We start from the raw sequence: 71717 nt of genomic DNA on the forward strand, positions 1-71717 counted from the left end.
ATTCCCAGAAGGCCTGTTTTTGCTCAATAGGAAGAATTATGTTTGACAAATCTGGGCAAGTCTCCCAGGCGCTGGAAGTTCTCCGACTAATTCCTATCCAGATTCACCATCCAGACAACCAATACTCATAATTTTACTCAGTGTGTTATAATATGAATAAAATTATTTTTCTTTCAGTAGTGTAGGTGAGAGCATGTCAGCTCTTCATCACCCACCCCTGACTACCTCCCTTTTCACCTTTCTGACTCTCAGCTCTTGTACATTCATTCAGATGCCACCACAATCCCAGCATCAAATGGCACACAACATCCATGCAATATGACAATACAGGCATTTGCACGGGCAATCAGGAACCTTCCTGTCCTAATTAACAGCAGCAACAGACTATTTCTGATGGAGTTTTGTGTTTTACCTCAGTCAAATGCATTTAAAATACACAGTGATCTGTTATGTACAGATGAGACTTTAACGTTACATTTCTAATATAAATAATATGTCTCACACACGCACACGCGCAAACACTGACAGGGGCTAGGAACCGGGAAGGACATGTTAAATTTGGATTCATTCACCCCCCCCCTCCCTGAAATAAATAGACCTTCTACGCTGATGCACTTCGAGGTGGTGTACTGGAAGCGGGGAAGTTGTGATTGATCAGCACTGATTCCATAAGAACCACCAAATGATGTCATATCCGCCATAAAGCTTTTAAACCCCCTCTGCAGACATAAAGTTTTGACCCCGTGCCGTGGATGCGCTTGTTCAGCATTGACTGCACGCAGGAGCCCCCGACGAGGTGTAATGAAGCCCGATCGCTCCATCCTCCTCCATCGCCGGGCAAACAGCAGCAGCAGCAGCGTCCCGTCGTGAAGCCAGCGATTGCATTCGCGTCCCGTCCAGGATGCCCGCCACCGTCGGAGTGCTGGATTCTTTGCTCCTACTGACGCTCTTCGGCTTGTACCCGTCTATGGTGAGTCTGCAGCGCGCTATCCGCAGGCGTGGGACGCTGCTGGTGACTTTCTCCATGTCATGTTAGGAGCGCTGCATGCACTTCAGCACCCAAAACCGGGAGCGATGTAACAGGCGCAGAAACAGGGAATTGGAAGAGAATTGTGCTGAATTACATTAGGCATGTTCACGAAATAAATCTGGTTTAGGTTATTGTATAATTATTTAAGCGCTGGTTTCAGTTTGATCAGTTGTGTTTAACTGGATCAAAGTGTTGTACAGCGCAGTCCTTCTCCACTTCTATACATGTAAACGTGCAATTCATTAAAAGCGTCTTTTTTTGTTATTTAAATACCCTAAATAATGTCGATCATTGTCGCGTTAAGATGTGATCTCGGGGGTGCTGTTAATTATTTTTTATTCCTAAATGATAAAGTGTGCATTATTCACGCGATGACATAAAACGCACTTAAATGTAAACTGTGCATGTAATCTGTATTTGCTGATTATAGAATTTCTAAATGCCGCTGTGACGCAGTAAAATATCTTTTCTTTTTACTGGAACCCATTCTGGCGAATGTCTCCTTAATTTTATGCTGCTCACTTTGAAGAAATGCGCCCTAAGGCTGCAGTTTCAGCCAGTCGTTACATGGACAGCAAGACCCGGGAATTAAATTAATAAAACGATGTAATGCATTGAACTCAACGTAAACGGCGGCGTTTAGTAATTTATTAACGATGTGCGTGTCCGTTTTTAAAAGGCTGTAACCCTTTAAAACACTGGCACATTTTGCCGTAAATGCGTTCCTTGATTTTTTTTATTTGCCCCCGCAACTACGTGTCTCAGTTTTGGGCGCGTTTGGCAGAACAGCGGGGATGTTTGAGCGCAGAAACATGCCCGCAATACTTGTAATTGAAATACGAAATGGACAGCAATAGTACTATAGGGTGTAAAACTGAGTGCTGTTTCACTAATTAACTGTTACATTGCCGGTATGCATCTGTAGTATTCTTTGATTACCACAGTTGTAATTGTCCAAAGTCGTGTTTTTACTATTTTTGTTGGTACTTGGCCCTTTATTCGTGTCCGTTGAGTACCGCTATTTTTAACTTAAATGTTTTTTCATTGATTTGGTTTCCACTCTGTAGCGTCAGGCAAACAATAGCAGATTTTTAAAGATTTGTCCTACTTTATGAATGCTTTAAGAAGATTTTTGTAAACATATATACACACGTCTAAAAAACTTGCATGACTAAACCGAAGAATAAATTATGTTTGGTAGCAAACAAAATGTGTTCATTTTTATTTACTTTTATTTTATTTTTGGGAATTATTATCCATTTAATGCAAGTTACAACCCATACATGAAATCTTTAATAATTTGCTTTTGTGGTGAAATGTAACATTGATATTTGACAGATTTAAAATTTTCCTTTCATTTATGCACCGGTCTTCCTCACTGCTTTTCCGAGATAGAAGTGTGGAGAGCAAGGAGCCCTGCACAGGAATTAGCATTTGGATTTACTGTTTTACTCATGCTGTAACATCCATCATCTTCCCAGCTCTCATCCTGGTCAGGGTTGCGATGGAACCTGGAGTCTGCTTTAACATTTATCTTCACATAATGTGTAACATTCTTTCAGTTATAGGTTTTGATTACTTGATACATACCACGTTATTAGATTAGTAGTAGCAGGACATTTTTACGGTGGCTGATTTCAGCTGATGACCTTTTCAATGCTCAAAAACTTAAGTGTTTGTAAATCTGAAGGGTGCTTTATTTCCTTTATATACCACTTTTCCACAAAAATGGCTACTACTGAACTACAGTCTTTGTAACGGAGGGAATTTTCTTGCTGGACTAAACAGAACTGAAGGAGCCGGTTTAAAAATCATGATGAAAGTGAGTATGGGGATGTGGACGAACATGAACAGACAGTATATCAAGCAAGAAGATGTCCTTCTTTCCCTGGGTATAGGAAGCAGATCTGCCGTTCTGTTCTTTCATCAAACCCAGCAAGAGACAGACTTGGAGAGGAAATATGTCATTATTAACGAAAATGGCAGGATGCCCACAGCAGTTCCTCACCTCATGCTAACGATCAGATTCTAAACAGAGTTCAGTCTTCTGGTTTCTGTTACAGAGAGAATAGAACTGATAACCTGTGTCACGGACGCGGGGCATGGTGCAGGCAAGGAAAGGATGATGATCCAAAGTGCGGCTCCAAGACGACAGGGGTTTATTTATAACAAAACACAAACCAGAAAATAAAGGAACCACGAGGGGTCAAAAGGTCGTAACAAAACACAGAGGGACACTAGTAAGGAGCAGGGCATCACAAGGAACAGAGCTAAAGGAACATAACTACACTAAACACAGGACTCCAATGCACACAGAAGCAAAGCACAAGATAAACTACATATGATACAATGGCCAACCAAGGGAGCTCAGCACAAGCAGGCACTAAAATACACAGATAACGGGGAGTAGCAAAAGGCAGGTGTGAATGTTCAAGCAATGAACCAATCAGAACAGACACTGGAAACAGGACACAGGTGGAATTAAGTAATAATTAACAAACACAGAACTATCCATCCATTTGCCAAACCGCTTATGCTACTGGGTCGCGGGGGGTCCGGAGCCTATCGCGGAAGCAATGGGCACGAGGCAGGGAACAACCCAGGATGGGGGGCCAGCCCATCACAGGGCACATTCACACACCCTTCACTCAAACATGCACACCTATGGGCAATTTAGTAACTCCAATTAGCCTCAGCATGTTTTTGGACTGTGGGGGGAAACCAGAGTCCCTGGAGGAAACCCCACGATGACATGGGGAGAACATGTAAACTCCACACACATGTGACCCAGGTGGAGACTCGAACCCGGGTCCCAGAGGTGTGAGGCAATAGTGCTAACCACTGCACCACCATGCCACCCCAACACAGCACTAAAAAGCTATAAACCTGGTACTAAGTAAAACGCTCTAGTAGGAAAATGAATGTGAAACATCCATCCATCCATTTTCCAAACCGCTTATCCTATTGGGTCGCGGGGGGTCCGGAGCCTACCCCGGAAGCAATGGGCACGAGGCAGGGAACAACCCAGGATGGGGGGCCAGCCCATCACAGGGCACACTCACACACCATTCACTCACACATGCACACCTATGGGCAATTTAGCAAGTCCAATTAGCTTCAGCATGTTTTTGGACTGTGGGGGGAAACCGGAGTACCCGGAGGAAACCCCACGACGACATGGGGAGAACATGCAAACTCCACACACATGTGACCCAGGCGGAGACTCGAACCCAGGTCCCAGAAGTGTGAGGTGACAGTGCTAACCACTGCACCACCATGCCGCCCCCAAACATGAAACAGAAGAATAATAATACAAAACCCAAACGGAAAATGAGGAGGGCAACCAAAGACAGGGAAACTCAAACAGGGAATGAGGAGGGCAACCAAAGACAGGGAAACTCAAACAGGGAATGAGGAGGACAACCAAAGACAGGGAATTAACCAAAACATGGGAGAAAACAAAATAACTGAAGGCTGGTCTGAAGCCAGTATCAAATCCAGGAGCTGAGGGTTACAGACTACATGCTACACACTCAACTCACTAAGCTATGCAGTGGTCTGAGAATGATGGAAAACACACTAGGGACCAAAGGCTAAAGACAAAAGGGGGAAAACGGGCAGAATGGCCAACCACGTCTGCTGGCCAATAACGTGGAAGATTCACAGAGGGCGGGGTCGGACAGCACAGACTCTAACACTGACTGAACTAGAGGTAATGCTTGTCAGTTTGAATGCTAAGGGTCTGCTATTTTGCTGTTAAGGAGAACATCAATCGTGACATTGTCATAGTACTGGTGTTTGTAATGTACCATGCCCAGAAAGGCCTCTTCATTATTTATTTACCGTGTTTTGGTACAAGAATGTGCTAAAAAAATAGGGACCCTTTTGTGGAGATGCTAAAGATGCTTCAGATTATCTGATAATGAACGTCCCGGTTCATTGGTTTTGCGGTTATGTTCTGACCTTGACCAAAAACCACAGTCTTATATTGGTGGGAGCGCCTTGAGTATTTACTTTGCTGTCATGGATTAATCAGAGTTTGATTTATCGACGAGAGGTACTAAAACAGCTTACATAAGCAGAACAATCGATAACAGACCAGTGTTATTCAATATGTATCTTGGTCAGAATAACTGAATTATTTTCCTTCTTGCAGCTCTGCTTGGAAAATGCCTCTCGACATGGCACTTTAATTTTGTTCACTGGGCTTCGGCTCAAGTGTGTGTCACCCTGGGAACCGACCCTCCGGCAGCCTGACTGGACTGGGGGACATGATATTGTGGCACGGGAATATTTAGTCTTCTATCAGGTTCCAGTATCATGAGAACCATGTGACCGATTCATACATTTCAACCAAATAAATGACCTCCTTTGTTCTCCGCTGATCACCTCCGTTCCGAATTTCTGTCGTCAGGTCCGATCCGGCCTGCAAACAGCATCCTGCAGCTGACAGTGTGAGCACTAACAGCAGCCACTAACTGTGTTTAAAGGGAGATTACGGCTGATTTCCTTGTATCAAGTTCCCCAGAACAGCTTGGTCAGGTAGCCAATATTCCAATTGCGACGCATCTGATAAGAGTAATCTCTGAAACGGCATGAAAATGTTCCGTCACCTCGTGTTCAAAAGGTGGAATATTTTAGATGAGCATCTTGAAATAGGAGCCAGGCTGTGCGTGTACAGTGATTGAAATAATTCCCTCAAGAACCCAATGCATAAGAGTGGGAATCACATTTTCTTGGCGCACTAATGCATCTATAAATGCACCCTCATGTTAGGAAGAACGGAAATCAGACCACACTTAACAATGAGATTAACAATTTATTAAGAAGCAGATTCTAAGGTGACTTACATAAAAAACAGAAACTCCTCAGCACCCAAAGTGATTTATGCAAGACGCCTACACAGTGTGTGGTTTTTAAGATGCTAATTTTCTTTACCACATAACAGCAAAAAGTCTTGATTTCTTTTGTACTGTGGCTTCATTAGGCCTGAATAACATAAGGGCCAGTGTTATTCCATGTTTCGCTGGAGGCATCGTGCATGGTGTAGAGGCTGGAGGAGGATCTGCTATGTCTACCGCTGCGTCTGTCTCTCTGACAGCTGCATTTTGGGTGCTAAGTCTGTAAGCTTTGTTTCGTTACGCACCATGATGGTGCAGAGGTGAACACATCAACACATGCAGTTTGTTGTAATGCTTTGGTGCATAAAGGTCATGTCCTTCATGGCTGATCATTCAGTGGTACTTCATGAAGTGTGTGAATTCAAACCTTAAACTGGTCTCACACGCTTCAGTGATGCGAATATGACAAACCTGAAAAAGACAAAAGAAGTTGATAGTGGTGACAATAAATACTCTGTCTTTTTTTTCCCAAAATTCGCTACAATAAAAGTTCTTTCCAAAAGTTCTAGTTCTTTCCATTTATCATACATTTATGGCAAACCCAAATCGCAAATAAATGTCTTTCTTCGCTGCTTGTTTTTTTTTAAGCCTGGGAGTAGTGGCTTGTATGGAATGAGGTCTGAGATATTGACATTTGCCTTACTTGATGGTGGGGAAAAAATAAATAAACCAGAATAAAATCCTTTTTTTTTCACAGATCGATACAAAACACTCCCTTAGACATTTGCAGGCAGAAAATGAGGGAGAAATTCTCAAGGCAGACGCTTCCCCAAATTACAAGCTTTCAAAAACACTGAAATAACAAACAGCCCTTTTTGGATGAAAACCACCAGTAAATACAAAACGTGACAAACTGCAGTTTCTTCCGTTTTATTGTGCAAAAAGTTTGACTCCGTGTGCATCCATGAAGGGGATTGTATTCCTCCTACAATTCTTCCATAGATTTTTCTTAACAGAATACTAAGGGTTGGTTGCTTTTTATTTTCCTTTATTTCGTATCCTATATTTGTGGTAAATTTATTGCTAGGATCCCAATCCACTGTGTATGGGTCTTTCCTGCCAAATTGTTTGTGAAATATGATCTACGATGCATGAAAAAAGATGAAAGTGAATTAACTAGATGGTGTGCGCCTTAACGAAGATGAATAGCTCTCCGAGGTTTGTGTGTCATTTCTTAAATCATCTGAGCACTTGTTGTGTGCAAATGCACGAGCACAGACCCCGATGATGTCACCACGAAATAGCGGCTGAGTTTCTTTGATGGCTTCTGGTGTCTCTCCGCAGACTCTCGGGCCCAGGGAGGGTTGGCAGGTGTACAGCTCGGCCCAGGATGCGGATGGGCGCTGCGTCTGCACCGTGGTGGCCCCCGAGCTGAACCTCTGCTCCAGAGATGCCAAGAGCAGGCAGCTCCGGCAGCTTCTGGAGAAGGTGTGCATCTAAAGCGACCTCAGGGCCGGCATGACGAGCACCGCATGCATCTTAATGTTCAGAGGAAGAGGGAGCATTGTGTTCTCACAGCGGCCCGAGTGCCTTTCATTCAGAGTGACGAATGTGAGCCCAACTGCAGAGCTTTGCACTCATAATGGAGTGAACATGGTGTCCTGGAGTGGAAATAAACCTCCAACGCAATGAGAAGCCATACAGAGTAAAAATAAATATGATGTTCACTGCATTTACATCATACGATGACCAGTATTCTCTTCGCTAAGAAATGAATGCAAGAGCCAATCTACAGGCTGGAGTTAACTATATTTAAATGGTACAACACATAAATCTGGGCCCCATTTACTTTTGTAAATACTTTAATTTGATATTAAAATTAGCAATAAACTGTAATTTACAATCCTGCAAATAAAATGTCTTTTTTTCTTCAGAAACTGTTCTTTGCCATTTTAATATGTATTAAAGAACAGTAGGAAACCCAGAATTATTGCAATAATAGTATCATAGCAGTTAAGGGGTTTTGATTATTCAACACCTCAGATGAGTCAGATCTGCATCTTTTTAAACAAGTCATATTTACATCCCTACCCAAGAGTAATATCTACATGTTTGTGTGAGTATCTATAGAGTGCAAGGTAACAAAAAACTTCCATAAAACTCCTTAAGTACTGTTTCTCACACCCCTAATTATTCATAAAGCTCTAAATGTGTTATTATGGTTTAGTATGTTATGTGTTTTTTATTGTAAATTAAATGGAATGACACACCACAGATGCCTGAAACCAGTAAGTAAATAGTAAACAGCTTGGTTTCTGATTAACTGCCATTTTGATTAGCATTGTTAATATTGCTACTGTGTCTTGAGGGAGTGAAGTGCAGAGTATTTATGTTTTAATCTTTAAGTGTGCTTTAGATTGTAGTACAGAACACGACAGCAACAAGGTCTGCCTTCATGAGTAGTTGGACTCGCTTAATGAGGTCAGGTTTAAAATATGTGTTTCTGGGGAGGGGAAGGGGCTCTTAACACCTCGTGTTTCGTTGAAAACTCAATAGGTGCAAAACATGTCGCAGTCCATTGAAGTTCTGAACCTGCGGACCCAGAGGGATTTTCAGTATGTAATGAAGATGGAAACGCAGATGAAAGGCCTGAGAAATAAATTCAGGCAGGTTGAGGAGGACAGGAGGACATTGATGAGCAGGTACTTTCAGGTAAGGCCTCCTTTCATCACCGGGCTCTGTCATATTTATCTCAATTTTGTCTAAAGGTTGCAATTGACATAGCAAGTGTAATATTATTTATAGGGCGATCGTGCATGTATTGTTAAAATTAAAAATATAATAGACATGATGAAGAATAAAATACAATGATCAAAACATCTTTGCGTGTGCATGAAAGCTGTTCTTAATCACAGGTTTAACAGAAGCTGCACCTAACCGGCAGAGGCTAAGCGATCTGGCCTGTTTTATCCATTGACATAGAATCACTTTTACTGAAGTAGAAACATTGTCAGCTTTCAAGTGTCAAATACATCCTGTTTCTTGGGGGGAAAAAAAACACCGGATATCCATTTTAACGCCATAAGTTGTCTGTCTAAATTATTCCTCCTAATTGGCCTCTGAAGCAATAAGCAGCATAAAAGTAAGCAGGAATTTAATCAGTCACTTAAGAAATAGTTTTCACTACAGTTTTCAATTTAATGCCTCATTCAAGGCCCCGTTTTTCTAATGTGCTGTGTGCTTAATAGAAGTTACAGAATGAAGGCATCAAGACACAGACCCAACTTTTCAGTCCCAATACCAATAAGAATACCTGGGCTTTGGGTATCGGCTGATACCGAGTACTGATCCGATACCAATGTTTAATTAATAAGCTGCATGCTACACTTGTGGAAGAGACTGGGATCATTCTTGTAACATCAGGCTTGACTTAAACATTCTTTTTCTAACTTTGTAAAACAAAATATAACAAATATATTCATATACATTTACTGAACTGTTATTTTTAAATAAAAATTTAAATAATAAATAACAGTTCGGTAAATGTGTGTTTATATACATATTTACCTGAATTATTATTATTTATTTGCTCAGTCATTTATATCAGGATTCCTAGTTCTCAGCTTTAGCGTCTCTGCAAAGGTACGAAACCTTTGCTGTAAGGGTATTTTGGGCGTGAATAAATAATTTATCCAAATAAAAATAAATTTTACATTTTCAAGAAGTACATCACATACAAGCTTGTTATTTTTTTATCTTTCTAATTTTCCTTGACAATGAAGTAAATCATTTTACTTTCCATCCTTATAATGCAAACATTGGTTTGATCTTCTCTTTTTTTGCCAGTTAATCAAACTCGCCTTCATTCCAAAAGCAATGCATTATAACACAGAGCAGCAGCAACATACTTAGTTTTCTAGCACATTTTTGTTAGATTTTCCTGAGACATTGGAGAGGAGATGAACCTGGTTTAGCATTTCATAGATTTGTAGCAGACCCATAAAGATGCAGTAAGCGGACTGCAATGGCCAGACTGGAGAATTGGTAGCCCACGGAATAGATTTTTGTGTATTACTTATTTTTTTATTAAAATTAGATTTTAGTTTGCAGTCCATTCAATTTGTGACATTTTTTCATTTTCGGAACCTGTTTAAGGGCAAGTCCAAGTGAACTTTAAGTAAAAATGAAATTTAAAAAATTGATTTGAATTATATAGTGATAATAATGACTTAATATGAAAAAAAATCACGATAAAATATCTTACCATATCATCCAGCCCTAGGCTGATATCAGAATTGATTTACACGCTGTTGTTTTATGTACTGTTAGACATTGACATTGCAGACTAATAAGATAAGGATAAAATTCTCGCCTTACGATTAGGAAGTGATTTTTTTTTCAGAAATTTCCCATACACCAGTCCTGTGTACATGACCAGCCAGAATGTGAATAGCGATCTTCGGGTAACAGCAGTACTACACGCCCCCGATGCAGGTAAAACAAAGTAAGGTAATTTTAATAAACTTTAATACTTCCAACAATGGACGTTTTGAAAAGAAGACAGATTATGGATTTAGCCAGCATTTTTTTCATGATTCTATAGTAAGATTTCAGCGAGATATAAACTGAAACAGACGTAAAAAGTACGCCAACGATGCACTCGACCCCAGAGCATAGCAGAGCAATATTCGTACAATAAGACACAGTGAAAAAGTGCATCATATGGTCCGAAAAATATGGTAACTTCTTGACAAGCCAACTTCTAGCATGAAATACGCCCAAACTACTAACTTCATAGCTCCGTCCATGCTATGTTAGCTTTCCTTCTAGCAAAATGTACAGGTCTATCAATGTACTGTGAACGCATGAGGTAATAAGGGCATGTGGACATAAACTTACAATAACATAGAACTGAACTGAATGGTTCGGCCCCATTGTCACTATACCCAATCCAGCTATTTCAGTCAGTATTGGACTGATAGCATTGGATTGGTCCATCTGTCAGGGTTGCGCGGTGAGCGGGTAAGCAGACAGGCAGGCAAGCGGGCAGGAAGCAGGCAAGGAGGCGAAAACTGGGGATTTATTACGGAGCAGGATAGAACGGGACAAAAGACTAATACTGACCTCGACTAACATCAATGACGGACCAAAACCAAGGCAAGACATGGACTGAAATAGACAAGACTGGCCGAAAATAATCGGACACAGCTGGACAAGATCAGGGAAACACATGTGGATAATCAGGGGGCGTGGCACACACGAGGATCGGATGAGCTGGGCATGACAGCATCCCTACAGCGTCAAAAGCAACCCACTGTAACCCGAAGTGTACATTAGTGCTGTATCAAAAAGGCGTTAATACAAACAATAAATAGTGTCCACCATTTCCCCAGCAACCACCACAATGGCTTTTAATTAGAGGTGCAACGGATCACAAAGCATGCGGTTTGGATCATATCACGGTTTTCAAGTCGGATCGCAATGTTTTTCGGATGAGCAAAAAAAGAGGGTGGATAAATGTAAATTTGCTCTCAATTTATTACTTAAATATCTTAAAGGGACAGTTCACCCCAGAACTGAAAAATGAGGGGCTGTAGTGCTATCTATTCACAGACCAATTGTATCACTGCACAGAGGATATGCGCACCAGCACCCTGGCGGTATCTTCTGCGCAGGGATATGATTGGTGTGTGGTGTTCGTAGAAGAAAATAGTTCCTACATTAAACTGCTCACTACGAAGTCTGCGGATTTCTTTGAGTAATTGGGTCATTATTTCTGGTAAGAGACACTACTGTATTTTTTTGACACTTTAATCACTACAGAAAGAATGCCATGCAGTACCATTATATACCTGAGAAGCCGGCATTTCTACGGCCAACATCTACGAAACTAGGCAACTCCCAGCAGAACAACTTTGATAGATAGATTAAATGTCTTGTCATGTGGAAATCACGACTTATTTACCTTTGATCTCAAAATACCCGGAGTTGATTTCTCAAGATCATGAGTTATTGTTTTGAGATCTCAAAATAATAAAACTTGTTTTCTTGGGAAAGCTAAAGTTAGTAATTAAACATGCAGACAATGTTTGTCAAGACATACAGGCAAGCAGATTCCACAAAAAATACAATTGAATGCTATTGAATCCGCAGTTTTTTTTTATTGCGTTCCCATTGAAAATTGCCCCCCATGTGCTACACATAAGGGGGGTATTCTCCCCCATTGCGAGAAATGAATTTTAAGCTATGAATGCATGTCCTCTGAGGACTTCCACAGCATCGAGATTTAGGAAATTATTACTTTAAAATGTAACAGAGTCAGTAAAACTATTTCACACTTTTATGGTTAAACTTTGCAATTAATTTGAGGTTTACATGCGTACCGAACTGTGGGGGGGGGGGGGGGGGGGATCTGTATGGATCACGGAGCACATCACTACTTTTAATTCTCAGAAATATATTACAGGAGCTTAGAACCAGCCAAAGTCCATTGATGAGACATGACAGCTGCTGTAGTAAGATCAGTGGATACCAGATGGTCTCTGTAAAGCCATTTTCGGTTTGTTCTACAATGATGTGGAAGCCCCAGACATCCAGGCCTTGTGCAGTGTGGCCAGCTCTGGGCCCGACTGCCAAATTCTGCTCAATGCCATCTTTGATGTTTGCCTGTTCTGACCAGTTGGTCATCAGTGGACTTGCGATGGCTGTTTCGCAAACCATGATGACCCTTCTGAAGGGTAACAGCAGGTTTGACGCCGAGGCACAAGGCCTCTGCAAGCGTGGGAAGCGATTAAGAGCACAAATCTTCAGTGTCTGTGGGGTCACAGTGTTCCTACATCTCAGCTTTTATTCAAGAAGGGGAAGAATCTATTTGTACAGTAATGTGATGTCTCAGGATTATTGCCTCTGAATTTGAATTACCTTTGTACTTATGGGAAAGTCGAACCCCTCCCTACATCAGAAAGTGCTATGAAACCAATGCCAGTGTGTTATGAATATCGAAATTACTGAAGAGTGAATATCATGGGGTCTTCGGAATGTAAGAACCATCTGCCCAATGATATTTGAAGAATATCCGAGACAGAGAGTAATATGTTATCATCACGTTCGATTTCTGATCCCACCACGTTGAAGTAAGATGTGGTCATGATTATTCCAGTCCCGTAATGCCCTTCCCAGGAGCTGAAGGAGAAGATGGATGAGCTGAAGCCTTTGATTCCGGTTCTGGAGCAGTACAAGACGGACGCCAAGCTCATCTCACAGTTCAAAGAGGAGATCCGGAACCTGTCGGCAGTGCTGACGGGCATCCAGGAGGAGATTGGGGCATTCGACTATGAGGAGCTTCATCACAGGGTGCTCGGCCTGGAGGGCAGGCTGAGGGACTGCATGAGCAAACTGAGTGAGCAGACTGCCTCTCCAGAACATTCTCACTGACTTCAGAGCAGATCAGAGGACAGCTTCTCTCATAGGGCAGACTGCAGTGCCCCGGCTCTTAGCAAAGCACGTTTATCCTATTTAACCCTTTATACATTCAATATAATGCCGGCATACCGAATTATAAAATATATGTTGTGCTTTTAGGGGCGGCATGGTGGTGCAGTGGTTAGCACTGTTGCCTCACACCTCTGGGATCCGGGTTCGAGTCTCCGCCTGGGTTACATGTATGTGGAGTTTGCATGTTCTCCCCATGTCGTCGTGGGGTTTCCTCCGGGTACTCCGGTTTCCCCCCACAGTCCAAAAACATGCTGAGGCTAATTGAAGTTGCTAAATTGCCCATAGGTGTGAATGTGTGCGTGAATGGTGTGTGAGTGTGCCCTGCGATGGGCTGGCCCCCCATCCTGGGTTGTTCCCTGCCTCGTGCCCATTGCTTCCGGGATAGGCTCCGGACCCCCCGCGACCCAGTAGGATAAGCAGTTTGGAGGATGGATGGATGCTGTGCTTTTACCTATTTGATAAATGACCACAAATGATTTTGTTGCTCAAATAATAAACATAATCTAATGCTTCTTTTACTTAAAAATGTGTCCTAAATACTTTTGAGAAATATCTGGATGCAGTAATTCTGCCCGTTATGCAAAGCGCTATGCACAGCAGTACTGGTAGATGCCAAGAAGCTTCACGGAAAGAAAGGATGCAGCTGTGCAGTTTCTGTTCATTTTAAATGCCGTAGCGGGACACATGTGATGACCCAGGAGAGATCCCGCTATGCATTTCCTCTGTTACTTTCAGGTCAAACGGGAAATTTCACATTCATCCGTTAGTATAATATTCACATTGCAGTGAATCCATCCAGGTGCAGGAGCATGAAATTGGCTTCAAGAAACTAGTGAGGAAAAATATCTTATCTGTGTGTTTCATTATAAACAGCATGTGGAAAATTAATGAAAATCAGCGGACCAATAACAATAAAGACGTCCGGAACGAGGTTTGGGGCATGGATGACGGACCCCCTGGCATCTTCGCGGAGCAACAGGGTGAGTTTCTTTGGCCTTGTGTTTGTCTTGTAAAAAAGTTGCGATGCTGTGTAAAATATGAATAAGTACAGAATGCAATGATTTGCAAATCATATAAACCCATATTTAATTGAAAATACAATAAAGACAACGCGTCAAATGTTGAAACTGAGAAACATTATTGTTTTTTGACAAATATATGCTTAATTTGAATTTGATTCCAGCAATAAGTCTCAAAGTTGGTATTAGGGCAACAAAAGACTTGAAAAGTTGTACAATGGTAAAACAAAACACCTGGTTGAATATCTCACAACTGCTTAGTTCAGTTGACAACAGGTCAGTAAGATGACTGGGCATAAAAAGAGCCTCCCAGAGAGAAAGAGTCTCTGTGCACTAAAGATGGGAATAGATTCACCACTCTGTGAAAGACTGTGTGGGCAAATGGTGCAATAATTTTGCAAAGAATTTGGGAATTTCATCATCTATGGTATATAATATCATTAAAAGATACAGAGAATCCGGAGAAATCTCTGTACGTAAGGGACAAAGTCGAAAACGAAGATTGGATAGCCATGATCTTCAGGTCCTCAGGGTGCGCTGCATTAAAAACAAACAGGGTTCTGTAGTGGAAATCACTGCATGGGCTCAGCGACAGTACTGAAAACCATTGTGTGTGAATGCAGTTTGTCGCTGAATTTACAAATGCAGGATGAAACTCTACCATGCAAAGAAGAATCCGTATCTAAACATGATCTAGAAACTTCTCTGGGCCCGAGCTCATTTAAGATGGACTGAGGCAAAATGGAAAACTGTCTTGTAGTCTGACAAATCAAAATTTCAAATTCTTTTTGGAAATCATGGGCATTGCATCCTCCGGGCTCAAGAGGAGAGGGACCATCCAGCTTTTTATCAGCGGACAGTTCAAAAGCTTGTATCCGTGATGGTACAGTATGGGGGTGCATTAGTGCTCTTGGCTTGGGTACCTTCCACATCTGAGAAGGCACCGTTAAATCTGAATATATACAGGTTTTGGCCCAAAATATGCTACCATCCAGACAACGTCTCTTTCAGAGAAGACAATGTATATGTCAGCAAGACAATGGCAAACCGCATTCTGCATGTATTACAACAGCATGGCTCTGTAGAAGAAGAGTCCGAGTGTTAGACTGGCCTGCCTGCAGTCCAGATCTGTCACCCACTGAAAACATTCAGTGCATCAAACGAAAAATGTGACAAAGGAGACCCTGAACTGTTGAGCAGTTGAAATCGTATATCAGGCAAGAATGGGACGACATTTCACTTTCAAAACTCCAGCAACTGGTCTCAGTTCCCAAACATTTACAGGGTTTTGTTAAAAGAAGAGGTGATGCAACACAGCGGTAAACACACCCCTGTCCCAGCTTTTGTGTTGCTGTCATCAAGTTCAAATTGAGCATTTATTTGTTATAAAACAATGAAATTTCTCAGTTTCAACAGCTGATATGTTGTATTTGTTATATTTTCAAATAAATATGGGTTTATATCATTTGTAAATCATTGTATTCTGATTTTATGTACATTTTACAAAGCACCCCAACGTTTTTGGAAATAGGATTATATTTACACAGATGACCTTCTCTTTATTTGGGTTTATTTACTGAGCATTTATAGATGCGAACAGCATGTGAGAAATCAACCTGTAATCAGCACTGCTGACTTATGCCAGGAAGCTCACGGTGGTTTTGACCAGTTAAATTCACAGGTAGTCCTGAAGGTCTGAAAGGACCAGCACTTACTGTACTGCAGCTAAACGTGTTCAATTTGAACCTGAACATAACTGCTACAAACGTCAGGAGGGTCCTGGGGAAACACGTAACTTTCACCTGTATTAGCAAGTTAAGATGGGAGATATCTTTGCATGAAAGGGTCAGCTGAATAACTGGATGCGAAAGGGATGGCTTCTTGCTCAGGCAGCTGGTGCTCTTCTCCACTACAGGTCTGGTACATGGACAGTTACACCAACAACAAGATCGTGCGTGAGTACAAGTCCATGGCGGACTTCGTGTCGGGGGTGGAGTCTCGCACCTACAGCCTTCCCTTCAAGTGGGCTGGGACCAACCACGTCGTCTACAACGGCTCCCTGTACTACAACAAGTATCAGAGCAACATCATCATCAAGTACAGCTTCGAGACAGGCCGGGTGCTAGTGGAACGGCCCCTGGAGTACGCAGGATTTCACAACGTGTACCCCTACACGTGGGGCGGCTTCTCAGACATTGACCTCATGGCCGACGAACTGGGCCTATGGGCCGTGTACGCCACCAACCAGAACGCCGGCAACATCGTCATCGGCCAGCTGGATCCTCAGAGCCTGGACGTCCTGAAGACCTGGAACACAGAGTACTCCAAGAGGAATGCCGGGGAGTCCTTCATGATCTGCGGCACCTTGTACATCACCAATTCCCATTTGACTGGAGCCAAGGTCTACTACTCTTACTCCACCAAGACATCAACCTACGAGTACACGGACATCCCGTTCCATAACCAGTACTTTCACATCTCCATGCTCGACTATAACGCTCGGGAGAGGGTCCTCTATGCTTGGAACAACGGCCATCAGGTCTTGTTCAATGTTACACTTTTCCACATTATTAAAACTGATGACTCTTAACATTGTACATTATGACATGATAATCAAATGTGATGGACTTTTTTAACTATTTGTTTTTTGCAAATTGGACAATATTTTCATCTTTATGGAAGGATTGTCTTGTCTAAAGTATTTATTTTGTTTTAAAGCAGAAGCGATAGCATATTACTACTTGTTCAGATTATTGTTCTTTATATGTTTCAAATCCCAGCTGTAAAATACTTGTTCCTTCAGAGCTCTGAGCTAAATAAGGAGAATACTACTCCTCTTGTTTCTTTCATTTCTGTTGTAAATTCTCCCTCTAACTAATTCCTGAAAAATCAACACATTTAAATGGGCCTAGGTGTATCTTTGAGCAGTTTGCAATGCGAGATCTTGCACAAAGAGATCTTGTGTGGTTTTTGCCCGGGTCTGACTTGGATACCATCCTCCAATTAAAAGTCATATTCAGAATGTGAAACCAAGTATTATTTGTGACACAGTGACATTGATTGGATTCTGGTTGGTCAGAATCATTATGTTGACCTGCTTGGCTGTTCCCTGATTTTAATGATGGAAAGCAGCAGTTGGGGTTCTCCCGCAAGTCCTCATAAATACTATCACACTGGTTTGGAATCTTTCCAGCTGACAGCAACCTGAATTATTACTCGACCGGTAACAGACAACACAGTTAAATAATGCATATCTTTAAAGTCTGCTATCTGTTTAAAACTCTACAACACCATTTAAAATAAACTAGAAAATAAATTTAAAAATAATTATTAAATCAAATGCCAATTTATTTTTAATTAACTAGGACTGCTGTGTTGGTCAGCTATTTTGCGCATAATGGCCACTGGTAAAATGTGAAGAGCAGACATTCCAAATGGCCTGTGTACCTTCGGGGTGTGTAGCAGCCTGGTGAGCTTCTCTGTCTCTTCTGCTGCCCTGATGCCCTTCACCATGCTCACGCAGAAGCTTGTGGTCACATGATCACATGGTCACATGATTAACTGGCCAAGGCATGATTGGCAGATTGGACCATGGGAGTGGGCACCAGTGCTCTTTCTGATATCCATGTTTCCTGCCCCATACAGTTGAATTTGACATCCAAAACCTGCTGGATTTAGTTTAGCAAGAAAGAGGCTCTGGAAGCTTTTGTGCATGAATGTCAAAAGTGTTTGGCTGCATATTCTATTCTGCTATGTGTGTCATTTCCATATGCTGTTTTCACAGTGATATTTTGTTTGGGAGCTTTGTGTTAGTGTTTAACAAACACTGTTTGAGTACTTGGTGACATGAAAAGCAACATATATACTTATATGGATTTGTGACAAATCGAGTAAAAATGTATAGCACCTCAGCAATTTAGGTATGTCTCTGTGAGAGTAAACTGTTATTATTAATATGTATGCAGTGAGACTACTTTTTTAAAAAACATTTGTCTTTATATTTTTATTTCCTTTTAAGAAACCTGTTATTTTCTCTGTAAAGAGTTTATTTCTGTTTACATTAATAACCAGTCCACTGCAGTAAATGGAAAAGAATCACATTCGCTTTGGTTTTTTGTGAATATTTTCATGACATTGAATATTACATGACACAGAGGTGCAAAAAATGGAATATTACAAAAAGGTTTGGTGTTTAGCCTAAAACTGCAAATTAAACTGCAATACGATTAAAACATAAGTCAATTTCATATTGCATGATACATGATTCTTGCGAAATGGATGAAACGTGCCAAGTGACCAGAGTTGGGTAATTCAGGTCCAGAGAGTAAACGTCCAGACCGGGATTTTGTTTCAACCAACCAGTTGTGCATACAGAGTCACAGTCACAGAGTACTCAACTGGTTGGTTGAAACAAAATCTCGGTCTGGACTTTTACTCTCTGGGCCTGACTTACCCAACTCTGCAAGTGACACGCAGACTGACTCACATGCCACACTCCATTTTGTCCGCCAGCCCCAGACTTGTAAGGATTGAAATTCTGTCTGAATATCCTGCCAGAGAATCAAAATATTATTGTTCTGACTCTGTAATCAGTCTACACAGTCATAAGTTTTTCGAAAGCTGTTATTGATTTCTTACCTAGGCTGCTTACTTTAAATGCCATGTGGGCCACTGCACATCTCTGTTTTATGATATCAGACATAAACATAAAGGTGATTAGCATTGATTTTTATTGTCCATATCACTGGGATGCTGGTCCAGCACAGGCACATAGACACACGTATACTCAGTGACACAGTCATACACAGTGACACAGTCATACTCAGTGACACAGTCATACATAGTGACACAGTCATACTCAGTTCTACGGTATGTATTTAATCAAACTCAGCCAAACTGTATACAGAGGCACTAAACATGGTCAGAGGCCCCTGGACTATGATTTAAAAAAATGTACGTGGTCCACATTATTGTATATTTCAGTCTGAAAGCAAAAATATGGAACAAATCGCAAACTTGTTCAGAACGGGACAGAACATTTTATTTCTCAATAAAAGAGTCCGTGAAATACGAGACAGGTTGCAACTCGTGATTTAAAATTTTTAGCAGCGGCCTGGGAAAGCCTGTGCATTAATGTGCCGCTGTCTATATGGCTAAGAAGTTAAATCATTATCAACAATGATTTATCAGAGCATTTTAAAATTGCTGGACGAAAGAGGACATGAGGTTCAGATGAGCAGGGTCCATGTTACCATCTGCTAAGAGGAGCGTCTTATATTCATCATTGAACACTGATTTTGAACAGTGCCCTGTCTTACACTTTTACTGTATTTATCCAGCTGTACGCCTGTATTTGTGGGAGGCGTTTAATAGCGCTGAGTGCCCTTACAGCTACGCATTACCTTAAAACGTTAAACCGGATTACGGCACACTTTAGCGCCGCTTCAGAAATAATGGTAACATTTGTGTGTGATGCAAATTGCGTGACAGCAGGAGGCTGACCTGTGATTCAGTGAACAATCCCTTCTGCACCAGGAGTTCAGCTGTTAAAAACAGCACTCTGACATGCGACAGAACTTCTTTGTTAACACAATGATAAACTCTGGACTTACGCCTGGAACTAATTAACAGGAGAAAATAATTACAGGATCTTTTCATGGCATTTAATTATGCTTCAAATCCATTTTTATCCCTGAGCCTCAGCATAATGCACATTTTATCACCTACGCTGAACAAAAAAAAAATCTGACACTCGTGCACCCAAATGGCCTCAGATACACCAACACACCCCGCCTGCCTGGACCTGAAAGTCTCCCTGAATTGCACTTTGTCATTACTATAGTGTAATAAAAAGCCAAGATGGCCGCTCATTATCAGGTCGATTTCTGAATGATTGTGAAGTTATTCCATCCGCCACACGACACGGACCGCGGCACCTCCCCTCATGCGTAATTCCATGCTTCTCTGCTCTCACGCTGCCCGAAAAATGGAGAGCAGAGTGTCAGCTTGAACCAGCTTGTTCCTCCTCTGCAGTGGAAGCCCCAATAGCAGCAGGATCTGCAAGCAAATCTACAGTCACCTCTCCTCATTCCTATTTGTATGGATTGACTGTGCATCACAGGGCTCACAAACACAATCACACACGATAGCCAATTTAACTCAGTTCAATCTATTTATATAACATTTCTAATAAGGAGCCCTTACAGAATCCCGGGCCTTGAGATTAAGCCTGAGGTGACAGTGGCAGAGTGGGAGAAACCAGACCCAACAGGAGAAGCCTTCCACACATCAGCACAAGATCACATTGTTTAATGAAAGGTAAATTCAGGCAGATGGTACGTGGCACAGGCAGGCAGGAACCTCGCAGTGCAGGCAGAACAGTTAGGAAAAGAAGCCGATTAGACCAGCTGCATGTCTTTGGACAGCATGAGAAAATATGGAGAGACATGGGGAGAACATGTAGAGAACGCAGAGAGAACATGTAAGGAACATGCTGATTCCGCCCGACCCGAGGAGAACATGCAGACTCCACATGACACGAGGAGAACATGCAGACTCCACATGACACGAGGAGAACATGCAGACTGCACATGACACAAGGAGAACATGCAGACTGCACATGACACAAGGAGAACATGCAGACTCCACACGACATGACAAGAACATGCAGATTCCACATGACACGAGGAGAACATGCAGACTGCACATGACACAAGGAGAACATGCAGACTCCACACGACATGACAAGAACATGCAGACTCCACATGACACGAGGAGAACATGCAGACTACACATGACACAAGGAGAACATGCAGACTCCACACGACATGACAAGAACATGCAGATTCCACATGACACAAGGAGAACATGCAGACTCCACATGACACAAGGAGAACATGCAGACTCCACACGACATGACAAGAACATGCAGATTCCACATGACACAAGGAGAACATGCAGACTCCACATGACACGAGGAGAACATGCAGACTCCACATGACACGAGGAGAACATGCAGACTCCACACGACATGACAAGAACATGCAGATTCCACATGACACAAGGAGAACATGCAGACTCCACATGACACAAGGAGAACATGCAGACTCCACATGACACGAGGAGAACATGCAGACTGCACATGACACAAGGAGAACATGCAGACTCCACATGACACGAGGAGAACATGCAGACTCCACATGACACAAGGAGAACATGCAGACTCCACATGACACAAGGAGAACATGCAGACTCCACACGACATGACAAGAACATGCAGATTCCACATGACACAAGGAGAACATGCAGACTCCACAAGACATGACAAGAACACGCAGAGTCCACATGACACAAGGAGAACATGCAAACTCTACACGACACAAAGAGAACATGCAGATTCCACACGACACAAAGAGAACATGCAGATTCCACACGACATGAGGAGAACACGCAGAGTCCACATAACACAAGGAGAACATGCAGAGTCCACACGACACAAAGAGAACATGCAGACTCCACACAACATGACGATAACATGCATACTCCACTTGACACGAGGAGAACATGCAAACTCCACACGACATGAAGAGAACATGCAGACTCCACAGAGACATGGAAAGAATGTGCAGAATCCCCAGATGACATAGGGAGAACGTGCAGACTCCCTGAACTCCCAGACCTGAGGGTGTGATGTATCATGCTGTCCTACTGCTCATCTCTGTCCTGATAATGATGCCTCTCCTTTGTTCATTGCATAGTTACTGAAGTAGAAAAACCAAATCCCAGAATTCTGACCAATCAAAAGACAGGGGAATCCCAGGGGGCCCCATAGGCTCTGAGGCTGGAGCTTTACTGTTATTGCCATGAGCTGCAAGCTACTCTGTGTAAAACATTCCCCTGGACAAACCACTATGAATGCTAGTATTGCTCTGCTTACTTCAAAGAAGCTAATTTACTGTTTCTTAATTGGAAATGCGTGCAATTTCTTCTGTCGTCTTAATTAGACTCATCCAAACAACTTATTATAACATTAAAGAAAAGTGAAGACAGCAGAAAAGGTGGTCAAAAAATTGTGACCCTTAAAAATATTTTATTTATTGCCGAGAACTGAAGGATTGCATGCATGCTGGAATGCTGATTACAGTATTATCCAGGGTAACAAGGACAGTGCAGGTCCCAGTTCTATCACAGCGTGTTCATCCAATACAAGGCAAACAATTCATAAGAAAATGACTCTTCAAGCATTGGCACCCTGTCTTGGGTTGTTCCCTGCCTTGCACCAATATCCTCGGGGATAGGCTCCGGGCCCCCTGCGACCCTGACTAGGACAAGCAGTTACACAAAATGGATGGTTGGATGGATGGATGACTCTTCAAACACCATGTTACATCGAAAGCTCATCAAATATGTATTCCATAATACAATTTCAGCATTTGTCTCTTAACTGAAAACATTAAAATGCCTTTGTATATCTACATTCATCATTATCAGCTTGTTTTAAATTTGTAGATTAATGTCCCCATAGCACAGATTTGACACAGCAGGACAGGTGGGTGCGCCCACAGAGCTGCAGAAGCAGACTGTGCTTCTCACTTAACGTCTGTGTTGACAGATCCTGTCTGTGGTGTGAGAACCTACACTGGTGCACAGATAATGAAATTACAGTCAAATTGATCAGCCACTGCTGTTAATGCATAAAGACAAGGCGATTATGGGGTCATTCAAAGTGCACATATGAGAAAATATTCAGTCTAAACACTTATTTAAAATAATCATTCTCATTTTTAAGCTCACATGCTTGTGAATCCTTTGGCCTCAACAACATGGAGGAGATCTCTCAGAATCTTCCTCAATTAACAGAATCTGTCCAGATTGAAACATCTGACCACTTACATGGCCAAGGTTACAAGGTTGGGGATGCAGGACTGAAGGTGCAGGTATCCACTGTAATCTAGAGAAACATCTGTGAACAGCAACAGGGGTTCTAGCCTTTAAGCTTCTGTCCCAGGAAGAGAGTGTCATGCCCTGCAGTGCCAACACCGGCGATTCAATACGAGATTCAGCCGACTTAAAACCCATGAATATTAACAAGGCCGGGGGACTGATCTGAGCAGATGCTGCTGAGCCTTTGACCACGACTGAGGGCAAGCAGTCCGCTGGAATGTTAGAGAGGATTCAAGGTGAGCGTGGGGAATGTCCCGGAGCCCCTCCCACAGCACTGACAAGGATCTGGAGGTACAGCAGACACTGAGGCTTGTTAGATATTCACACAGCCATGAACTGCAGCATTGGGAATCCTCTGTTCAGTTTGGATCTTCCCAGGACCACAGCAGGAATATGCTGTTATTAATCAGTGTTCAGGAATTATATTATGACATGTGCAGCCAGGTCCTGATACATCAATTTCACACTTTCATTGCTTTAGTTTTATTATCATATGCATAACTACTTTTTAACAGGTCAGACATTGAATTATTCAAGAGCAAAGACCTCAGGTGGACTTTGATTCATTAATTTAAGACAATCCTTTAATCTGCTTGTTGCACAGTATATCATTCTACTGGATAAGTTTGGTTAAGTATGATATCCAGTCCTAATGAAGGCTATGCTTTAAATCAAAATCCTTTCTGTAGCCTGAGGATTTTTTTTGCAAGATTCTTCTTTCAGTGGCTACCGGCTCCAAATGGTTACAAGGGTGCTGTTGTTGCCTGAAACAGAGGACCTTAAAATGTGCACCTCTGTTACCAGATAACCGGAATGGTGAGACATTGATAACCAGAGAATGGCAGGAAGTTCTTCCTGTTAATGAATCCAGACTTACTTTGTCCCAAAATTACAATGGTGTCATTTTGAAATAAGAGCATGTATAGTTAACGGGGTGATGTAATCCTCTGCAATTTGAAGTGAAACACCCCTTTCTGCTTAATTCATTTAAGTGATTCCAAAGGTAAAATGGGGTTGTGCTCCACAAGTCCATTTGCTTGTGATTTCTTTTCTTTTGCATTATAAAAACTTGATTTGGGTCATTTTTGGGGCACAGAGCTCTCACACGTAGCCTGGGGTCAAATGGACCCCAAAGGCACATGTCAGTAACATAATTATTGTAGGAGCATGTAAAAGATAGGAGACACCACAGAGAATGAATGCTGCCACCACAGGAGACGGAGGGCAGGAAGGTCAGCCATTTGTGTCTAGTTCAGCCCACTACACACAGCACATGCTAGATGTAGTACATGCAGTTTGGGTTTTTGTAATATGTACACTAATATCCATCAATTTTCCAAACCGCTTATCCTACTGGGTCATGGAGGGTCCAGAGCCTATCCCAGAAGCAATGGGCACAAGGCAGGGAACAACCCAGGATGGGGGGCCAGCCCATCGCAGGGCACACTCACACAACATTCACTCACACACGCACTCCTATGGGCAATTTAGCAAGTTCAATTAGCCTCAGCATGTTTTTGGTCTGTGGGGGGAAACCGAAGTACCCGGAGGAAACCCCACGACGACATGGGGAGAACATGCAAACTCCGCACACATGTAACCCAGGGGGAGACTCGAACCCGGGTCCCAGCGGTGTGAGGCACCATGCCACTCCATGTACACTAATATTATTTATATAATTCAGTGATGTAAAGAAACATAGTCACACAGATTACTAGATTTTGCAATTAGGAGTCCTAACTGTTATGCTTGAGAATTTATTCATATTATTGTTGTTTTGTTGCCTTTGTTATTGTGTTTCTTCCATAGTCTAGTCCTCAAATTTATATGGACTAATGCTTGTGGACTTCAGCTATATACCGTAAATAATATAACTGGTAGCATTTTTTTTACTTAAAAGCATTATTATTTGCATCCATCCATCTACAAACAGCAAGGGTGGTGGAGAGTGTTATTATTTATTATTAAAATTTTTGGGAACATTGTGGCAGAACAAATGAAGCTATTTCTTGCCCATTTATCAGCTTTGAAAAGTTTTTCAGTACTTCTGACTTCTGCATGTATGGAAGCAATTCATCGGCACCCGTGGGCCTGTCACTGATTGCAGTCGTTAACTGTGAGATAAAAGCATTACTCTGGTCCTCCGGCTAGTGAGGGTTTGCTTCTCTCAGCACTCTGTGATGGGAGAGATGAGGCTTTGAACCCATACTGAGATGGGGGAGGGATTATTGTCTGACTGTCAGTCATGTCAGGCCCCAGTTTAGCCTGTTTCACGTTGAATTGATCCAGGGCGTGAATGACAGCACTGCGTAATCCCAGCTGCTCCCAGTCTCAGAGCCTCATCTTCCCATCACCACAGTACGTCCTCAGGACATGAAGCAGAGCGGAATATCCTCCATACTTCCCAGGGGACTGGAGCGCGATGCCCTGCACGTGGTGTATGATGTGGTCAGATGCATAGAGTGACGCCATGTGGCAGACAGGGCAGCTTGGTGCTTCCGTAAAACACACCCTGCAGCGTGGGAATGATTCAGCCAAGCATTATGGGATTAACATTATGACTTTGAGAAAGGTCTGACTGAATTAAAGGTCCTCGGTACATTCATCAGAGAGTCAGAACCATGCACCACACCTATTTTTAGGTTCCTGTCATGAATTGTTATTACTCAAGCATACTGGACTTCCACTTATCATGGGGTTGCTACTTATCATGCTACTTATCATGCTATGTACAACCCATGATACCATAATGCTAGATTGCTGAACTCTGCTTTTAAATCTCTAATTCAGAATAGTACAGGTTCCATTGTTAAATATCTATATCTTGTTCCTATTAATATTCCCCTACCAAGGAGAATGCCTTCTTAGGGTAGCGTGTATAAAACGTCCTTTTCTTCAAGATCTCTTTAAATGCTTTAAGCCCTTTTCCAAAAACTTTCCTCAGGTGATTTTGACCCATGAGACTTTTGCAAACTAGTTATTTTTATCTCCTCTAAAACATTTTTTTGCTCAGTTGTAGACAAACCTTGGGTTACTGTATACCATTCAGTTTTGTGATTGTTACTGCAGACCAACATTATGCAAGATAATCACTGGAGGTCTAATTGAAAAATATGTTTTGTTAAACTTTTAATAGCAGAATTGTTGTTTAAGGCTACTAAGTAAGAATGTGGTCATAAATACTTAGCAGTAAAACAAAGCCTGACATCTTAGAGATTCTCAAAAGAGATAATAAAGAAAAATGTGGAAGGTTTGTTTTTGACCTGGCCCCAAAAATGACTGTTTATTGGTGTGAGGCCTTGAGTCCATCACCTGCGTCAAGACGATGTCAGCTCATCAAAATCTAAGCAAGTTAACAAACATAGATCAAATGGATTAGCCATTACCTGTTAGAAGCATTTGATTCAATGGAGTAGAAAAAGTCTGAAGAACTATTTAAAGACAGTCAGGGAAGCCCAATCATCAGGCCTGTTATTCATGTTATTTATGTGCATCGTATCACCATAACTCTGTCTTAAACTCACAAGTAAATTCCAGACCAGGCTGCCAGGACTGCTACAGTTAAGCCATTTTTGTAGGTCCATTAAATAGCTTAGAGTGTTATCATCATGGTGTGCAAGGTGAACAGGGTTGCCCACTGTGGCCAGCTGGCTGGTGTGAGAATTTCAATTCCAGACAAGTCTGCACACACATGCACACGCATTTCCATATATGTAACAGGGCATGAGATTCTGAAAGTGTGAGTGGCACGCCAGATGCAGGAGAGTTGGCAGCCCTGAGTGAATAATCAGTGAATTTATCCATCCATCCAATTTCCTTATGACTTAATAAGGATGGGGTCCCGGTGAGCCTGCATCCTGTTCCAGGAAGGGCAGCTCATACAGAAAGGGATCCTGCTGAAAGTGGTGCCAGTCGATAGCAGAGCAATCAGTGAGTATCACTGCTGTTCTCAATGAATTTATATCAGTTCATATTAATGGCAGGTTTAATGCATCTAACAGTATCTGATTGAGAAAGGAAATTAGGGGAGGAGGTTATAATGAGCCAGGGACAAAGGGATCCCCTGCAAAGGTGGGAAGAGGGTGAGAATCCTCAGAGGCATTTAGTAAACATGGCTTCTCTTCTCTGAATCCGCCTCTGACAATTTCATGGTTACCTGGTCGTATCTAATTGCATTCCTAAACAAAAGACTCCTTGGAGGTGATAAACCGCTCAGCCTGGTGTCAGTAGAAATAAAATCTCCGCCTGTGGAAATGCCCATGCTGTGTGTACGTATGTGCGTTCATTCTGACATGCCGGATCCTTCTGCAGAAACAGTTCCGACGCATAGGATCCTCCTTCAGGCTGAGTTAACATACATGAGTGCTGGGACCAGACCACAGGATTCAGAACCAAAGACCACAGAACGACCTCATCCCAACCTTGTCCATTCCGGCATTGAAATAATATTTCCAAATCACTGAGAAATTTCCACAATGTTTGCTGAACCATGCAGATGAAGGAGTCAGTAAGTCGGCTCTCCATTACGCTGAAGCAGTTTCAGACCACCAGGGTGAAACATAACACCCAACACTGCTAGACATATTCAGTGCGGCACACATGACCTTAATTACAAAGTTAAACAGATCTAACATCAGAGGTGCTGGTTTGACATGTTGATGTTCACAGCAAGTGTGTAAACAGTGTCCAGTGAGCACTGATTTTAACGAATTGTTAACATTATAAGGTAACAAAGAGGAGTTTAGGGCTTGCTGAGGAGTTCCAGAAGGATGTCTGTCAACACAGGAGTGGTAACAAAGTTTACAACACACAGACAATCATTTTCATAGCCACCGCCAGCAGAGGGTGCTCCCGTCTTTTCCAGACAAGGCGTGATCTAGAGCATGGATGTCAAACTCCAGTCCTGGAGGGCTGGAGCCCTGCATGTTTTTGGGTTTCCCCTCATTTAACACACCTGATTCAACTCCTTGTGCTAATTACCACATAGCTTTTGAGCTGAATCATTTGTTGTGGAACAGGGAAAGAACTAAGCTACACAAGGCTCCGGCCCTCCAGGACTGCAGTTTGACACCCCTGGTCTAAAGCAGCAGTTCTCAAGCCATGGCTCAGTTCTGAAAGGGTCATGATGATCCATGATCAGATTTCCCAGCCCAAGCATAGAATTAAAACCTATATAAATGGGTCTCGGATATGCAAATGCTTAGCTAGTGAACACTAAACCAATCCAAAAAGCCAAACCATAGATGCTTTATTTAAAATTCACTGGCACTTCCAATCAGATTTGTGCAACAGGCACTAATAGGCATAAACTGCAGGGCGTACTACATGTTTGAACATAGTGTTAATTTAATAAACCTATACTTGATATAGGGTCACGACAGAGCGATCATGGTAAAAACTGGGTTACGGTGCAGAAAAGGTTGAGAAGTACTGATCTAGAGTGCCCGTTCTCCTGGACCACTGGCGTTTGTATCACTCCAGATAAACGGGTTGAACTGTGCAGGGAAAGAGTGAATCACTGTGTCCGCCTCTGAGCAAAAGCACCACATAAGACAGAACAAATAGGGCAACACACAGACAGGACCTTTATCCCCGCCAGGCAGGAAAGATACATCCTGCACCTCCATTACAGAGAGTCTACAATGAAGGGCTGAATTCTGGTTATAAATCGACTTATACTGTGCAACACATTGTTGGGTGCGAGAACAGCTAGTGCCTCAAATTCCCCCAGGAACACATTGTTTGGGTGCTGAGAGCAGATGCCCCTCACAAGCATTAATTATGATGAAGTAAATATTGTATTCTGTACCAGAGTCGCTGCTCTGCCATCAGAGGCTAATTTATTACCCACACTGGCATTTTCATCACGGATTCCCTTGTCACCCACCTACATGTTTTAATTATCTGCTCTCTCTAATTCCCTCACTGCTGAAATTTGATAGCACTCTTGAATTTTAAGTTCCTTTTTACGTTGGATTAATGCTACCAGCATTTTACAGGCGGAGGCACATGGGTCTCTCTCTGCCACAAATACATGCCTTTCATCATGACGGCACGAGGACTATCTCAGCATGAGCAAAAACAGCCAAGGAATAAAAAGCCACATTAGGCCACAGAGCACACTGCCTGAGGATGCAGAGCCAGGACGCAGAGACCAGGCAAACATCCTGGAGCTCTACCTTACATAACAGCCATGAAAGGCACAGGTGATGTGAATCAATGGGCTCAGGGCCTCATGCCTTTCAGCTGTGACTGGACAATCCCTATCAAGGAAATATGTTGCTAAGGGGGTGTCATCCCAGAAGCATGGCATGGAATGAATACAGAGGCGCAGAAAATTGGGGAACACACAGTTTAATCCAGAGGTAGCAATGGGCAACAAACTCAGTACAACATTAATAACCGGACTAGGGAACCATACTTAAAGGCAGACTTAAATATGTAGGACTAATGACATCAGCAAGAAACAGCTGGTAAATGCGGGTATTCCACACTAGGTTAAGGAGGGGGGTGTGGCAAACGGTAGGTTCGGACGAGCGGGGCATGACAGAGGATCATTTACCGCAATATATTTTTGGTCTTTTATAAATTTATGTAGGATCATTTTAATGGGAATGTAGATAAACATCTTAGAAGTATGTTTTTTTTTGCCCCCGAAGGGTCATAAAAAGATGTCGAAATGTAGGTAAAAGGCTGGGTTTTGATTCAGGTCAGTATGGAGGATCATGCAATAGTGGTCAAGGACTAAAGACGTACTGATCCACATGCTAACGGCTGCAATGCAGATGAATCACGTAAATAAATGTCACAATAATATTCTAACATAAGATGAATACTATTTAATTATGTAATCCTAGGAGTATTTTAATAATTAAATTTCTTAGGACTAAATAATTAATTCTAATACTAATTAATGTTAAAATAATTTTGTCGATCTTTCATTTTAATATACTATTTTTAAGCATAATCCTCAAAACCCATCTTTTTTTTTCCTTAAAAATAATAAGTTTACGATTGTGGCGTTTTGCGCCAGGGTAAGCAGCAAAGAATTGTAAGGCTTTTCGCTGGAACAATGTGCAATACTTTATTACGGAACACCAGCAGGGAAACAACTGTATTGTCTCCGGGTGCGTCTCTACCTCGCAGGCACACGCAGTATGCTATTGGGTCAACTTTAACATTTCATTTCATTTCATTCCACATGACAACGATGATACAGAACAATCGGTTCAGTGTGGAATTAGTATTTGTAGCCATTTGAATTTGTGTTTCACTCCCGTACAGCACACACCGTCCGAGCTCGCGGCCCCATAAGTTCTCGCCCCCTCTCTGCTGTCCGCGCAGAACAGCCACGCCATTTGTGGCACCAGGTTTTGAAGGGGCGCCACTTTAGCCCGCCAATTTCACTTTGTCAGCTACGCAGTGTGGGACGCCATCTTCTGAGGGGACGCCGACTCATCCGGCCAATTTCACTTTGACAGCCACGCGGTGTGAGGCGTACGCTCAGCCCGTCAATTTTACTTTGTCTAGGAGGAAGTAGTGGCAAGAAGACAAATATTTCAAAATGAAGAGGAAAAACTGTCGGGGGCTCAATACCGCCTAAGAAAAAAGGAAGAAGAGAAGAAGCTTACTAAACACAGAGGTAAGTGAATTCTGTCATGAGCAAAGATTAATAGTGTTGATAAGCGATTACACTCGTAACTGGACATTCGTTAGAAGTCCAGCTTAGCCGCACTTGTGCACTCCTCCACAGCACCTCTTTTTGTAATGTGTTATTTGCCTTACTTGTATGTTGCTTTGGGAAAAATCGTCTGCTAAATAAATGTAAATGTAATCACACATCTTTGCAATTAATTGCATGTACAATCATGTCAGAATAACATCAAAAAGATTTTATCCTCTGCATATACAATAAAGAAATTAAAGTGTATTAAAAGCTGTGCTATATTCTGTCATTGGCGTATCAAAATTCACGGAATTAAAGTTAACGTGATCAAAGAAATAAGGCCTTGTGACTTTCAGCGTTATGTGTTAACTTTGTCGGCCGTTTTATGTTTTGTGAAAGATGTTTCATTCAAAGCACTTGTTATTTAAGATAATAATAATAATAATAATAATTATCCATCCATCCATCAATTTTCCAAACCGCTTATCCTACTGGGTCACGGGGGGTCTGGAGCCTATCTCGGAAGCAATGGGCACGAGGCAGGGAACAACCCAGAATGGGGGGCCAGCCCATCACAGGGTACACTCACACAGCATTCACTCACACATAAACTCCTATGGGCAATTTTGCTACTCCAATTAGCCTCAGCATGTTTTTGGACTGTGGGGGGAACCCGGTGTACCCGGAGGAAACCCCACAACAACATGGGGAGAACATGCAAACTCCACACACATGTGACCCAGGCGGAGACTCGAACCGGGTCCCAGAGGTGTGAGGCAACAGTGCTAACCACTGCACCACCATGCCGCCCCCAATAATAATTAATTATTATTATCAATTATTATTATTATTATTATTATTGTTGTTGCACTGTGGGGGTAATCATCGGGAAGCACGGCAGCATCCTGGACTATTACCAAATGTAAATGACAAATACCTGTGTGTAGTTTGTGTCTGTTGTGTTGTTACTGTATTGTAATGTCATGTGTAGTGTTCAGTAAATGATATTTTTCTACCTTTGCTGTGCTTGTTTGAGGATCAGACTGTGATCACCATGTCTGATCCCCATGCCACAATTAGTGTCAGAAAGCAGAAGAGCTCAGCAGGGAAATCAAAGAGCTCCTGTGAACGCACTGCCAAAGGGGTACAGAAATCCCAAGGAGACCTTCAGGAACCAGGCGCTATGCCTTCCCACAGCAACCTAATAGTGTTGGCATCCTATGCCTCCCCAGGCAATAGCACTGTGACCCCAAGCAACAAGATGTGGAGACACAGATGATAGTGACAAAGATCCTCCTAAAGTTGTTCTGCTATGATGGAAAGGGCTCCTGGACGCTTACCAAATCCAGGTCTAGCTGCCAATGCAGCTGAATGGCTGATCCTCAAAGGAGATGGTGGGACACCTGGTGTTGTTGCTGGAAAGGGAAGCACTACAGACTCTCCCCAAGGAAACAGAGTGATTACGGTGCCCTAATCACCGCCCTGGGATGGTGGTTCGGCCAGCAACAGTCCGAGGGGAACAAGTGGGAGGAGCTCGGGGATCAGTGGCAGCTTGCCACCAAAATTCTGGAGACAGCTGATGTAGAGGACTACATTGAGGTGGAGCTACCCTCACTTCCCCTGGGCAGTGCAGGACGAGCTGGCCCTCCATGCTTTCCTGTGGTCACTTTCCCTGGAGTGGCTGTGGCAACATGTGCATCTACTGAAGCTAGCCACACTGGCATTGGCCGTGTAACAGGCAGAGGAGGCTGAAGAAGCGCCTCATCTAACATGGAGCTGGGCCTGCATCATAGAGGGCGTCAAAGGAGCGAAGATATGCACGCTGATGCTCCCGTGCCTCACCAGCAATCTCATCCGGCTCTGTCTCAGCTGTGGAGAGACTGGGCAAATCAACCTTGGCAGCTCCAGAACCTGTGGTAGCACAGCAGTCAGGACCTGACAGAGAGACAATAGAACGAGCTCAAAATCCTAATAAGCTCATTTCGGGACATCTTTGCCGCCAGAACCAAAGACTGCTAACCCAGTTCCCTGGTCTGGAGTGGCTACTGGCCCTGGAAGCACACCCTAAGGCCACATAAACGGTTAGTCATGGGCAATGGCACTTCGGTCAATACAGTAATGCCCCAGCCACCTTCAAGAGGCTAATGGAGCATGTTCTAACTCATGTTTGCCAGACCCAGTGTTTCTACCTCGAACTGCTGATCCACGCCAATAACTTCGCCAGGGCAGTGCAGAGCTTAAAGATGGTGTTTGTGGCGATCCTCCAAGCAGGGTTGTGGTTGAAGCCACTGAAGACGTAGTTCCTGGGTCATGTCATCAGTGGACAGGGTGTGGCTACTGACCCTGAGAAGATAGCAGCTGTGTGAGACTGGCCCCCTTCGAAGACTATAGCGGAGTTGCGGAGCTTCCTGGGGCTGGCATTGCACTACCAATGTTTTATAAAGGAATGCACCAAGAAGGGAAGTCATTTTGCGTGGATGGTTGCCTATTAAATGGCTCCATACGGTGCTTGCTGATGCTTCTATGCTGGAGCACCTGGATCCTTATCTTGCATTTATTCTGGAAATAGACACTACCAACATTGGGCTAGGTGTGCTGCAATCACAGGCAGAACCTAAAGGAGAGCACGTAGTTGTGTACTTAGCTAAGTAGGCAAAAGTGCATCTCCTTGATTGATCTATTAGCTAAGTAGGCAGGAGTGCAACTATTACATGACCCAATGGTAACTGCTAATGCAGTGCAGGCATGTAAAAACTTCCATCCATGCCTCTGCGCCTGGTGATTCTGTTTGTAGACCGACCACTCACGTCTTGCATGACTCCTGAGTTTCTGCAACCCAGAGGGACAACTGGCCTGCTGGTTGGAGGTACTGTAGCAGAGCTAGCATTGTTCGACTTTGAGGTCCAGCATCACCTCTGGGAAGCTGCATGGAATCATGGACGCCCTGACTTACTGGCCCTGCTGCACTGGGGAAGCCATGAGCTGAGGACTCCGGTGGACCTGTAACCTGTACTACGAAGCGGGATTACTAGCTTATCGGGGTAACTTGTCGGATTTAAGGTAGGCTGGGCAAATTGTAAGTGAACGAATATGATCTCCATTTAAACTGTGGTACCATAAATCTGACAAGTTACCCCGATTCGCCGGTAACCCTGCTTCGTAGTACAAGCTGCTGGTGTTCAGCTTGCCCGAGCCAAAGCTGCCAGCGACACCAGGACTACACAACCTGCACCAGCCCAGGGACCATGTGCAGACCATGCATGAGCTAGCTAGGTAACATCAGGACATGGCCAAAACCAGACAGAAATGGGCATACGACGTCCGCTGCCAGGGGCAGGCCATCCAGCCTAGGAACTCTGTTTGGGTGTAATGCCCCATCAGGAAGAAGCGGCACTCACCCAAGCTGGACAGCCACTGGAGGTCAAGCTGCATTGCAGCCTCCTGGCTCCATAGTAACACATTGCAAACTCACCCTTCTCCAAGACCAAGGGTAAGTACCCCAGCAGCCAGGACTGAGGAGGACGGTGGGGAACTTGGGGCCCAGAGAAGGCAGATAGTTAGCCATGGGCCAGAGCACTATCAGGACTTTCTGGGGGTACTAGCATCCTGGCATTTCTGACAGTTTAGTGGTGGACTGGTTTACCCAAACTTATATCTTCTGCTGACTGCGGTTGGTGCCATGTGACTTAAAGATGTGCTTCGCTTGTACATTACAGTGGAAACCGCTTACAGTGATTGTGTCTGTCTGGGTAAAATTAATCACTATAAGTGGATGATCATTATAACCATTTTTTTAATGTCTCAGGCAGATTACCATGTAATTCACATTTGTATATTACATGAATATAAAGTAATAAAACGGACAGCATCCCAATTTTCTGAATGTTATTGACGTTCATTTCTATGGGAAAAATACTAATTCTAACTATGACAACCTTAACCATAACCCTAAGCAACCAAACAAAATACAAGAGTTTTTGCAGTTTTAGTTTTTTCATTGCAGTCATGGATTTTTATAAAGCAGAGTTTTCCCATATGGGGACCAGGAAACCAATGGCACGTATTGATGCACCATCCTGGAGGAGTTGGACCTCTGTAGGGTCCAGGTATCGCCTCATGCTACCAGTAATGACACTGACTGTAGCCAAATGCAAAACCACTGAAAAAACAGTCAGAAAAGAGGAAGAGTAGAAAATGTCAGTGGCCTCCACCTGTTGAACCATTCCTGTTTTGGGGGTCGTCTCATTGTTGCCCCTCTAGTGCCCCTGTTGTTAATTTCATTAACACCAAAGCAGCTGAATCCGATTAACAACCCCCTCTGCTACTTAATTGACCAGAAGTTTAATTGCCTTGATGCTGTACTCTGATTAAAAAGTGTTCCTTTTAATTTTTTTGAGCAGTGTATAATGATTTTAAATCTATACTATAGCTGTTAAATTATGTACGAATGCTTACATGCTGCTTATGAAATTTCAATGAATGCTTTATGAAATCATTATGAAGGTGCAGTGAATGTTCTATGAATACATTTGACCAGTTTAATGCAGTTATATGTTAAGCTTTACCAATATATATCTAACTGGACGCATTCATTGAGTTTATTCAACACAGATTTTCCATTAAGTTATGTAGATGGTAATGCAGCCCTTTGATTTAAACAGACCATTCAGTGCTGAGTACATGTAGTTTTTTTGCCAACAAGGATGACGTCCAGAATAATTTCATACGCAACCAGGAACCTGTTCATTTAGCTGCTCTTAGGCCTTGTCCAAACTGCTGGGAGGTGGCATTTAAGCCTAGAGACAAGTGAAGGACATGTGGATGTGTGGCGTGTCCTGGAGCAGCTATCCCCATGCATTACCATCATTACCAATGGCTTCCCAATACAGCACTTCTGAACTGACTCAAGGATGGGCTGCAATCATTAGACCAGCAGCCCTGTCATGTTAAATACACAGATAAAGTTGAAGCATCCCATTTATAACGTCACTGGAAATATGCCATGTAATGATATATAATTAAAATTATTGAATTGCCAGTGGGGCAAAGGCATCATCTCAGCTTTCAGTTCAACATTTGGGATGATTCCCTAAGGCACAGAACAGCTCATAAAACTTCAAGAGATGTGTCTCGATCAAGGATTTGATTAAGACTCAGAAAATCCCTGCAACTAAAGCTTGTGAGACTTCAGTCCAACAATTCAGAATTCTTTGCAGCTTCAGGTGACAAAATCTCGACCATGTTGACTACAAATTTCAACGTTGTCAATATACAGAATACAGCTTGTATCAGTGTGACAAAAACGTGCTTATTGCTGTGCAGGTTTGTCTATTTTCCATTTTATATATATGTGTAACACAGAAGGCTTTTTCAATACAGAACTGAAGACAGATTCAGTAAAGCCAAACAGATGGATTTAAACCTGAGCACACACCCAACAGCACAAAACGGGCATCATCTTTTTGGGAAATCTGCCAGGAAGAGGACATGAGGGTAATGGCAGAGGGTAAAAAGAAAAACAGGATCCAAGATTGTGTGACCTGTAGCAAGGCCCTGATGGCATGGGCGAATAGTCACCCAACATCAGCCCCTTTTTATATTTAGTTCATCCCTATTTTCTAAAGATAAATATAACATTATTATTAGCTGAACAGTATAATAAAAACATGCTTTATGAAGCTTTATAATTTTATCCATTATGGTATGTAAATCTCAGTAAGCATTTCAATGGCCAAAGGCAGCTCACAGGCTCCCCTGTGTGTTTCACTGAAGTAGTTCAGGTTCATTCCTCGCTCAAGGGAACAGCAGCCATAGACTTGGACTGACACCTTTTTGGCAGAAAGCCCATGTGTTTAATTATTATGCCATCGTTCCTAATGGAATCGACTCGCATTTTATTACAGTCTGCATTTATTTACAATATTTACGTTCCAGCTGTGCAAGGAGGGTACAAGGGGTTGTACTTAAGTAGTGATGTAATGTTGGGAATGTAATGGGGGGGGGGGGGGGGGGGGAAATGAGCAGTCCTAGACATTGTCCTCATTTAGAATCCGTATCGCCTGAGGGAAAAACCTCTTCCTCAGCCTTTCAGTGCTGGTCTTTAGGCAGCGGTAGCATTTCCCCAATCTTTGTTTGAGAGAAGTGGTGACTTGGAGTGGCTGGGGTCCATGATGATTTTCCTGGCCCTGGAACTGCACCATTTGATGTAGATGTTTCGGAGGTATGGGAGTGCTAGTCCGATTGCGTGTTCTGCTGACTGCACAGCCCTCTGTGGAGACTTGCAGTTCTGCTGCGTGCTATTCCTGAACCAGGTGGTGACACTCCCGGTCTGGATGCTTTCAATGGTAGTTGTTTAAAAGTTCCTCAGTATTTAGGCAGGCAGCTTGAAGTCCCTGAGGCCCCTGAGGTAATAGAGACACTGGCATGCCTTCCTTTCTAAGGAGTCCATGTGCAGGGTCCAGATCAGGTCCTTGGTGATGTGGATACTACACCAAAGTGCCATTGATGCTGATGTGGGTGAGGTTTCATAATTGCTGGAAGGAAGACAAGAAGGCTCTATATATATATACCTATATAGGATCTAAATCATCTCTTTTTTTCTTGTTTGCATTGAGGCACCAAAGTCACAGGTTTTACATCTCCTCCAGTTAGCCCTGCTCATTGTTGTTGGTGATCAGGCCTACTACAGCTGTACAGTCCACAAACTTAATGTTATTGGAGTCAAATGTGGCCCTGCAGTCCGGTTATACACATACTCTCAGATCATGTTGGGCCTACATCACAAAACAAAATTTGATGGTTAATTAGACAACTTGTCAGATTTATGGTATCCCAGTTTTACTTACATTTAGGCCTGACTACCTTAAGTACGACTTCTCTTCTTGCTAACCCAAAAATCGAGCACTGTGATACAGGCCCATCGTTTCAAATGAGTTAGCATGTTGGAATTGTTTCCAGCAACATATCCGAGTTTGGTATAATAGATCCAACATACAGTCATGGTCTTATCAACTTACTCGCTCTTCGAAGTTGGTGTTTTTTTCAGAGAATAAAATGATCCCAAATACCTGATTATGTAAGCAGCATTAGCCATTACCAGCTCACAGCCTGTCACATAAACTTGCATAAAAATTAACTGCTGTTTTCTTACATATTATAGTATATATAATTTTTGTGCACAACAATATACTCTGAAACTCTGCTAGATGGCAGGCCAAGTCCATGTCTTACACTGGCCTGGCATTCTGCTCTTCGGTACTGCTTTCAAGCTGTGTTAGAACACCCTCTGGTGTTGGTAATATGCACATACAGCCTTTCATTCTTGCTTTTTTATTGTTGTTCATTAATGTATTTTGTAAGTACTTTGTCCTCCTTGTACTCATTCTCAGGTGATGTATTGTGCTCCAGTAAAAGCCCTTTCTGTTTGGTATTGCATGCTTGTTAACGTACTGGATAGAACCTGACTGAGGAATAATGCATAACAATGGTTTGTTTGGATCATCATTTAAGCCAGTCGGGTTTCTAGTCAGATTGATGCAGTTTCAAAATGAAAAGAAATGGAGATAAAGAATTGAAACAGATCAGTAATATGTTTATTATTAACTGAAACCCGCAGTAATCATGCACAAAACTTGTCTGAAGAAAAGGACATATAACATGATTTTATCCATTTGGCAGGAACTTAGAATACATGGTTAGTTCATTTTATGACATAAAATTTCTTCCAAAGTGAAAAGGTTTCAAAATATGCAAATGACTTTACGAAGTAAAAGGCAGGTTACACTTTAGCTTATTGTGAGGTTCCCTCATTGTCTGAATGTATGTGAAAATAACAGAGCAAGGCTGTGAGCTTAGTGACTGGCCCACGTCACTGAACAATTACACTCACAGAGACTACGCAACAAGACCGCTGAACCCTAAGATATGCATGTTGCATTTCCATCTGTGTCTGCATGGACAACATGATGAAGAACTCTGAGTCAGTCCTACCTTGTTTCTGGAGAAAAGATACATGTACAGTTGTGTTCAGAATAATAGCAGTCCGACATCACTAACCTGATCCATCACTGGTTTTGGTAGAAATTCATTTTCTACCTTTTTCTACATGGCAAATAATTTGCTAGTAGGTGTCGTAGAATAATAGAAAACCAATAGACATGACATGCATGCTGCTGGTTCTGTGTAATCGAACCATTAATTGAAAGGGGCGTGTTCAAATTAATAGCAGTGTGAAGTTTAATTAGTAAGATAATTCAATCTGCGAAAAAACAGCTGTCAATTACAGCCCTTATTTAAGGAAGGAAGGCAGCAAATGTTGTACATGCTGGTTATAGTGCATTTCTCTCAGAAAATCATAGTAAAATGGGTCGTACCAGACATTGTTCAGAAGAGCAGCGTACTTTGATTAAAAAGTTGATTGGAGAGGGGAAAACATATAAAGGAGAAATTGATAGGCTGTTCAGCTAAAATGATCTCTAATGCTTTAAAATGGCAACCAAAACCTGAAAGCCGTGGAAGAAAACGGAAAACTACCAATCCAATGGATCGAAGAATAGCCAAGATGGCAAAGACTCAGCCAATGATCAGCTCCAGGAAGATCAAAGAAGATCTAAAGTTATCTGTGAACACTGTGACAATTAGAAAAGGCATATGTGAAGCCAAGCTACTGGCAAGAAGCCCTCGCAAAGTCCCATTGCTGAAAGAAAGACACTTGCTGAAGAGGTTACGATTTGCCAAAGAACACATCTACTGGCCTAAGGAGAAATGGCACAACATTTTGTGGGACTGATGAAAGCAAGATTGTTCTTTTTGGGTCTAGGGGTTGCAGACAGTTTGTCAAACGTTCCCCAAACACTGAATTCAAGCCACAGTACACTGTGAAGACAGTGAAGCATGGTGGCGCAAGCATCATGAAATGGGGATGTTTCTCATACTACGGTGTCGGGCCTATTTATCGCATACCAGGGATCATGGATCAATTTGAGCAATTTAAAATACTTGAAGAGGTCATGGTGCCGTATGTCGAAGAGGACATGCCCTTGAAATGGGTGTTTCAGCAAGAAAACGACCCCAAACACACTTGTAAAAGACCAACATCTTGGTTCCAGACCAACAAGATTGATGTTATGGAGTGACCAGCCCTATCCCCGGACCTTAATCCAATAGAAAACTTGTGGGGTGACATCAAAAATGCTGTGTCTAAGGCAAAACCAAGAAATACTGAAAAATTATGGATCATCCTGGGCAGGAATACCTGTTCACAGATACCAGAAGTTGGTCAACTCCATGCAAGACAGATGTGCAGCAGTTCTCAGAAACCATGGTTATACAACTAAATATTAGTTCTGTGATTCAAAGGGAAGCTAAATCATTTTTTCAGTTTACACAGTGAATGTTTGAGTTTGTAAAGAAGAATGCAGACACTGCTATTTTTTTTGAACAGCCTGATATTCCTTTTTCTTAAATTTTTCTAAAGGATTAACACAAATTTGATCATTTTTCTTCATGTTTTGATTAGGAATTGAATGTACAGTGTTCCCAATGAATTTACGTGTATAGAAATAAAAGCTATTATAAGGACTTTGGGCTGTATTCACTTTTTATACAGACTGCTATTATTCTGAACACGACTGTATCTCACTCTTAGAAAAAATCAAACAAAATAAAGGTGGGTTTTCAGGAAGTCCTGGCAGACTACTTCACTCCTCATCATGCCCTTTCTGTGATGGGAAAAACATGGTGTAAGATGGAGGCAAATCCACAGAACCAAGATATTAAACTACATTTTGCTTTTACAATATTTGCATGACCATGTTGCTTCCATTCATGTGCAAAAGTGCAGGAAAGCAGAACCGTCCGTCCTGTCTTTTCAGAGAAGTTTCTCTAGATTTTCATTTTCCTTCTGACATGGCCAAGAAAACAATGAAGAAATGGCATGTATTTCTGCTTTTTAAGTTTGATGAAAAGACTAATTGAATCAAAATCCAAGCAATCTCTAAAGACATTCTCTCACCTTTGAGCCAACATCACGGCTTTTGGCTCGCAGTTTGTTGACCTGAGACTCCGCGATGTCGGCTCTCTCCTCAGCCTCATCCAGCTCATGCTGAAGCTTCCGGAACTTGCCCAGATTAGTGTTGGCTTGTTCCTCCTAAACCAAACACACAGACAGGGCATTCGGTTAAAAACTGGCTTAATGACACATTTGTGTGCTGGAGTCATGTGTTTAACATGCATTAAATCTATGAAGTTTGTTACTTACAGCCTCCTCAGCGGTTCTCTTGTAGGATTTGACCTTCAGCTGCAGTTTGTCCACAAGGTCCTGCAGACGGGCCAGATTCTTACGGTCCTCTTCTGTCTGCAGACACAAAACATTTATACAGTGCACCAGCAAAACCATGTACTTCTACATGAGTCCTTATGCAGATATAGAGATGAACACCAGGCTTAATGAGACAGAAGATAGGTGTGATGTACCTGATAGGTGAGTTCTTTGATACGTCGCTCATATTTACGGATTCCCTTCACGGAATCACTGCCCTTTCTCTGCTCCATTTCGACCTCATTCTCCAGCTCTCTCACCTATTAATGTGAGCAAATCATTATCCTTTCAGTATTCAAAAAACCCAAAGGACTGAAGTATCAGATCTCAGTTCAGTGACCATGAACAAACTGTACAGCACTCACCCGAGCCTCCAGCTTCTGAACCTGTTTCTTGCCTCCCTTCATGGCGATCTGCTCAGCTTCATCCAAGCGGTGCTGCAGATCTTTGATGGTCTGCTCCATGTTCTTCTTCATGCGCTCTAGATGAGCGCTGGTGTCCTGCTCTTTCTTCAGCTCCTCTGCCATCATGGCAGCGTCAGTGATGGCCTTCTTGGCTTTCTCCTCTGCATTCCTGCACTCTTGAACTGCTTCTTCTACTTCAGTCTGAAGCTGGGATATATCACCCTCCAGCTTCTTCTTCTGATTGAGCAGGCTGGTATTCTGTTCAAAAGAGAAGACAAGAAAAGGTGGATGGGATATCCCAGTTTTACATGAAGTGTCAGCACACAGATTTCCTGCCATACCTGTGAGTGCAGCAGTTGCACCCTCTCGCTGACATCCAGCAGTTCCTGCTCCGCCAGCTTGCGTCCTCTCTCAGTCTGCTCCACCAGTGACCTCAGCTCATCCAGCTCTGCCTGCAGCAGATTGTTACGTCTCTCCACGATGGCAATGTTCTCCTTTAGGTCATCATTGGCACGGAGAGAGTCATCCAGCTGCAACTGGGCGTCCTAAACAGCAAAGGTGTTAGAACACACACTGTCAAAACCAGGATGGTGATTCTTGACAAATTTCATGGCCTATTTAATTGACTAAGAAAATTATGAAATCATTCATTTATTAAAGACATTTTCCTACTTGTACAGTATTACACAAAGAACAACATACCTTAAGATGTGAATGGAGACCTTTGAGCTGCTTCTGAGCCTCTGCAGCCTGCCTGTTAGCCTGGCTGAGCTGGATCTCCATCTCATTAAGATCTCCCTCCATCTTCTTCTTCAGCCTGAGGGCTTCATTCCTGCTACGAGTCTCAGCTTCCAGAGAGGTCTGTAGGGTGTCCACCACTCTCTGCTGGTTCCTCTTGGCTTGCTCCATCTCCTCATCCTTTTCAGCTAGTTTGCGTTCAATGTCAGCCTTCACCTGGTTGAACTCTAGCTGGGCTCTTAAGATTTTACCCTCCTCATGTTCTAGGGAACCCTAGAAAGAAAATTAAACCTTCTTTTACCAATGTCATTTTTGAATGTAACAATATCGTACACATGTAAACAGTCCAGAAACAAATGCAAAAATCCATACTAACATTTCACATTACCAAAAATAGATCTACAAAACTATAAATACTGGAAAGAAGTCCTCACCTCTGCTTCTTCCAAAGCAGCTTGGATCTCACTCTTCTCCTGCTCCAGCTGCTTCCTTATTTTCTCAAGTTCATGGATGCTCTTTCCTCCCTCACCAAGCTGTTCAGTCAGGTCAGAAATTTCCTCTGTTTAAAGGGAAAAAAATGTTACTTGTCTAAGTCCAAGTGTTTGTGTATTTGAACAATTCTACATACAAACAATGTATTCAAAAATGCCTTGCATATGTAAGGATTACCTTGAAGATTTTTGTTCTCCCTCTTCATCGTCTCTAGATGGTCCAAGGACTCCTCATATGAGTTCTTCAGTTTGAAGAGTTCAGTACTCAAGGATCTGGCCTCCTTCTGGGAGCTCTCCAGTTCACTCTGGGACTCCTCATATTTCTGCTTCCACTCAGCCAGAACCTGGAGGAAACAAAAGAGAGGAATAGTGAAAACATCCAGTCACATACAATTTAAAGAGTTAGGATTATCTTTGTATTCAAGCACCTTATCAAAATTTCTTTGCTTCTTGTCAAGAGCAGCAGCAGCTGCATTGGACCTCTCCACGTCCACCATGAGATCTTCAATCTCATTCTGCAGTCTGTGTTTGGTCTTCTCTAGGGAGGAGCATTTGGCGTTCACAGCTTCTACAGCCTCTTCTGCATCCTGCAGACGTTGAGCCAGTTTCTTCCTGAATGAAAAATTGCAGAGTTTGGTTGAACATATTTTCCATATCAACAGCATGGTGCCAACATACAGCTAAAATTACAGTAGGACATAAAAAGGCACAGCTGCACAGTCAACAAACAAACAAACTTTTTGTTCGTCTTATATGTTGTAGGAAATATAATGCAAACAAAAAGCTTATCTGTAAGAAGAGTGTTTGATATGTGCCATGGTTTGGTCAGAATGAATTTGAATATGAACTAATTTAATAACTTTTTAAAGGCGAATGTCCGTACTTTGCATCCTCCAGCTCCTCAGTCCTCTGAATGGCGTCGGTCTCATATTTCGTTCTCCACTGAGCCACCTCAGAGTTGGCCTTGGAGAGGCTGCGCTGCAGCTCAGCTTTGGCCTCCTGTTCCTCCTCATACTGCTCCCTCAACAGGTCAGAGTCATGGCGAGCAGACTGCACCGCGTGGGCCAGAGCGTTCTTAGCCTGGAACCAAGAAGGTGAAGATCGCTCATAATGTTCAGACAGTAGCATTCCCCAATTTTTGGATTACAGAGAGTTTCACTAAAGTAATCACCTTGACTTCCTCCTCAAGTTGTCTTTTGAGATCCTCAATCTGCTGGGTGTAGGACTGCTTTCCTCTGCTCAGCTGAGAGACCAGGGAGTCCTTCTCTTCCAGTTGTCTGGCGAGCTCCCCTATGGTAGTACAGTTTATGAGGACACTATGTGTAACATGGCCACACTGTTGGGTATTTTAAGGAAATAATGTCTAACAATAGGCTCACCTACCATTTTCAGTTAAGAGCTTGGCTCTTTGCATGGTGAAGTCATTCACGCTCCGCTGGGCCTCCTCAAATTTTATTCGATATTCACTCATTTGATCTTCTAATGTCCTACACATCTTTTCCAAATTTGTCTGCAAGAATATGTTCAAATTAGTATCATCAGTGGTCTAACACTCTTAATACTAAGTCTTAACATAAATTTATATGTGCAGCTTCTTACCTTAGATTTGGCAATCTGCTCCATGTTGGAGACCACATCATCCAGCTCCAGTCTGAGCTCACTTTTCTCCTTCTCAAGCTTCTGCTTCACCCTTTGCAGATTGTCAATCTGCTCACCCAGGTCAGCTACACTGTCAGCATGCTTCTTTCTCAGAGTGGCAGCAGTTGCCTCATGCTGCAGTGTGGCCTCTTCGAGGTCTCGGCGCAGTTTCTGGAACTCTGCCTCCCTCTTCTTGTTCATCTCAATCTGGGCTGCAGTGGCTCCACCAGCCTCCTCCAGCCTCTCACTGATCTCCTCCAGCTCCCTGGACAAGTCTGCCCTCTGCTTCTCCACCTTGGCACGAGCAGCCCTCTCAGCCTCCAGCTCTTCCTCTAGTTCCTCAATGCGGGCCTGGTGAATGGTTGGATATCAGGTTTATTCAAGTTGCAGGATTTTTGAAGACCACCTTTTCTGTAGGACTTCAACATAGGTCTGTCACGAAGAAGAAGTCTTTAGTTTTTCATTAAATTTGGCAAGTTAATAGTGCAGTACTGTACATCAACAGTGTTCACTCTACACAAACACGTACCTGCAGCTCCTTCAGTTTCTTCTGGAGCTGAGCACCCATTGCCTGTTCATCTTCAATCTTACTATTTAATTGACTAATCTCAAAATCTTTCCTGTGACAGAAAACAAGGTGAATTAATTGTTAAATCAATTTTTAATCATTTCAAGCATTTAAAAAAACTCAATAATTAATTTACTTCTTCAGTCTCTCCTCGAGCTGCTGCTTGTCATTCTCCAGGTCCATTACGTTTTCCTGGGTTAATTTCAAGTCACCCTCCAGCTTCCTCTTGGCTCTCTCAAGGTCCATGCGAACCTTCTTTTCCTGTTCCAGGGAGCCCTCAAGCTGTAGGGATTAAGATTAAAAATATAAAGCATATCTGTTTTGGGATCCTATGTTTGTCTTTTCCCAATGCAGAGGAAGAAATGCATATGTTCAAATTTACACATACATCGTCAACTTGCTGTTCCAGTTTAGCCTTGGCTTTAGTGAGGGTGTTCACTTTGTCCTCCTCACTCTGGAGGTCATCCAGCGTTTGCTGGTGAGCCTCCTGCAGAGCCTTCTTCTCCTTGGTCAGCTTAGCAATGATTTCATCCAGAGCTGCCATTTCTTCAGTCAGGTTCTTCACCTGAAAGAATAAAGTAGAACCTCAGTAGACCAACACACAAGCTACTGCTTGATAGGTGACACAATTAAATGAAGGTTAACACTGACCTTGTTCTCAGTAGCATGCTTCTCCTTCTCCACTTTAGCCAGAGTGAGCTCCAGATCATCAATGTCCTTCTTCAACTCAGAACACTCATCCTCTAGCTTCCTCTTCTTGGCAGTCAGTTCTGAATTCATCTCCTCCTCATCCTCCAATCTTTCTGTCAGCTCTTTGACTTTGGCCTCCAGTTGGATCTTGTTCTTGATTAGCCCTTCACACCGCTCCTCAGCATCTGAGAGATTATCTTGCTCCTGCAAGGTTTTTTATTTAGAACAGGGAAATATTACCTGCTGTCATGTTTAGAATATATTATTGATTATTGAAATCTACTGATTTAACTCACAGCTTGAACTTGCAATTGCAAATCATTCTTCTCTTGGAGAAGAGAGACCATCTTCTCTTCAAGCTCCTTCCTGCGAGCCTCAGATTTTGCATATGCTTCTTTGAGTTTGAGGAACTCCTCCTTCATGTTGGCCATCTCTTTCTCGGCCTCAGCAGACCTCAGCAAAGGTTTGATCTTGAAATACAGCTTCATCCAGGGCCAATTCTTTACACCCATGAAGGCTCGTACATTCCACTGGATCACAAGCAAGGCATCCCTGGATTCATAAAAATAAAGCTTTTAAAATTACTCTTAGGGCTTTGTATAAATTTAGCAGTAGACAGTGTGAAGAAGAATAATCCTAACCTGCGTTCCACTATCTTCTGGAACTCAATTCTTGAGAGAAGGCCTCGGGCCCTGGACTGTATTCCTGTGATGATGAGAGCTAAACGATCGTCTCTCATCTCCTCCAGTGTACCCAGTAATCCAGCCTTGAAGAACACCTGCAAAAAATGATAGAATATTGTCAAAGGTCATATGATCATATGCCCACAGTGTCTTAATTTTCTTCAACATGGAATATCCTTATTGTGATTGCAGTGAGCTTGTATAACATTATAAGGTATCATTTTAGAATAGTAACATCCTTCAGCACACTATATGGAACTTGGACATTATAACAGTAGGGGGATTTCCTTGGTTTGGGTTTTCATCATTATACCTTAGTGTGCCCAAATTTGTACTGGTTGTGGTCAATATCCAAAGAGCCCAACAGTTTTTCAGCTCCTTTCCTGCTGTCAATGAACTGCCCTTCTGGAATAGCAGCAGGGTTGAGGATGCGGTATCTGCAAAGAGACGCCTTATTAAATATGATCTGTAATATCTCAAGGACATACGAGCCACATGCAGACAAGGTGATTGTTTTGCCTTTGCTTGAAATCCCCGTAGAGGATCCTATTTGGGAAGCCCTTTCGGCAGATCCTGATGCCTTCCAGCACACCGTTACAGCGCAGCTGGTGCATGACCAGAGGGTTCTCCATGGCTCCTGGAGTCTTGGTCTCATTGGGGATGATGCAGCGGACAAAGTGAGGGTGAGTCGATCTCAGGTTGGTCATCAGCTTATTCAAGTTCTCCTGTGTTTGGAAAACACTCTGTTAGTTTTCACAAAACTAAAAGAAATCAGGCACATTAACAGTAAAATGAACAGCAAAAAATTCATGAAGTTCCTCACCCTGTGTAGAGCAGACACAGTCTGGAAGGATGAGCCCTTCTTTTTTCCACCTCCCTTTCCTCCTTTGCCGCCATCTTGGACTAAAAAAGAGAATATGACAAATATTATGCACAGACACCAGCATGGTTACATTATCATTTTTTTTAAACATTTATATTAAACAAGGTAATAAAACTGTTACATAGATGTAAATGAGCATGCATGTGTGTGCAGAGTTGTCTCGTATTGAAAATCTCATGCCAGCCAACTGACCAAATTTAGCAACATTGTACCTGAGTCAGCACCAGCATACCCGGCAAACAAGTTAGCCAGCAGTTTCATTGTCGACTTCTGAAACAATCCCACAACCGTCTCATTCAAAGGGTCCTTGTTCTTCACCAGCCAGTTGTTGATGTTGTAGTCTACAGTGCCAGCATAGTGAACCAGGGAGAAATGGGCCTCTGGTTTCCCTTTAACAATCCTGGGCTTCTGGAAGTTGTTTGATTTTCCCAGATGGTTGTCATACAGTTTAGCTTTGAAGGTAGCATCACTAGCCTTAGGGAACATGCACTCCTCTTCAAGGATGGACATGATGCCCATGGGCTGAAGAAAGACAAGCAGTATCACCAAAAATTTAACACGACTGTGTTGAAGATAAACATATGCAAGCATCCATATTCACATATAATGAAATTCTTGTCAAATTGCTTTTCACTTACAAGTTTTGGCTGTATCAAAATTTAATTTTGATTTTGAAGATTTTAAAATCTTAGCCATTGCTGTTACACTTCACCTTGTGTCAATGTTAAATGTGAAAACCAAGTCAACCAACCTTCTCAATGAGGTCAATACAGGCCTGCAGGTCCATGCCAAAGTCAATGAACTCCCACTCAATCCCTTCTTTCTTGTATTCTTCCTGCTCCAGCACAAACATGTGGTGGTTGAAGAACTGCTGCAACTTCTCATTAGTAAAATTGATGCAGAGCTGCTCAAAGGTGTTGAACTGGGGAAAAAAAAGTTCTTTAGTGTTTCCAAATGAGAAAAAAATGAAAGAGAATATGTTATACCTCAAAAAAATATTAGTGTGACAGCAAGACTCACATCAAAGATCTCAAAGCCAGCTATGTCCAACACACCAATGAAATATTGGCGAGGTTGCTTGGTGTCAAGGGATTGGTTGATTCTCACCACCATCCAGAGGAACATCTTCTCGTATACTGACTTAGCCAGAGCACCAATAGCATAATATACCTGTGAAGTGAGCATAATAAGTGTCATGCCCGGCTCGTACGATCCTCGTGTGTGCCACGCCCCCCTGATTATCCACGTGTGCTTCCCCGATCGTACCCAGCTGTGTCCACTTATTTTCGCCCAGTCCTGTCTATTTCAGTCCATGTCTTCCCTGAGGTCATTGTCCGTCATTGATGTTTGTCGATGTGAGCACCTGTGTTATGTTCCCCAGTTTCCTGATTAAATTCCCGTTTTTCCCGAATTCCGCCTGCCTGCCTGCTCCTTGCTTCCTGCTCGCTCGCCTGCCTGTACGCTCACCCGATCACCCGGCAATCCTGACAATAAGTTAAAATAACTGCAATATTATCCACAGCAAGGAAACACCCTGGATGAGATGGCAATCTTACTTCCTTAGAAAACACATGAATGAAAAAGTCTCACCTGCTGGACATTCTGCCCTTTGGTGACCCACTCATTGCCTACTTTGACCCTTGGATGACACAGACCCTTGATAAGATCAGCAGAATTCAGGCCCATCAGATAGGCAACCTTGTCAGCATCTGGAAGTGTCATCACAGATTTACAAGCCTGAAAAAACAACTATTCAGAACTAATAGACCATTCTAGTATGAAAAGATCACCAGAATTTGAATCCACTTTATTGGCCAGGTACAACTGCCTGGACTAGGAATTTGTTTTGGCAGTAATGGTGCATGCATTCAGAGACAACATAGAGCATAAGTATAAGCAGTATAAGATGATATAATAAAGTAGGGCAAACAGCAGAAAGCTGTAAAATTAATATCGGTAAATATGATTTTAAAGGGAAATGATGTATATTGACTTCTGAAATATAAAAATATATGCTGCCCAGTATAAGGAATTATAAGACATGTGAGAGACTAACGTCTCATAATTATTGTTTGCTTTATAAGCTGTGTAGTTGGTTCTACAAGGTCTGAGGTGAATCTCAGTTGAGGCGAACATTGTGGTTATTAAAGCATGCACTTATTTATATGTTCCTCTTTCGTCCTTTTCCCTCCTAAAACCCACCTTCAGTACCATCGGCTTCTGCCTGTTCCTCACGCTGCTTCTGCTTGAACTTCATGTTGCCAAAGTGCATGATGGCACCAATTAGCTTGTAAATGCTATTCTTCTCCTCCTGAGTGAAGCCCAGCACATCAAAAGCTTCCTGCAGGAAAGAAGCACAGAGGACGGAGTTTTCATGTCAACTCAGGGAGTTATTCAGCCTGGGAATTAGGAAACATTATTACAGTAATCCATGATAAATACTTAAAGAAAAGCTAAAATATTCACTCACATCAGTGGCACAAAGTTCATCACCATCATTAATGGAGGCTACAGTGGTCTCTCCTTGGGAGATGTAGGCGTAGTCATAGGGGTTGTTGGTAATAAGCAGCATTTCTGATGAGGAGCAAACTTTAGTTAGATACTGACCAGGTAATGCAACAGTTTTGAAACAACTAGTTTGCAGGACTCACCGAGCAGCTCTGGTTTTCTCTGGGAAAGGATCTGGTAGAAGATGTGATAGTCTCTCTCAGCCTTTAGCTGGTAGGTTACACGAGACTTCTCCAGAAGATCTGGCACACACAGACACACAATACCTAAGATAATGCCTACAGCCATACCATGAATCAGTTTGTGTTCAATTGTTTCCTAACTTACATGTCTCAATGTCAGCAGAAGCCAACTTTCCACTGGCTGCAAAGTGAATTCTAATGAATTTGCCCTGAAAAATGAAGACCATATTAAATGAAGACACTGAAACTTCAACTGAAAGGAATCCAACTAAATGAAGACTTGCCACTCACAAATCTGGAGGAGTTGTCATTCCTGATGGTCTTGGCATTACCAAAGGCCTCCAGGGCTGGATTGCACTGGATGATCTGATCTTCTAGGGTCCCCTGAGAGTCACATGTTACACAACCAAAGCTATTCACTCATGTATAAACATATGCACAAAACATGCATGTCAGTTGTCTGCTTTGTAGAACAGCTCACCTTCTTCTCCTGAGCTGCATCCTTCTTTCCTGGCACAGCTGCGATGCTGGCAAAGTACTGAATGACTCTCTTTGTGTTCACAGTCTTCCCTGCACCAGATTCTCCTCTGAAGGCAAAGATGTCTTTCAGACCTTAGGATCAAACTTATTTCAACCACAAAGTAAAGTTTTGTGAGACTTACGTGATCAGGATAGACTGGTTTTCTCTGTCTGCAGGATGGGGAAATATAATTAAAACCTTCTAACATCTGTATATTGTATCATTTTTCTTAGGAGACTTTTCTTTCTTAAAGACTGAGTTTTACCTGATAGCATGTACTGGTAGGCATTATCAGAGATGGAGAAAATATGTGGAGGAGCTTCACTTCTCTTCTTGCCTCTGTAAGCTTTGACAACTTCCTGGTTGTAGACTGGCAGCCACTTGTAGGGATTGACAGTGACACAGAACAGCCCAGAGTAGGTCTGCAAGATGGAGGAGAAACCAGTCAGTCTCACGGCTGCCGTTGTGTTTGTTGACAGTACTTTTTAGTCTACAATAAATAATGCATCTCTATACTCACATAGATCATCCAGGCTGCGTAACGCTCTTTGAGGTTAAACAGCACAGCGGGTTCATGAAGGAAGGTGAACATCGCCATGTCTTCAATTTTATCAAACTTTGGCGGGTTCTGGGGGTGGACGTCTGCTTCTTTCGCAGTAACGGTCTGCAAACAAACACCACGGATCAGTGTACATATATTATATGCAATGCATTTTATTGCCCCTGTCAATAATTCAAATAGCTTTAGATAAGTCAGAAGTATTTTATCTCAACTACCCAGTATAGTGTGTGAATTCAAGTTTTACCTTCCCAAACTCAGTTTCGACCGTGACTTTGTCTCCATCTCGGCTGATGACGGACCCCTTGACATACTCCACTTCAGGGTCCGCTACGAAACACTCCTTCTTTATGTCAAATGGGCGAGTCTGTGCCTCCAGACGTTCCTTGTCTGATTTCCGCAGGTACGGGGCGGCAGCCCCAAACTCTTCCATTTGTGCATCTCCCATTGTTTTTTATTTTTCTTTTCACCCTGTGCTTTATTATATTTTAAGTTAGTATTTCAGTCATTCTGTTATTTGTTTGATCTTTTCAGAAATACTATGTACAAATGTTTGACATTTAATTTTGTCGGGCAACTATAACCATGAAAAACTACTGTTGAAATGTGCAGTTTCAGTTTCAAGCCAGTTTATCAACATATCATGAAAAGGCAACACATTTAATTAACTGTAATTCAAACAAAATTTTGCCATAGGATTATCTTAAATATTGCTCAGTGGAGTATGATGTAAGATCTCTGGTATTTTCCCTTACCTGTGAGACGTTGTCAAGAGGTAATGTGTTTCCCCTGTGAAGGCAACACAAAAACTACACATAGCGCCAAAGCTGAGGTCCCTGGTTGTGCAACTCAAAGCTGTTTCTTACTCCTTACATACTCTGTGGACCTGGCACCATTACTGTAATTAAGCTCATACAATCAACAAGCCAAAAACATATTTGGCCTCAAAAAGTTTTGAGAGCTTAAACGTTATTCACATTGTTTATTAAATGAGCAGTAGACAATCCCATCATACAAAATATCTTAATTGCAATTTGTCAATTTATGACTATGATAATGTGATATATAAATATAATTGAAAATAAAAAAGATTAAATCTTTCTATAAAGAAGAAGAAACCTTTGACACATTCTGCTTACCTGGCAGAGGCGAGAAACTGTAAGTCTACTGTCTGCTTGCAGTTTATAGTGAAGCAAAATGTCCAAATTTGGAAATTCAGGAAGGCTGTATCATTGGCTTACTGTATTTAAGGGGAGTGTACTTGCTGGTTGTCCTAATTGTTCCTGGATGTGGGTTCTGTCTTTGAAAGGCAGAGAGCAGGTGCACAGGCATAGTTTGTTGGTACAAAATATTTAGAAAAATGACGGACAGTCGGCTGGTTGAATTTCACTTTGGTCTTGTTGTCTTTTCATTTGACATATTTCCTCTATACTCATCCACCTGGTCAAGCTTCATGCGAACCTTTTTAACAAATTCAAATGCAACATCAGGACTGAAGTTGGTGAGAATAGATGGTTTGGATTCCGTTCTTCATTTACAACGCAGACTGCAACATATGCCTAATTGGTTAACAAAATAACATGTTCTAGTGAACCCTAGAAAGAAAATGAAACCTTCTTTTACCAATGTCAAAATTTTGAATACTCTTGCTAATGAGTATTAATGCTGACCAAACCTGAAATACAACTGAATAAAATATAATAAAAGAATCATTACATTAGTGATCCAAAGTACTCTAGGTAATGAATATTAGTGCTGACCAAACCTGAATTATCATAAAACAAAATGTAATAAAATAATTAAAATACACAATTAAATGTTATATCATTATATTAGTGATCCTGAATATTCTAGGTAATGAAATTTAATGCTGACCAAACCTAGATTACCACTAAATAAAATAACCACAAGAATGTGTTATAATAACGAAGCAAGTAAATTATTCATTAGTATGTGAGCCAATCTGAAACTTGGAGGCATAGTTTACATTTTTAAAAATATCCATTTGTCTTTTAGATAATCGGTATAGCAAACTGCAAGGAGAATGCTATGTATAGATTTCTGCCCTTGGTAAAAGCACAAGGCTGGTATCATGTGGTCAAACGTGCAAATAAACCTCCAGTACAAAAGTGGAAGGAGGGTCACAGGTGACAGTCAGCCTGAATTCCATTCATCAGAGGGACACAGCTGTCCCCGGCCGATCAGTGATCCTGCTGTCATTGCTTGTGTTTTTTTTATTATCCTGCTTTGAAAAATATCCATCCCAAATAATTCCTCACGAGGAAAGGCGCTTTGAGTGTAATTGACTGGCATCCCTATAAGCATAGCATACGAGACACGTAGAGCCTGACAATGCTCGTGTGTTACTGAGCATATGTTGAGTTTAAATGATTTAATGGTGTCCGGCTACTTTGGTTCCAGATAACAAAATGCCCGTTATTTTTATAACAGCTTCTCGGAACACTAGCAATTCTTTGCTATGCCTTAGCAGTTGACTTCACCTCAGACAAAGACCCACAAAAAAACATATTTAAAGATCTAATGCTGCTGACATGAATGTTTATCAACATTATCAATATATTTTTTTCACAGGCTGCCTGTGACCGTATGTAGTTCTAAAAACAAAAGAAATCCATCCATACCACTTAGCCAGGTCAAAGTCAAAGCTACTCAGCAGTTCATCTTGTCAAATGCAAAATATCCTGGACAAAATGCCAGTCCTTTGCAGGACACACACACTAAGGGGAATTCGGAGACCCCAATTCACCTAGGTGCAGCTCCTTGGACTAAAGGTAGAAATTCAGACACACCCCAGAGAGAACATGCAAAGTCTGGGACAGGAATCAAACCCACAACAGAAGAAGCAAAAGAGTGCAGTGCTACGCATTGAGTCACCAGACTGGCCAGGATGAAGTCACAAGAGTAAACGATTTTATGAATGATTATATTTGAGCCATAATATGCCTCCAAATTGGTCCAAATGTTTTCATTTGTGTGCATTTATATAATGAGCCACAACCACCTGTTGTAACATGCTAAATGGCATATATGCCCTTTCTAAAGAAAGAACACAAGAAACAAGATGCCTTAATTGCATTTATTCCACTGAATATTAATAAATAAGGAGTGACGATGAAACACAGTAGCTAGGAGACCCCGTGAGAGCTTCAGCAGAGAGGTTCATCGGAGCACTTCACTCTTCATCATGTCCTTTCTGTAACAAGAAGACAACATTCAGTGTTAGCATGTATTTCATTTTGCTTATTTCCCTGGGTCCCGAGCGTTATATGGTGATAATAAAATGAAAATAACATAAATTTAAGGATTCCACCATTTCATGCAAATTCAAAACTATGAGCAAATTTCAAATGTATAAAACAGGAAGATGTTCTCTCACCTTGGAGCCAGTATCCCGGCTTTTGGCTCGCAGCTTGTTGACCTGAGACTCCGCGATGTCGGCTCTCTCCTCAGCCTCATCCAGTTCATGCTGAAGCTTCCGGAACTTACCCAGATTAGCGTTGGTTTGCTCCTCCTAAACCAAACACACACAGACGACATTCAGTTAAAAACTGGCTTGATGACACTTTTGTGTGCTGGAGTCATGTGTTTAACAAGCACTGATCTACAGTATGAAGTTTGTTACTTACAGCCTCCTCAGCGGTTCTCTTGTAGGACTTGACCTTCAACTGCAGTTTGTCCACAAGGTCCTGCAGACGGGCCAGATTCTTACGGTCCTCTTCAGTCTGCAGACACAAAAGGACCATGTTAAATTTATATAGTGTACCAGGAAAACCAGGTATTTATCCATGAGTCCTTATCGTGCAAATATAGAGATGAACACCAGGCTTAATGAGACAGAAGATAGGTGAGATGTACCTGATAGGTGAGCTCTTTGATACGTCGCTCATATTTACGGATTCCCTTCACGGAATCACTGCCCTTTCTCTGCTCCATTTCGACCTCATTCTCCAGCTCTCTCACCTATTAATGTGAGCAAATCATTATCCTTTCAGTGTTCAAAAAACCCAAAGGACTGAAGTATCAGATCTCAGTTCAGTGATCATGAACAAACTGTACATCACTCACCCGAGCCTCCAGCTTCTGAACCTGTTTCTTGCCTCCCTTCATGGCGATCTGCTCAGCTTCATCCAAGCGGTGCTGCAGATCTTTGATGGTCTGCTCCATGTTCTTCTTCATGCGCTCTAGATGAGCGCTGGTGTCCTGCTCTTTCTTCAGCTCCTCTGCCATCATGGCAGCGTCAGTGATGGCCTTCTTGGCTTTCTCCTCTGCATTCCTGCACTCCTGAACTGCTTCTTCTACTTCAGTCTGAAGCTGGGATATATCACCCTCCAGCTTCTTCTTCTGATTGAGCAGGCTGGTATTCTGTTCAAAAGAGAAGCCAAGAAAAGGTGGATGGGATATCCCAGTTTTACATGAAGTGTCAGCAGGACCAGATGGCCACACAGATTTCCTGCCATACCTGTGAGTGCAGCAGTTGCACCCTCTCGCTGACATCCAGCAGTTCCTGCTCCGCCAGCTTGCGTCCTCTCTCAGTCTGCTCCACCAGTGACCTCAGCTCATCCAGCTCTGCCTGCAGCAGATTGTTACGTCTCTCCACGATGGCAATGTTCTCCTTTAGGTCATCATTGGCACGGAGAGAGTCATCCAGCTGCAACTGGGCGTCCTAAACAGCAAAGGTGTTAGAACAAACCAAGAAGGTTATTTTTTTTCTTGAAACCCTTTTATTCCTGTAGAATTGGAAATCTATTTAATTGACCAAGAGCATAATGAAATTATTCATTATAAAACAATCACCATACCTTAAGATGTGAATGGAGACCTTTGAGCTGCTTCTGAGCCTCTGCAGCCTGCCTGTTAGCCTGGCTGAGCTGGATCTCCATCTCATTAAGATCTCCCTCCATCTTCTTCTTCAGCCTGAGGGCTTCATTCCTGCTACGAGTCTCAGCTTCCAGAGAGGTCTGTAGGGTGTCCACCACTCTCTGCTGGTTCCTCTTGGCTTGCTCCATCTCCTCATCCTTTTCAGCTAGTTTGCGTTCAATGTCAGCCTTCACCTGGTTGAACTCTAGCTGGGCTCTTAAGATTTTACCCTCCTCATGTTCTAGGGAACCCTAGAAAGAAAATTAAACCTTCTTTTACCAATGTTATTTTTGAATGTAACAATATCGTACACATGTAAACAGTCCAGAAACAAATGCAAAAATCCATACTAACATTTCACATTACCAAAAATAGATCTACAAAACTATAAATACTGGAAAGAAGTCCTCACCTCTGCTTCTTCCAAAGCAGCTTGGATCTCACTCTTCTCCTGCTCCAGCTGCTTCCTTATTTTCTCAAGTTCATGGATGCTCTTTCCTCCCTCACCAAGCTGTTCAGTCAGGTCAGAAATTTCCTCTGTTTAAAGGGAAAAAAATGTTACTTGTCTAAGTCCAAGTGTTTGTGTATTTGAACAATTCTACATACAAACAATGTACACAAAAATGCCTTGCATATGTAAGGATTACCTTGAAGATTTTTGTTCTCCCTCTTCATCGTCTCTAGATGGTCCAAGGACTCCTCATATGAGTTCTTCAGTTTGAAGAGTTCAGTACTCAAGGATCTGGCCTCCTTCTGGGAGCTCTCCAGTTCACTCTGGGACTCCTCATATTTCTGCTTCCACTCAGCCAGAACCTGGAGGAAACAAAAGAGAGGAATAGTGAAAACATCCAGTCACATACAATTTAAAGAGTTAGGATTATCTTTGTATTCAAGCACCTTATCAAAATTTCTTTGCTTCTTGTCAAGAGCAGCAGCAGCAGCATTGGACCTCTCCACGTCCACCATGAGATCTTCAATCTCATTCTGCAGTCTGTGTTTGGTCTTTTCTAGGGAGGAGCATTTGGCGTTCACAGCTTCCACAGCCTCTTCTGCATCCTGCAGACGCTGAGCCAGTTTCTTCCTGAATGAAAATTTGCAGAGTTTGGTTGAACATATTTTCCATATCAACAGAATGGTGCCAACATATAGCTAATATTACATTAGGACATAAAAAGGCACAGCTGCACAGTCAAGAAACAAACAAACTTTTTGTTCGTCTTATATGTTGTAGGAAATATAATGCAAACAAAAAGCTTATCTGTAAGAAGAGTGTTTGATATGTGCCATGGTTTGGTCAGAATGAATTTGATTATGAACTAATTTAATAACTTTTTAAAGGCGAATGTCCGTACTTTGCATCCTCCAGCTCCTCAGTCCTCTGAATGGCGTCGGTCTCATATTTCGTTCTCCACTGAGCCACCTCAGAGTTGGCCTTGGAGAGGCTGCGCTGCAGCTCAGCTTTGGCCTCCTGTTCCTCCTCATACTGCTCCCTCAACAGGTCAGAGTCATGGCGAGCAGACTGCACCGCGTGGGCCAGAGCGTTCTTAGCCTGGAACCAAGAAGATGAAGATCGCTCATAATGTTCAGACTTACCATTCCCCAATTTTTGGATTACAGAGAGTTTCACTAAAGTAATCACCTTGACTTCCTCCTCAAGTTGTCTTTTGAGATCCTCAATCTGCTGGGTGTAGGACTGCTTTCCTCTGGTCAGCTGAGAGACCAGGGAGTCCTTCTCTTCTATTTGCCTGGTGAGCTCCCCTATGGTAGTAGAGTTTATGAGTATACTTTGTGTAATGTGGCCACACTGTTATGCATTTTGGGAAATAATGTCTAACAATAGGCTCACCTACCATTTTCAGTTAAGAGCTTGGCTCTTTGCATGGTGAAGTCATTCACGCTCCGCTGGGCCTCCTCAAATTTTGTTCGATATTCACTCATTTGATCTTCTAATGTCCTGCACATCTTTTCCATGTTTGTCTACAATAATATGTTCAAATTAGCATCATCGGTGGTGTAACATCAGTGGTCCTGCATCCTGCATTGCTTTTACATAAGTTCATCTGCATGGCTTCTTACCTTCACTTTGACAATCTGCTCCATGTTGGAAACCACATCATCCAGCTCCAGTTTGAGCTCACTCTTCTCCTTCTCAAGCTTCTGCTTCACCCTTTGCAGATTGTCAATCTGCTCACCCAGGTCAGCTACACTGTCAGCATGCTTCTTTCTCAGAGTGGCAGCAGTTGCCTCATGCTGCAGTGTGGCCTCTTCGAGGTCTCGGCGCAGTTTCTGGAATTCTGCCTCCCTCTTCTTGTTCATCTCAATCTGGGCTGCAGTGGCTCCACCAGCCTCCTCCAGCCTCTCACTGATCTCCTCCAGCTCCCTGGACAAGTCTGCCCTCTGCTTCTCCACCTTGGCACGAGCAGCCCTCTCTGCCTCCAGTTCTTCCTCCAGTTCCTCAATGCGGGCCTGGTGAATGGTTGAATATCAGGTTTATTCATCAAGTTGCAGGATTTTTGACGACCACTTTTACTCTAGGTGTTCAACGTAGACTTCTTCTTCGTGACAAACCTATCTTTTCATTAAGTTTGGCTAGTTAATCGTGCAGTACATCAACAGTGTTCACTCTACACAAACATGTACCTGCAGCTCCTTCAGTTTCTTCTGGAGCTGAGCACCCATTGCCTGCTCATCTTCAATTGTACTATTTAATTGACTAATCTCAAAATCTTTCCTGTGACAGAAAACAAGGTGAATTAATTGCCAGTTTTTTTAACAGTTTTTCATCATTTCAAGGAAATTTGAACAAAATCAATAAATGATTTACTTCTTCAGTCTCTCCTCGAGCTGCTGCTTGTCATTCTCCAGGTCCATTACGTTTTCCTGGGTTAACTTCAAGTCACCCTCCAGCTTCCTCTTGGCTCTCTCAAGGTCCATGCGAACCTTCTTTTCCTGTTCCAGGGAGCCCTCAAGCTGTAGGGATTAAGATAAAAAAATATAAAGCATATCTGTTTTGGGATCCTATGTTTGTCTTTTCCCAATGCAGAGGAAGAAATGCATATGTTCAAATGTACACATACATCGTCAACTTGCTGTTCCAGTTTAGCCTTCGCTTTAGTTAGGGTGTTCACTTTGTCCTCCTCACTCTGGAGGTCATCCAGCGTTTGCTGGTGAGCCTCCTGCAGAGCCTTCTTCTCCTTGGTCAGCTTAGCAATGATTTCATCCAGAGCTGCCATTTCTTCAGTCAGGTTCTTCACCTGAAAGAATAAAGTAGAACCTCAGTAGACCAACACACAAGCTACTGCTTGATAGGTGACACAATTAAATGAAGGTTAACACTGACCTTGTTCTCAGTAGCATGCTTCTCCTTCTCCACTTTAGCCAGAGTGAGCTCCAGATCATCAATGTCCTTCTTCAACTCAGAACACTCATCCTCTAGCTTCCTCTTCTTGGCAGTCAGTTCTGAATTCATCTCCTCTTCATCCTCCAATCTTTCTGTCAGCTCTTTGACTTTGGCCTCCAGTTGGATCTTGTTCTTGATTAGCCCTTCACACCGCTCCTCAGCATCTGAGAGATTATCTTGCTCCTAAAATAACAATTTTTAGGTAATTTAGCAAGTATTTAATAATCATAGTACAGTCGAACCTCGTTTCTACGTGCAAAACGGGATATCAAAAACATGTACGTTATAAGCATAGAACGTTGTAACCACTTAGTGCAAGATGGATGAAAGAACTCACGAAATATCCATGTAAATGATAAAACTTTAATAGAACAGACCCTTAAATTGACTACAAAACAAACGAACACATTATTACTTGTTAAATAATTCAACAAAGCTCATTTGGATCCTTGAAATTTTCCTTAAATTACTCACGATTACTTAGTGCCGGCCGGCGATAAACGGCAATGAAAATACACAACGGCTGGTCAAAATGGATTTTTAAAATAAACATTCGCATCCAAATTGGCATTTGGCCTGAAAATATTAATGAAATATTGGTCAAATTAAATCATAAAATCCTTTACTTCCATTATTATTCTGAATTCACAATTACCGGCATGACCGGTATTTCACAAGGTTTAATAAACAAAGAATATGCACACAACACTTAACAAGCCATTACTACGCTTCCAGTAACGATCAGTCAGGGCAACTCATTTAACGCGGGAAGTTTGAATTTTACTTTAAATGTAGACAGTCTATGCCTTGAAAAAGTCAGTTATTTTTGTTTGCTTGGTAGGTTTCTCAACAATTCTTCCAAGCACAGTAGCGACACAAGTTGTGGTGGGCGGGGAGAGCGCTGTACGTTGTAATGATGGTTAGTTTTCGTATTTTCTCTAGAAATTTGGATGTTGTATCGAAGTTTACGCTGTAAGGGTGTCCACTGTAAACAATGGCTGCTATTGGAATAATACATAGGCTAAAAACGGGAATTAGAAACCTGTACGTTGAATAGGTGAAAACATTGTATCCGGGGTACGTAATAACAAGGTTCAACTGTATATTACCAATGTTTCAATAGAACTAGCGAGAAATTGATTCCCATATAAATAGTCACAAAATTATCCTGCCAGAAGAAATCAACTTCAACTGTAGCCTTTTACTGTATCATCTGTCTCACTAGACCTCAATATACAATTAAACTTACAGACTGGACTTGCAATTGCAGGTCATTCTTCTCTTGAATGAGAGAGACCATCTTCTCTTCAAGCTCTTTCTTTCGGGCCTCAGATTTTGCATATGCTTCTTTGAGCTTGAGGAACTCCTCCTTCATGTTGGCCATCTCCTTCTCAGTCTCTGCTGTTTTCAGCAAAGGCTTGATCTTGAAGTACAGCTTCATCCATGGCCAGTTCTTCACACCCATGAAGGCTCTTACATTCCACTGGATCACAAGCAAAGCATCCCTGGACACGTGATAATACAGATTTTACCAAGGGCTTATACTGATAAAGTGGACACAACAAATTTAAAAAAGAAAAACAATTATTGACCTGCGCTGAACAATCTTCTGGAACTCAATTCTTGAGAGAATGCCTCGGGCCCTGGCCTGGATTCCAGTGATAATGAGAGCTAAACGATCGTCTCTCATCTCCTCCAGTGTACCTAATAGACCAGCCTTGAAGAACACCTGGATATGGGCCATGATCCATTATAGCATGCCAACTTTGAAGATCACACAGATATGAACAATGATCCATTATAATATGTCAATTTCAAAATCAAATATTTTCTTACCTTAGTGTGCCCAAGTTTATACTGATTGTGGTCGATGTCCAGAGATCCAAGAAGTTTCTCTGCTCCCTTCTTGTTATCTATGAACTGGCCTTCAGGAATTGCAGCTGGATTCAAGATGCGGTATCTATGGATGTGGCATATTTTAAAGGAACCATTTTGTGGTTTGATGACTTAAATTAGTGATTCTTTTCATTAGAGTTTACTAAACTTCACATAAACTAATTTGTAAATTCCACCTCTGCTTGAAATCCCCATAGAGGATCCTATTTGGGAAGCCCTTTCGGCAGATCCTGATGCCTTCCAGCACACCGTTACAGCGCAGCTGGTGCATGACCAGAGGGTTCTCCATGGCTCCTGGAGTCTTGGTCTCGTTGGGGATGAGGCAGCGGACAAAGTGAGGGTGAGTTGATTTCAGGTTGGTCATCAGCTTATTCAAGTTCTCCTGTGTTTGGAAAACACTCTGTTAGTTTTCACAAAACTAGAAGAAATCAAGCACATTAACAGTAAAATGAACAGCAAAAAATTCATGAAGTTCCTCACCCTGTGTAGAGCAGACACAGTCTGGAAGGATGAGCCCTTCTTTTTTCCACCTCCCTTTCCTCCTTTGCCGCCATCTTGGGCTAAAAAAGAGAATATGACAAATATTATGCACAGACACCAACATGGTTACATTATCAATTTTTTAAACATTTATATTAAACAAGGTAATAAAACTGTTACATAGATGTAAATGAGCATGCATGTGTGTGCAGAGTTGTCTCGTATTGAAAATCTCATGCCAGCCAACTGACCAAATTTAGCAACATTGTACCTGAGTCAGCACCAGCATACCCGGCAAACAAGTTAGACAGCAGTTTCATTGTAGACTTCTGAAACAATCCCACAACCGTCTCATTTAAAGGGTCCTTGTTCTTCACCAGCCAGTTGGAAATGTTGTAGTCTACAGTGCCAGCATAGTGAACCAGGGCAAAATGGGCCTCTGGTTTCCCTTTAACAATCCTGGGCTTCTGGAAGTTGTTTGATTTCCCCAGATGGTTGTCGTACAGCTTAGCTTTGAAGGTAGCATCACTAGCCTTAGGGAACATGCACTCCTCTTCAAGGATGGACATGATGCCCATGGGCTGAATTTACAGAAAAAGAAAAGTGAATAAAAATGACTAAATAAAAAATTAACTGCAATAAAAATGACAGAATGCGTAAAATGTTTGAAGAAGCTGTTGTATGTGATAATCCATGTGTAATATATTGATGATTTTAAATGAGTCCTGCTGCTTGCCACCAACCTTCTCAATAAGTTCAATGCAGGCCTGCAGGTCCATGCCAAAGTCAATAAACTCCCACTCAATCCCCTCTTTCTTGTATTCTTCCTGCTCCAGCACAAACATGTGGTGGTTGAAGAACTGCTGCAACTTCTCATTAGTGAAGTTGATACACAGCTGCTCAAAGGTGTTGTACTGATGGAAAAAAAGAGGAGATGGTTCTTTAATGTTCCCAAGTAAGGAAAAGGTGATAAAAGAATGTGAGGTACCTCTAAAAATATTATAATGTGACAGCAAGACTCACATCAAAGATCTCAAAACCAGCGATGTCCAGCACACCAATGAAATACTGGCGAGGCTGCTTGGTGTCCAGGGATTGGTTGATTCGTACCACCATCCAAAGGAACATCTTCTCATATACTGACTTAGCCAGAGCACCAATAGAGTAGTAAACCTAGTAAAATAAAAGAGAAAGTGACCTACATTTTTAAAACTAAACAAATAGAAGAACTAAATATAAGAACATAAGAAGATCATTATATGCTGATTACATCTTTAATTTGCAACCACTGCATTCAAATTAAAAAAAAAATTCTTTCACCTGCTGGACATTCTGCCCTTTGGTAACCCACTCATTGCCTACTTTGACCCTTGGATGACACAGGCCCTTGATAAGATCAGCAGAATTCAGGCCCATCAGATAGGCAACCTTGTCAGCATCTGGAAGTGTCATCACAGATTTATAAGGCTGAAACGAAGCAACTATGCAAAACTCCTAGACACAACCAATGAAGTATTAGATATGAGTCTGCAGCATCATAATTCTTGTTTTCTGTGTAGCTGGTTCTACAAGGTCTGAGATGAAGTTGAGGTTTAACTTAGCCTAAAACCTCATTATGGGTAACTGTTACATTGTATAATCCATATCGACCTGAACATTCTGGTTATTAAAGTAAGCATCTGTTTGCATGTTCCTTATTTGTCATTTTTATCTGCAGACAGTGAAACCCACCTTCAGTGCCATCAGCTTCCGCCTGTTCCTCACGCTGCTTCTGCTTGAACTTCATGTTGCCAAAGTGCATGATGGCACCAATTAGCTTGTAAATGCTATTCTTCTCCTCCTGAGTGAAGCCCAGCACATCAAAAGCTTCCTGCAGGAAAGAAGCACAGAGGACGGAGTTTTCATGTCAACTCAGGGAGTTATTCAGCCTGGGAATTAGGAAACATTATTACAGTAATCCATGATAAATGCTTAAAGAAAAGCTAAAATATTCACTCACATCAGTGGCACACAGTTCATCACCATCATTAATGGAGGCTACAGTGGTCTCTCCTTGGGAGATGTAGGCGTAGTCATAGGGGTTGTTGGTAATAAGCAGCATTTCTGATGAGGAGCAAACTTTAGTTAGATACTGACCAGGTAATGCAACAGTTTTGAAACAACTAGTTTGCAGGACTCACCGAGCAGCTCTGGTTTTCTCTGGGAAAGGATCTGGTAGAAGATGTGATAGTCTCTCTCAGCCTTTAGCTGGTAGGTTACACGAGACTTCTCCAGAAGATCTGGCACACACAGACACACAATACCTAAGATAATGCCTACAGCCATACCATGAATCAGTTTGTGTTCAATTGTTTCCTAACTTACATGTCTCAATGTCAGCAGAAGCCAACTTTCCACTGGCTGCAAAGTGAATTCTAATGAATTTGCCCTGAAAAATGAAGACCATATTAAATGAAGACACTGAAACTTCAACTGGAAGGAATCCAACTAAATGAAGACTTGCCACTCACAAATCTGGAGGAGTTGTCATTCCTGATGGTCTTGGCATTACCAAAGGCCTCCAGGGCTGGATTGCACTGGATGATTTGATCTTCCAGGGTCCCCTGAGAGTCACATGTTACACAACCAAAGCTATTCACTCATGTACAAACATCATATACAGTGATCCCCCTCCTATCACGGAAGTTACATTCCAGACCCAGCATTGATAGGTGAAAATCCGCAATATAGAAAGACCATATAAATAAAAAAAAAAATGTATAGTTTAAGTCATAAAATACCCTCCCACACACTTTAAACACATGTAAACGTATTAAAACACACTTTGCCAACACATATGATATGTGGATGTCGGGCTAAGGATATGAGTAACATAATAATAAAATGTATATGTATATATACACATCTCTCTCTGTATACGTAATGGAATATGTAAAAATAAAAACATTTTAAGCTCAGCATGGGTAGAACTGGGAGCCATTGAAGGGCTTAAAACAAAATGAAAAGTTCACAAGAAGTTTGCTCACAACAATCGGACCATAAGCAAGGTACACAATAGGCAGAGAACTGTGATGTGTCGGGGAAAAATCCGCGATATAGTGGGGGCGCGATAGCTGAACCGCAGTATAGCGGGGGATCACTGTACACAAAACATGCCATCATGCATGTCAGTTGTCTGCTTTGTAGAACAGCTCACCTTCTTCTCCTGAGCTGCATCCTTCTTTCCTGGCGCAGCTGCGATGCTGGCAAAGTACTGAATGACTCTCTTTGTGTTCACAGTCTTCCCAGCACCAGATTCTCCTCTGAAGGCAAAGATGTCTTTCAGACCTTAGGATCAAACTTATTTCATCCAAAAAGTAAAGCTTTGTGAGACTTACGTGATCAGGATAGACTGGTTTTCTCTGTCTGCAGGATGTGAAAATATTATTAAATATAAGTATAATATAATTAAAACCTTCTATATTGTATTATTCCAAGGAGATCCTATATGGAATTATTCCAAGGAGATTCTAAAGACTGAGTTTTACCTGATAGCATGTACTGGTAGGCATTATCAGAGATGGAGAAGATATGTGGAGGAGCTTCAGTTCTCTTCTTGCCTCTGTAGGCTTTGACCACTGACTGATCATACACTGGAAGCCACTTGTAGGGGTTGACAGTGACACAGAACAGCCCAGAGTAGGTCTGCAAGATGGAGGAGAAACCAGTCAGTCTCACGGCTGCCGTTGTGTTTGTTGACAGTACTTTTTAGTCTACAATAAATAATGCATCTCTATACTCACATAGATCATCCAGGCTGCGTAACGCTCTTTGAGGTTAAACAGCACAGCGGGTTCATGAAGGAAGGTGAACATCGCCATGTCTTCAATTTTATCAAACTTTGGCGGGTTCTGGGGGTGGACGTCTGCTTCTTTCGCAGTAACGGTCTGCAAACAAACACCACGGATCAGTGTACATATATTATATGCAATGCATTTTATTGCCCCTGTCAATAATTCAAATAGCTTTAGATAAGTCAGAAGTATTTTATCTCAACTACCCAGTATAGTGTGTGAATTCAAGTTTTACCTTCCCAAACTCAGTTTCGACCGTGACTTTGTCTCCATCTCGGCTGATGACGGACCCCTTGACATACTCCACTTCAGGGTCCGCTACGAAACACTCCTTCTTTATGTCAAATGGGCGAGTCTGTGCCTCCAGGCGTTCCTTGTCCGATTTCCGCAGGAACGGGGCAGCGCGGCCAAACTCTTCCATTGCTGCATCTCCCATTTTGTTAGCCTTTCAGTCAGGTGAGAAAATATTCATTATGATTCCATATTGGAATCATTTCAGTTTTACTAATCTGAAAACCTAAGAGCTGATGGTTTAAAAAAATAATAAAACCTAATTTATGATGCCTGCATAAAAAATTATAAATGCCAGAGAAGGCAGCTGCTGTTGACAGTAAAATGGATACACTAGCTGGTGTAATACTAATTGCACAAGATGCATTCATGTACCAAAGTGTCAATTTTCTTCTATTTCAGAGCTAGTTTAAGTATTTAACATCTAAAATGTTTTAAATAAATACTAAATAGAACCCTGAAAATCATTACATGTCCTTCCTGACCAAAATATTGGCATATTTCATCACAAACTAAATGAGGAAAAGCCTCAAACCTGTTATAATGTGAAATGGCCGACAGTGGCAGACCAAAAGTGCCTTATTTTTCAACAAGTCCTGAAATTAACAGATTCCCGCATTTACGTACCCGGTGCAGTGATGTGCAGAAGACGTAGCTGACCTGCAAAGATGGGAGAGAAAAGAAGGAAATGTTTAAGTCTTGCAGACAGTGACTGTGATGGTTTGCAGCAGCCCTCCCTTTGAAACCTCCCTTACAGGAGCCCGGGGCCCCTGCATACACTCCCTACTGCTCACCTTGAAGGGATGTGCTGACTTGGGGTGCTCCTCAGCCTGTCTCTTTATAAAGAGGCGAAGCGGGCAGATTTGGAAACGATCCAGTAGCCAGGAAGTGACGTTTCTTTCCTAATTGGTGGGACATGGTAGTGGGTGTGTCCCCCTTTGTGTTCTTTGAGTGTATGAGAGAGGGCAGCTGGGAGGGAGGGACGGAACAGGTGGGCAGAGGTGCTGCGCCATAAGCACTCAGTGAAGGAGCTCCCTCTGAGAGCTCAAGATTTCTGAGCGCCATAAAAGGGTCGAGTCTCCACCTAGACTGAACAGAACATCAGCATTAGTTACGAAGGCATTTGGAATACAATAATAATAAGGTCCTTCATCACCCCCCCCAGGCAAGAATCAGCCAAGTATAGTCCAAGGTAACAGCAGTGGGACATGGGTTAAGCAGATGCTATATGGTTACACACTCAATGTATTTAGAGCCTGAGAAATATGTCGGGTGTTGGCATTCATTTATAACAAACTCATTAACGTACACATGCAAATGAAAGTGCTTCGATTAGCGACCAATAAAATATGATTGAATTATCATTTCAGATTAGACACTTTGCCCTTGAATACTGGAAATGCTGATATACGAGGTGAACATCTCTGTTGCATGTCGGAGCCATAAATGGACATTGCAGCTAAACACACACTGTGCAAGTTAGTCACAAGACTTTTTTGTTCAAGGTTAGGTCACATGACAAGGAACAAAACCAACGTATACAACATACGAGAGCCACAAGGAAGAGTCTCCCCAGGCCACGGGGCGCAGCTGCTCTGATCAGCAAGTGCCAAGGTGCAGAGGTCACTGCAGGCCTGTTGTCACCTTCCCAGTGGCACAAGCCCTGTCCCAGGCTGCATCTCATTCTCATTGTTTCCTTGCCTTTATCCTTGAGCATAAAGATAACCCTGTGAAATTCCTTTCCTTGATTGAGGAGGACAGCTTGTAATGGCCACCGGGGTCGATTCGGGGCCCTTTGTGTTCCTTTGGAATCAGCCGCAAGGAATGATGGGATCGACTACGGCAAAGGACATCCCACAGAGTGACAGAGCCCATCATGCAACCGAGTCATTAAAATGACAGCGGAGTCAGAGATACATGTAAGAATGCATGTATAAGATGAATCATGAAATCCCACATGTGATGTATCTGCAGTTCCAGATTTGCAGCTGAAAATTTCGATTGAGAGGTAACAAAGTAAAACTCCACAGACTATGCATGAATCCAACAGAATTGGGCAGCATAGATTCAATTCAGAATTCTCTTTATTCCTGTTATGTATCTACGCCGAGTCTAAACCAATGACTTGTGTTACACACAAGAAAAAAACAGGCGCAGGATTTAACAATGACTCAAACCAGAGATTCTGTGAAGCACTAATTCAAAAACACAGGACAAGATAAAAACATGGAATCCTGTACAGCTGACAAGTTATGTGTCCAGTGTGAGTGCATTCACTGTATGTCAATTTAATAATGTAATTAGGCACAGAATAGTTACGTCCATTTCAAACATTTTGCTCTTAAAAAGGTATACTCTCCCATAAGCCATCAGCACTTAACAGTTTTTCACTGAGCAAATGAAGATGGTGCCTTGTAAGGAACAGTACAGAGCAGTATGGATGTAAAATGTAGCATTTTCATATGGGATGATGATGATCAGCAGAGGTTCATTTCCTATCTACTATAAATGAGACTTATCACCTTGCCCTTGCTACGCTTTGCTTCACCTACGCTCTAGGCTCTTTAATTAGTCATATCATTTGAGCAATCTATTCCAGTCCCACCCTTCATTTTAGAAAAAGCCCATTCCCAGCTGTCCAGCCTCTTTGTGATATCAATACACAAAAAAACAGTGTCAGGACAGAAGAACAATGACAGTGTCCCTGGCAGCCTGCTCTCAGTGTCGGTAATGTGACGCTTTATGGTCAAGCGTTGTCCTATAATTAGGGTGATCTTACATCCACCATAAATGCCCCTACATCTGTAAGTGAGAGGCAGCCCACTTTGCTGAATCTTGAGAGGATTGTTGTTGGATAAAAACCATTGATTAAGTTAATATTGCAGTGCTCTTGTCACGTATTCTTTCCAATTGTGTAACCCTCATTAAAGTTTATTCCCCTACAAAGTGTTTTCTAGTTAGAGTGACACATTAGAAGCCATCTACACTATAAGGGGTTTACCCTCCTAACCAGAGCAAGTCAGCCTATCCTCCTATAACACTGTAAGTATAAAACACTGAGGCTGTCCCAGCAAGCATAATGATAGGGAAGATGGCAGAAGGGGAGCCAGTTTGCCATAGAGCACCTAATCCCAAGGGGATATCGTGAGTGTCCAGTTCAAGTGGACTACATGTGAGCTAGAGAAGAAACCAGAGGAGACATGAACTCCACACAGTCAAGCCCGGAGTCCCACTAAAATACATAGTCTTAGGAGTTCATTTGTTTATTTAGTCTAATATCATCTATACTCTATTTAAAGCCATAAAAATGCATCTTGTTAAATAAAATGCTCACTCTGCCATCCCTGATTGCACTCAGCTCTTTCATGAAGGCATCCTGTGTAAAACACCCCCAGTTGACGCACATGTCTTCATGTCGGGGCAAATTGACCATTCATTCCATACCATCCAAGCATTCCATTCATTCTTGTTGACGTGAACAAAACCAAAGCGTAACGCGTAGGGGAGCAGACTGTAATTGAGATGTCATGGAGGGAGCAAGAAACTGCTTGAAGGTTTAAAGGTTTAGTGAAACAATAAACATTCACAATTCCCCCTTGAATTTCCCCTTTCCTGTGAAAGCAAGCTGATCATTCCAGTCAGGTTCAGCTGGACTGCATTAACTGAGACTTCGGTTAGCACTTGACTGCTGAATCCTGCGTCACGATTCTCTGACTCTCACCTTTCACACGCAGTAGTGACACTCCATAATCATATTCCAAAGGACTTTTGAGATCAGTTATAATGGTTAGTTTTGGAGGCTTCAAAGAGGCTTTTGCACTAGCATGTGAAAGAACCGCAGAGAGATTAAACATAAAAGCTACCACTCAATCAAGGGCCTGGTTTTATTGTTGAGTTCCATTTACCTCAGAGGTCAGAAGTCAGAGCTGGCAATAATGCCCTAACCAGAGTTAACCGTGTTCCACTACAACAAGTCAAAGAACCATTTACAGCAATACCAGGGACCTGTTTCAAAAAGCAGGATTTCTCGCTTAGCCAGACAACTTGTTGAATTTAAAGTACCCTGGTTTAAATTATCGTTGTTCATTTTCATTTAGCCCAGACTACCTTAAATTTGACAAGTTATCCAGCTAAGCAAGAAATCCTGCTTTCTGAAACAGGCCCCAAATCTAACTAGGTTCATTATTAGGCATTGTTAGCTATATCAGTTGATAATAATGCATTACACAGTATTTTGCACATACAGACCCTGTAGCAATACATCCACAGATAGTGCTTGGACAGTACTGTGTGTACAACCGATTTAACGAAACACAAATAAGACATTAAATACTAATAAACAGTCTATAATCACAGCTTTCACAACCATCTTGAATGCTGAGGTTAGGGATGAAGAGTTTCCTCTGACTCTCTATTTGGAATTCCGGCTTCAGGGGGGCATTGCAGTTGAAATTTCTGATCAGGAATTCGGAATTTCAGAGTTCAAATGGAATAAGGTATATAAAGTGGGTTCCTTTGCACCTGTTTTTCACAAAATCCTGACTTGGGGCCTGTTAATATGACAGTTTGCTTTCAAGAACATGAAAGTAGTGATGTTACATGGGCCCCAAATCTGAACTCTGGATGGGGCGGGATGGGGGGGTCGGAACAGGGGATAAGATTTGTTTAAAGATGTATTGTGCAGGAAACCAGCAAATCAAGATAGTGAGATACAAGAGCTAACAGCTGTAGGTTGTACTGACCAATTTACTCTTGACAGATATCTGCTCAAGATTCAGCAGCAGGGCTAACGAGACACAATATTTAAATAGATCATCACCAGATAGGGGTAATTGTTATTTGACTGATTGACAATGACACCCTTGCCACTTGACATGCCCTCAGCACATGGCCAGGGCAGGTAAACATAGCAGAAATTACAATTACACAAAATACAGTTTTAGCAATTTGCCCTTTTACATGGTTGCCTAATTAACTACACAGGTAGCTCTGGAACCATGGCACACTTATGAAAATCGGTGAATGACTATGCTTTTATAACATCTGTGTTGTTCACTTTTAAGACAAAGAAAGCAAAGGGATTCCCCTTATGTTATAAATGAGCTTTAAATTACATGCCGTGCTCATAATATATAGACAAAAACTAAAATAACACTTAACCATGAATTTGGGAAATAATTTCCATTCATCTTAAGCATTCACACACATACACACACATGCCTATTATTATCCCCAAAGGCCTTGTGTCGCATAAGTGTCAGGATGGCAAAAGAAGATGCGTCCTGGGTGTAGGAGACGACTGCAGCTGCCCTCCTGTGATGATGAACACAAGGTGACCGCGGGGATCCTGCTGGATGTGCCAAGTTCTGTGCCAGGCCACTTTAATAGAGACATCGTGTGGGACATTGACAGGCGTCCTGTCCATTCACATCTCACTGTCTATATCAACAAACAGACAATGAATATGCATTGCAAACTGTATAGAGCAACATGTGCAGCAAGATAAAGACATTTAGCTTATTTTATATGCGCCTGGTTTCCCCATGCTTGTACATAAACACATGGTCTATACATGTATGAAGACGAGGTAGAGGCCTGCCCTCTGTCTGACCTCCTTTTTATTTTATTTCCTATTTTTAATTTTGTTTGTTTTTGACTGGCGTTGCGCTTCGTGTCTTTTGTCTGTGAAAAGCTCTTTATAAATACAGCTTACTTACTTATGAAAATGATCAGAAATCTACATGAATAAATTCAATTTCTGTGA

General features: G+C 42.2%; 3 protein-coding genes across 3 annotated transcripts; 1 reads left to right on the forward strand and 2 right to left on the reverse strand.

Moving 5' to 3' along the window:
• Window positions 1-615: 615 nt before the first annotated feature.
• Window positions 616-18484, forward strand: olfm3a (olfactomedin 3a). Its single transcript, XM_049030814.1, has 6 exons — window positions 616-970; window positions 7216-7359; window positions 8428-8583; window positions 13051-13270; window positions 14239-14345; window positions 16300-18484. Exons 1-6 carry the CDS (start codon window positions 902-904, stop codon window positions 16972-16974), a joined length of 1371 nt encoding a protein of 456 aa, XP_048886771.1. The 5' UTR covers window positions 616-901; the 3' UTR covers window positions 16975-18484.
• Window positions 18485-38665: 20181 nt separating this feature from the next.
• Window positions 38666-51638, reverse strand: LOC125736891 (myosin-7-like). The gene is made up of 37 exons (XM_049006354.1): window positions 51423-51638; window positions 51137-51280; window positions 50882-51038; window positions 50759-50786; window positions 50578-50683; window positions 50388-50480; window positions 50242-50305; window positions 50058-50156; window positions 49877-49980; window positions 49609-49747; window positions 48997-49115; window positions 48427-48576; window positions 48158-48328; window positions 47619-47928; window positions 47347-47426; window positions 47043-47248; window positions 46837-46960; window positions 46482-46618; window positions 46137-46392; window positions 45802-46044; window positions 45539-45715; window positions 45287-45432; window positions 45112-45202; window positions 44544-44933; window positions 44328-44454; window positions 44116-44234; window positions 43828-44024; window positions 43373-43556; window positions 43123-43288; window positions 42888-43012; window positions 42418-42726; window positions 42057-42260; window positions 41677-41973; window positions 41467-41571; window positions 41252-41347; window positions 41006-41140; window positions 38666-40712 (listed from the first exon to the last, which is right to left on the reverse strand). Exons 1-37 carry the CDS (start codon window positions 51621-51623, stop codon window positions 40692-40694), a joined length of 5820 nt encoding a protein of 1939 aa, XP_048862311.1. The 5' UTR covers window positions 51624-51638; the 3' UTR covers window positions 38666-40691.
• A 2620-nt stretch (window positions 51639-54258) lies between these two features.
• Window positions 54259-66776, reverse strand: LOC125736737 (myosin-7-like). Its single transcript, XM_049006338.1, has 39 exons — window positions 66748-66776; window positions 66581-66613; window positions 65898-66107; window positions 65612-65755; window positions 65357-65513; window positions 65207-65234; window positions 65026-65131; window positions 64340-64432; window positions 64194-64257; window positions 64010-64108; window positions 63829-63932; window positions 63561-63699; window positions 63150-63268; window positions 62853-63002; window positions 62573-62743; window positions 62101-62410; window positions 61830-61909; window positions 61526-61731; window positions 61290-61413; window positions 61046-61182; window positions 60703-60958; window positions 59394-59636; window positions 59131-59307; window positions 58878-59023; window positions 58694-58784; window positions 58130-58519; window positions 57904-58030; window positions 57693-57811; window positions 57406-57602; window positions 56951-57134; window positions 56701-56866; window positions 56466-56590; window positions 55996-56304; window positions 55656-55859; window positions 55262-55558; window positions 55052-55156; window positions 54823-54918; window positions 54573-54707; window positions 54259-54389 (listed from the first exon to the last, which is right to left on the reverse strand). The coding sequence occupies exons 3-39, from the start codon at window positions 66096-66098 to the stop codon at window positions 54369-54371; spliced, it is 5820 nt and encodes a 1939-aa protein (XP_048862295.1). The 5' UTR covers window positions 66099-66107; window positions 66581-66613; window positions 66748-66776; the 3' UTR covers window positions 54259-54368.
• Window positions 66777-71717: the final 4941 nt, after the last annotated feature.

Source organism: Brienomyrus brachyistius, chromosome 1, assembly GCF_023856365.1.
Source record: "Brienomyrus brachyistius isolate T26 chromosome 1, BBRACH_0.4, whole genome shotgun sequence".
Classification (NCBI taxonomy): Eukaryota; Metazoa; Chordata; class Actinopteri; order Osteoglossiformes; family Mormyridae; genus Brienomyrus; species Brienomyrus brachyistius.

What these genes read in the sequence shown, in the direction of transcription:
- olfm3a (XM_049030814.1), top strand. Translation starts at nt 902, where the DNA reads ATGCCCGCCACCGTCGGAGTGCTGGATTCTTTGCTCCTACTGACGCTC. An exon ending in TGATGAGCAGGTACTTTCAG is followed by an intron (nt 8,584 to 13,050) that starts GTAAGGCCTCCT and finishes TGCCCTTCCCAG; the next exon opens with GAGCTGAAGGAGAAGATGGA. An exon ending in CATCTTCGCGGAGCAACAGG is followed by an intron (nt 14,346 to 16,299) that starts GTGAGTTTCTTT and finishes TCTCCACTACAG; the next exon opens with GTCTGGTACATGGACAGTTA.
- LOC125736891 (XM_049006354.1), bottom strand. Translation starts at nt 51,623, where the DNA reads ATGGGAGATGCACAAATGGAAGAGTTTGGGGCTGCCGCCCCGTACCTG. An exon ending in TGCAATTGCAAGTTCAAGCT is followed by an intron (nt 46,045 to 46,136) that starts GTGAGTTAAATC and finishes AAAACCTTGCAG; the next exon opens with GAGCAAGATAATCTCTCAGA. An exon ending in GTCTCCATTCACATCTTAAG is followed by an intron (nt 42,261 to 42,417) that starts GTATGTTGTTCT and finishes TTTGCTGTTTAG; the next exon opens with GACGCCCAGTTGCAGCTGGA.
- LOC125736737 (XM_049006338.1), bottom strand. Translation starts at nt 66,098, where the DNA reads ATGGGAGATGCAGCAATGGAAGAGTTTGGCCGCGCTGCCCCGTTCCTG. An exon ending in AGCATGCTACTGAGAACAAG is followed by an intron (nt 59,308 to 59,393) that starts GTCAGTGTTAAC and finishes TTATTCTTTCAG; the next exon opens with GTGAAGAACCTGACTGAAGA. An exon ending in TCAAAGAGCTCACCTATCAG is followed by an intron (nt 54,919 to 55,051) that starts GTACATCTCACC and finishes TTGTGTCTGCAG; the next exon opens with ACTGAAGAGGACCGTAAGAA.